The sequence below is a fragment of the Excalfactoria chinensis genome, chromosome 1, assembly GCF_039878825.1.
Source record: "Excalfactoria chinensis isolate bCotChi1 chromosome 1, bCotChi1.hap2, whole genome shotgun sequence".
Classification (NCBI taxonomy): Eukaryota; Metazoa; Chordata; class Aves; order Galliformes; family Phasianidae; genus Excalfactoria; species Excalfactoria chinensis.
In genome coordinates this window covers 160,266,153-160,327,100 of record NC_092825.1, presented here as the reverse complement: position 1 = coordinate 160,327,100, position 60,948 = coordinate 160,266,153, and the positions used below count along the sequence as shown (strand labels likewise).

The 60,948-nt window shown below is 42.6% G+C and overlaps 2 protein-coding genes across 3 annotated transcripts; one reads left to right on the top strand and one right to left on the bottom strand.

The window, feature by feature from the left end:
- Positions 1-348: 348 nt before the first annotated feature.
- PROSER1 (proline and serine rich 1) lies at positions 349-21,220 on the bottom strand. 2 transcript variants are annotated; one of them, XM_072361357.1, is made up of 13 exons: positions 21,089-21,220; positions 18,425-18,490; positions 17,349-17,417; positions 16,967-17,061; positions 14,713-14,806; positions 14,060-14,170; positions 13,315-13,398; positions 11,990-12,068; positions 9,515-9,610; positions 9,344-9,388; positions 5,337-7,086; positions 4,513-4,660; positions 349-3,225 (listed from the first exon to the last, which is right to left on the bottom strand). In XM_072361357.1, the coding sequence occupies exons 1-13, from the start codon at positions 21,131-21,133 to the stop codon at positions 3,103-3,105; spliced, it is 2,805 nt and encodes a 934-aa protein (XP_072217458.1). In that variant the 5' UTR covers positions 21,134-21,220; the 3' UTR covers positions 349-3,102. The 2 variants fall into 2 exon arrangements, with proteins under 2 accessions (XP_072217458.1, XP_072217466.1); XM_072361365.1 differs by having other exon boundaries at positions 350-703.
- A 341-nt stretch (positions 21,221-21,561) lies between these two features.
- On the top strand, positions 21,562-31,923 carry NHLRC3 (NHL repeat containing 3). Its single transcript, XM_072361376.1, is given in 10 exon segments — positions 21,562-21,637; positions 21,640-21,758; positions 21,760-21,870; positions 21,872-22,117; positions 23,064-23,222; positions 24,812-24,959; positions 25,473-25,673; positions 26,786-26,877; positions 28,376-28,488; positions 29,138-31,923. Coding segments are annotated over 10 exon segments (1,494 nt in total). The 3' UTR covers positions 29,367-31,923.
- The last annotated feature ends 29,025 nt before the right edge of the window (positions 31,924-60,948 follow it).

Genomic DNA, 60,948 nt, shown 5'->3' with positions numbered 1-60,948 from the left:
CTGTAGGGGTTGGAAAGGACCACTAGAGATCATTGAGTCCAACCCCTTGCAAAGCAGGCTCCCTGCAGCAGAAGATGGTGAGATGACAGGAAGGTGTTGACACCGGTGGCTACTTTGCAAGACCATGAGTAAATGTAAGATAGAATCAATCAAACGAGTTCCCACCATCTCAACCAAGAGCAGCAGACAATTGACACAAAAGTAATAATGCTCATATCGTGGTGAGTATATCCAGGCCCAGTCAAGCTCACATCACTTCACTGCAAGTCAGAGGAAGAAGATGACAGAACAATTACTCTATTTCTCTCATATTTAATACAGCCGCAATAGAGCACTTCAACCAGTGAACTTGCAAACACTGTCGCAATAGGTTCTCTTTGTTGTTGCAAATAAAGATTTTATTTCAAATAACATTTCACTGCACCTGACTTTGTAGTCTCTCAGCATAGCTGAAATACAGCAGTAACCAGCAACTGAATAATCAAACCATAATTAGTCCAGCCTTGAGTCACACAGCAACAGTCCTTCCCATAGACAATCTCAGTGTATGATCTGGCATCAGGAGCAGACTTCTCCTTGGCTCTTTAAACATGGTGCTCAAGTAAGTATGAATGAGCTCAGGACAAATCACCCCCTTCAGAAATTCTATGGTTGGGCCACAGGAGTTGGCTTCAAGCTGCAATGCAGAACACTGACTTTATTCCTGAGGAGAAAAATTGATAAAAAACATCAGGAGTGACATTTTAATGAAATGAAACTTACCTTAATCCTAACCATTGAAAAGTTCCATTTACAATGTCTTACTCAACATGATTCAGTAAAAAAAGAGAGCCCATTCTAGATAGTTTAATGCTTCTTAACCAACAATCCGACACGACACCAGCTGTTCAAGGAAGACTCTTCCCTCGGTAAAGGACATTTCCCAGTAGGTAGGCCCCACTTAAGAAGTACAGTGTTTCAGGAGAAAAACTTTTCAAACAGTAAAGATTTCACTAGTTCTCACCTGATTTAACATGGAGCTTCAAGGTCCCTTAGGTACCCTTGAGATGTTTCAAGTTCAAATAGGAAAAAACTCACCACAAACACATAATCCACAACCACTCAAGACATGCTTCCAAAAACTAACACAGGAACTACTTCCATTTTGATAAAACATTACATAATGTCTGATGTTTGACAACTGATTTTGACTACAAGGTGAACTAAGTTGGCACGAGCTTTTTATTTGATTGCTTGGTTGTTAGGGAAAGCAGGGCTGAAACCAGCAATTAAACTTAGTACCTCAGTAAGGTTACAGAATGATTACTGATTCTGAGCTACGTGTTTATTCAGATCTGCAGGATGACAGACTATTACTTCTTGACAGGATACCTACGTTTTTCTTTTCTCCTTTTCCAACTGGTCTACAAATCATGAAGACCTACCCCAATACTAGCAAAGTATCTAGGTCACTATTTACATTTTCTATCTACACGACACTTCATAGAGTACTTCTACTATCACTCTTTAGGAAATCTATTTCATAATCCTATAGATAATTCAGAAGCAAAAGTAGGATCAAATGTTAGGAAGTGCCTTAGTAAAAACAAGTTTATTCATCTACGTTTTAAGCAAATAGGTAAATAGTCAGCAAAGCCTTTTTGCCATGACTGAAAACTTTTTATTTAAAAAAATTGCATTAAAAACCAGTACAGGAATTTCCATTAATGTTCTAAAAAAAGTTTGTTCACATCTTGAAAGAAAATACATTAGCAACATCTCCCAGCAGAATTCATCTTTAAAAAAGTAAAACTCTAGGTGCAGAGCTTTTCTACTGCACCATGTCCTCTATGTTTTAATTTAACCACAGGATTGAATATCATTCATCTCCATTGACACGATTGAGAATTTACCTTAAATAGATGATATCCAATGATGTGTTACACATTGCCACAGGTACTAACATTATTAGAGGAGTGCACAACTGAATTTCACTTACAGAGCAAGACCGTTCTATATACTGTATCATAAGCCTTCCTAACCAATACAGTTAATTTAGCTATATGCCTTTAAAGTCATGTACATTTTCCAAGGAAAAATACTAAAAATCCCATGGTCCAAATTCTGCTCCCACTTATATTCACAGGATAACTCGTAAGCACCATGAAATTGTGGTTTACAGTGAACAAAATAAAACCAGTGGGCCTGTAAATATAAGGGAAAGAAGAACTTGACACATGTCTGTAAACATTCACAAAAGTCTGCAGTCAAAAGTGCCGGATAGGCAGCCTATCCGCAGTACAATTATTTCATCCACAGAGAGGTGTGGGGGCAGGGAAAATGTTATGGAGCACTATTTATGGACTTTGGAAAGACGTATTTCCATCTAGCTAAACCACACTCCAGTAAGACATAATCCACTTCAATCCAAATACAACATCACTTCCTAGTTCTCTCCTGATTTGGACAGTGCACAATTCAGCAGCAAGCCCATGACAATAATTCAGAGTGTAGAAATACTCCCAAGCCCCTCTGACCTAGTCTCTCCTTACCACACTATTGATGTTAACAGGAGATCCTCAGACATACTGGTAGAAGGTCTGAAGAACCATAAAAGGATCTTGTCCATGCACACAAAGAGGTGCGCATCTCAAGACCATCTACAGCTTTAATTATCTAATTTCATTCTAGGTCTTATTCTATATTAACCACATATACCATACAAAACGTAACAGAAGAATAGGTGCTTATACACACAATTAAATATACTTGTTCTCCCCATTTGATTTGTTAGCCAATTGCTCTATTTACACAAATGTCTGTTTGAATGCTCCTGATCCTGTAAGAAACCAAATATTCCCATTTATAAACAAAAAGAGAGTCAGGGATGCTCAGTAATTTGCAGGAACAGACCCTGAATCGATAAAACGCAATCACAAATTAAGTTTGATGTCTGATACAATTGCCTGGAATCATTTTATCCTCACAGTTCCCCCTCCTTCCCCAGTTCAGACCATGCTCCCACTCAAGCAGAGCACTCTCACTAAAGTGGAGTCAGCCTTCAAAGTGAATAGGACCAGGCTCTGTCAAGCAACCACTGAAGTCTTTAAAAATGTCTGGTATTTATTGCCATCCACTCTGGGGCAGACTTGTCTGCAATGAAAATGGTGTTCCTGGTGTTGATGGATAGTTAGCAAAACCTTCAGGCTGAGCTGTATAGTTCTCCAGAGCAGAAGCAGAATGTGCCTTCAAGGAAGAGAAGAAGTTAGGAAACAGTACAGATAAAAACAAACAAAAACCTAAATCAAGCAAAACTTCAGCCACAATACCAATCCCACTCAAGCCAAAACAGCAATTACTTAAAGTATCATTTGAAGTATGCAGAGAATGAAGATGAGCAATGCTGCTGTGTGCATGTGTTAAACTGCAGTGCAATTATTGCCAAGAGAGTGAGAAAGCAGCTGGATTAACAGGAAAAATGAAGAAGCATTATTGGCATTTATTTTCCAACATTGGAAGCCACAGCTGATTTGGAAGGCATAGCTTAATCAGGAACTATAGCATTTCACTGACTTTACGCCTTTTACATTTACACTGCTTGAGTATCTAAAAGTTCATTTCAGTGACTGGAACTTGTAAACAAGAAAAACATTGCTCCAAAGCAACCTCTGTAGGTAGATTTCCACAGAATAATTCTCTGAGATACAAAAACACAGTTGAGATTAAGTAATTTACTTGTTTTGATACATTTCCCCTGCTGTTTAAGAGGGATCTGACAGTGTTTTGCACATTAGACACATGCTCCATCTCAAAAATTCATGTCACAGAACATAGAAATCAATAACTCAAGACACTTTACTGCCTGTACTTTGGATGGAAGAACAAAAGCCCTGACAGAACTTAATCTGTACAGAAGTCCTTTTTAACAAAAGACAAAATAAACATCTCAATTATCAAATACAAACTCTGATGACAGCTTCAGTTAGCCTCTGCATGTTGATGACTACAACAAGCTGTTTCACAAACAAGAGAGAGGATGAAGCTACGCACTACCTAAGGCCACCTCAAGTTTATAGGGAACTATTAAGACAAAGGCACAGTGACAAAGTCAATAAAATTTGCTGTAGAACACAGAGAACATAAATAAATTTCCACAGAAATCTTTCAGTATTATAATGTCAGGCTGGAACTGAGCACAGATTTTGCTGCTACATGATCAGCTCACTAGGTTTAAAACAAAGCTTACAAAAATTTTACGCGTTTGCCTTTTCTTTTATCTTTCACTCCTCATTCTGCATAGTTTTCAAAAAGGGTTTCACTACACCCATGACTTCCAGAAGCACTGTACATTGATTATCACCCCAGACCTTCACTAAGAAATTCATCTGATTTGTTCTTTATCATTATCCTCATAATCAGTTCTCAAGAGGGTTACAGGTTTGCTTATATAAAATAATCCCAAGAAGTTAACACCCAAGTACATATTCAAGCAGTTGCTGGAAGCAGAACAGTAGTAACAAACGGGCACCTTACCTGTAGCAGTGCTGACTGTGCAGCCGCACTGTGCTGCAATTCCTGTAAGGAAGACTGTGCGGCACTTTGGGGAAAGCCAGGGATACCAGGGAGAGATAAAAGACCAGGAAAAACTGCATTTCCTGGCGTCTGCAGTCCAGAAGTCAAGCTGAAAGAAATCAAGATGTGGTTGTTATTAGGAACAATCGTATCCTACGTTAACCTATCTTTCGCTCTATATAAACTTGTATCTATACAAATGAGAAAAGCATCTCTTTTTCTAAGCTTCACAAAGGCCAGAATTTGCAAACAGAAACCTGGTCTCTACCTACCTAGAAATTATTCATGCACATACAAACCAAGACTATTTGGAACACAATGTACATAAGAGGGAACTCAGAAGCTTCTATACCTTGGTTATGCCTACTCTACACACAAACTTCATAGACAAAAACTTTATAGACAAAAGTTAATGCTTAACACTTCCTTAAAACATAGGAACGTCTACGAACATTGTCTGCTGTTATCTGAATGCGTCAATGGATGCCAGCGTGGAATCCATTTGTATACAAGCCAGGAGTTGCCATGTATTCTCAACTGGGAAATGAGATCACTCAGCACCTCACTGGATTAGCCTGTGGTAATTGGGACTACTGAGGACAATCTATTTAATAAATACCATTTAGTTTCCAAAGACAGGTGGCAATCTACTAGTGAACTAAGTTTACAACTTAACCGTAATTACTAACTAGGTCTGAAAATCGGGTCTACGTATAAAGTAAAATCAGCGTTTTGCTCAAGAGAAAAATAAACGGTACTGAGCTCCTTCATAAACAAAAACATACCCAGCCTGTGCAACAAGTGCAGAGTTGAAGTTTGAGCTAAAGGCCGAGGCAAACCCTGGCAGGACCGGAGCCGGAGATGGGGCTGTGGCAGCTGCTGGCAACGGTGCAACTGCTGCTACTGCAGAGGATGCCTGGAGGCCAGGGAAAGAAGGGAGAGCAGGAGTGACAGAGGGTGTGTTAGAGACAGGAAAACCAGGGAAGGATGGGTTTGATGATCCCAGAGGTCCCTGGGCAACAGAAAAAAGGGAAGGGACGGCACTGGACAAGTTAAGCGAAAAGGGTGGAGCAGAGACTGTTGCTGAGGCGGCGAGTCCTGAGAGTACGGCGGCTGTGGAATTCACATGAGGGGCAGACACAGCTGAAGCAGTAGTAGCCGGAGTAGCTAACAAAGACCCTGGGAGAGTGACGGGTGGTGTAAGTGCTGGATTACCAGTAAAAGCAAAGTTACTGGTTAGAGATGTGAAAGGAGGAAGTCCATTAAATACAGGGGCAATGGGAGCGGTGGAGCCATGTGGGGCGAGGGATATGGAAGCCAGAGAACTGGGGTTGTTTAACGGAGTGCTCAGAGAGGAGAGACCTGAGAGTGCTGGATTCAGGGAGCTGGGTAAACTGACTGGCACTGATGCTGCTGAGGTGTACGCACGCCCAAGCGCCGAGAGCCCTACAGGGCCAGCTGAGTGAGATGGACCTTTGAAGGCTGAGAGGGTAGGACTCATGGGTTCTGTTTTGATCAGAACTTGTGGGATACTTGTAGCAACTGGGGTTGATGAGAGTTGCTGGTCAGGATTAGTAGGGCTTGTGCCATGTAAGAGGGAGGCTGATGAGCCACAGTTGACTGGCATAACTGACGGTGAAGTGGTTAAAGGTGACTGTGCAGGCAATGTTGGAGGAGTGGAGCTAGAGTTGGTCACAGATGGGGATGGAAGACCTGGAAAAATGGCCAGCCCGGGCGTGGAGGAACGCTGTGAGGTGGGGGTGGCTGATGGAGTATAGCATTTGACAGAGGAAGTGGGAGGGTCAGAGCTTTGATTAGCAAGAGCAGATAAAGAAGCAAGTTCACTTGTCATAGCAGAAGGTAAAGCAGATGAATTGATTAATGAAGTGTCATTTGATGTCAGAAATCCCTTTAAGACAGACAAAATAGGGTTAGGCAAGCTAAGTGAACCTGGAATGGTGGTGGCAGGAGAATTAGCAATTGTTGAGGGAACAGGACTAGAAATCCCTTGGACACTGGGTGTCAAGGATAGAGGGAGCCCAGCAAAAACTGATGACAATGGAGTGGGATTACTAGCTGAAGCAACTGAAGAGGCTGCAGAAAAAGGGAGACCAGCAAATGGTGTAGTAGCAGATGCAAAAGCTTCACTAGGTGCAGGTGTAGCACACGGTGTGGAAGAGCCTTGTGGAGCTGGCATAGCAGAGGGTATAGAAGCCAGCCCAGAGAAAACTGCAGGGATGGGAGTAGAGGTTGCACTGTGTACAGATGTGACAGGAACACCAGGTAATGAAAGGGATTTGATGACCGTAGGGGTTGGGGTAGATGGCTGAGATGTATGGGTGGAGGAGGAGACCTGTCCCGGGAAAACGGGAAGGACAGGGGTAGACATGTTCATCCCAGAGATGAGCGGAGTTGCAGGTGCTAATGGATGGCTTATTGCCTTGACAGGTGATGGGGTAGGGACTGGAGTAGCAGCAGGTGTTGAAGGATTAGAACCATGAGGAGTAAAGAGCTGATTCGTTTGTGCAGAAAAAGCTGGAAAGAAACAAAACTGGTAAGAATACTTGAAACTGTCAGAAATGTTTGAAATCAACACAAATACATTTTATACAGCATTTCAAAAAATGAAACACAGGCAATAGCTAACATACAATGTCTGTATATAAACAATCCACACTAGAAACTACAAAAAACAAAACAAAAAGGTACATACAAACACATCACACAAGTTGTACGTTATGTAGGCTACTACTTTTCTTTAAAACACTTTGTGACATCTACTATCTCTTCATGATCTCATGCAAGACAGTTTAGATATTCAAGTATAATCTGTAAGAAAAGTTACGTGACACAGGTAAACACCTGTATCTATTGGCATTGGGTCACCTGGGCTCCTCTGCATTCACTCTCACTGAAGGTCAGAATTTCCTTCAGAATCAGTTAATTCAATGTATCATGATTTCAGAGAAGTTTAGTCAACATCTGAAGAAAGCTGATTTCAGGTGCTGGTATTTTTCTTTCTTTCAAAATCAGGTCATTCTCTTCACTGTGTTTCCTTCATACTTTGATTCTAAGAAGGTACACTTTTAAATTAATGTATCACACTACAGTATTAAACTAACAATGTCACTTGACCTTATCAACAAATATTGTTAGAAGCTGGAAGTCAGGCATCTGTAATTGAGGCAACCACCTGACATTAGGAATACTAATTTTTATCAACCCTATAAAGCAAATCAAAAAGACATAAGTCAAGCTGGAGGAAAACAAGGAGGCACACTGTCAGGATTTGGGGCACAAGATGAGTTTTATGAAGGCTGGCACATCAAGAGCCTTGGTATCTCTACATCTAGTACCCTGTGGAATATGAATGTAATTAATCATTCTTCTCAGAACAACCCTTCTAATTTTAATTTACTTTAAAAACAGTCAGTCAGACTGGAAGCAAATCACTGATGCAATCGTCCAAACTCATCTCCTATAGGCCTAAAATAGGTTGGATTTCTCTCTCACCCAAATTCTATGCATACACTAAACCAAAAATGGAATCTTTAAAATCCTGGATCTAACTTCATGTTTTAGACTCCTGTTTTATGCATCTTGAAACTCTAAAGTGAGAAAGGTTACAAACAAGCCATTTCTAAAATAGCCTTTTCCAAAAACCTAAACCCAGACTGCTCTGCTCTGGATTCTGTATTTTCCTTCATCCTGTTTCCAAGCTGAATACTCTCCTAATGATCACAGTTTTTAACTCAGCAAAGATCACCAGAAAAACGCAGCTGCAACAGAACTGAGAGCTGTTACTGATTTTCTCCAGCTAAGAGACTATTTGACTCATTAAAATGCATTGATTTAACTGTACAAACTACCTTGTAAAAATATACGCACAGTTAAAGGGTATATATGTATAAAGTGATTCTTTGAAATAGCAGCCTTTCTGCTCTACCATCCCTGAGCACAGAGGAGAAAAGTCAAAATGTGTGTTTTGTTTTTTTCCTCCAGAAGTTTTTACAGGAGCTAAACTTATCACAATCATGTTATCTGTTTGTGTATTTCTTAATGTGCCTGACTCAATACATAATAGATTCTCAGTTTATATTTGTCAAAGCTATCAAAGTATTATCAAAGCTCTTGTACTAGTAGCTCATCATGGGATTTATTATTACTGCTAGTATTACTATCACCTCAGTTACCAAACCTCAGTACACCAAGTACCACACATATACAGACCAACACATGCACAACTCTCTTCTGCAAAAATAACTGAATTTTAAAGCACAAGACAAAACTGCAGGTAGACATACCTGAATTTAACAGTTAAGATATTCTAAATATGGATTTCAACAAACTAGGAACAGAGAATATGTCTATTTTGCATTCCTAGTCTCCTATTGCAACTAATATATGAAATTAAAATGTGAATGGATTTTGATTTTCAAAGAGAGGTCCAAGGTTTCAACAACTGCAAAAAGTACTAATGAAGTGTTTCAGTACACTACACTGCAAAGCATATTTTGATTTAGCTTTTCATATGAACTCTTAAATGCATATATAGATGCTCAAGAAAATAAAACTCTAATGACAAAAAAGGCCGGATTATAATATTTCAACAACTCTAAGTGCCAAATGCCTGAAATGAATTTTTATCAGCTCTCAAGGGATTATCTTTCAGCTGCAATTAAATACTTGGATGCTTATGTAAATCATACTAAACAAATACATGATTTACATTTTCTGAACAATTAACGGAGTTACAATCAACATGATAAACCCCCTGCGGATCTGAATTTACCTTGATTTTGTGAAGGCTTTGCCTGGTTGGAAAGGTCTTCATTTTCTAAACAGAGAACAACAGCTGATTATTGTAAAGCAAACAGAACTCCAGCAATGAATAATCCAGTCACAACAAAGAAGGACGAGAAAATATCTTCAACACCTTTGAACACTTTCATATGCGCTTTACCTGGTACCCCTTGATTAGTAGTGTATGTTGAAGGAGCTGGTAAGCCTGGAGCTATGACATTAGCCATTGGAACTAAGCCAGCATTGTTGTAAGCACCTAAAAGAAGAAATGCAGTAAACATCTTAGTTGCCAGAAGAAACTACATCTGAATGGCCCAGTGTCTTTCCTTAAAAAGAATATTATCAAGATCTTAAGACATCTCTTCATTAAAACGTCAAAGCCATTCATCGTTTGGGTTTTTGACATTATCTGCCTGAGTGACACACATTATGATGCAAGTTTTAGGAAGAGAAGATCCGTAATTGTTTTTACAGCAGAACGTAGCAGAAATTGGATTTTGAATTTTTCACCTTGAAACAGCCTGGAAAAGACAGGTTTCAACTGCTTTCATTTCCACGTCACTTGAAGAACTTAATGGGAGGAAAAAGTCAATGTCTGCAGCATCATTTGTTGTTTTTTTTTTTTCCTATTCCTAACTTAAAGGCTGGTGCAATTCCTCCTTTACCATGAAAAGACTTAGAAAACAAAAGAGCCAAACATGGTCATGACCAGCCCTCCACTGCCAGTGAGCAAATCTAGAGAATGATGTCCCATCTCTGTGCACACCAAATTCTCAATCCATCACTCTTCAGTGTCTCCTTAAATGTAAAAAGATTGAAGTGGGACAACAGAGGATTTTTATATAAAATACTTACTGTACCGAACATGACAAAAATACTTTTTTTCCCTTCTTTATTCTTTAGAACTGCTCTTGGGTTAGAGCAACCCAAATTATTATTGTGTACTTGTGGTATGCATTTCTGATGAAGAGCATCAGAATTTAATGCAGAGGAATATACATATAATCCACAGTGGTCCTGGATGACTGTTTTAAGAATAAACAAATACAAATATGCTTCCTGGGAAAAAGCTCCACTTAAAAAATACTCAAAAAGCAGCAATTTGACACATAAAAATCCATTATCACTTCATATTTTCTTGTGGTTCTTCTTGCAGGACAATTCATGGTCCAAAATCAGAGAAGTAACTAACAATCTTTGTCTCTCAGAAGAAGTAAATGCTACACCAAAACATATAAGAGGCATAAAATAAAATATCATTCCGATCTTTCTAAACATTGCTGGAATCAGATACAATTCATAGAATCATAGAATCACAGAATTACCCAGGTTGGAAAAGACCTTGAAGATCATCAAGTCCAACCGCAGCCTAACCAGTACCCCATCTCTAAAAAACCTCTGTTGAATCATATCCCTGAGTACCACATCCAAACGGCTCTTAAACACACCCAGGGATGGCGATTCAACCACCTCCCTGGGGAGCCTATTCCAGTACCTAACCACCCTTTCTGTAAAGAAGTTCTTCCTAATATCCAACCTAAACTTCCCCTGGCGCAACTTAAGGCCATTTCCCCTCGTCCTGTCACTTGTCACTAGTGAGAAGAGACCTGCCCCACTCTCACTGTAAGAACCTTTCAGGTACTGGAAGAGAGCAATAAGGTCTCCCCTCAGCCTCCTCTTCCTCAGACTAAACAGCCCCAGCTTCCTTAGCCTCTCCTCGTAGGGCTGATTCTCCAAGCCCTTCACCAGCCTCGTTGCCCTTCTCTGGACCTGCTCCAGTACCTCCATATCTTTCTTATGCTGAGGTGCCCAAAACTGGACACAGTACTCCAGGTGAGGCCTCACCAATGCCGAGTACAGGGGCAGAATGACTTCCTTAGTCCTGCTCACCACACCATTGATTATAATCAATTATAAATCAATATATACAATTATATATTGTATACAATAAATATATATATATTATATACAATATATACATTATATACAATAATCAATATAAACAATTGTTATACATAAACAACCTGACTGGGAGTAATCAGATCAAACACCATATGGCAGGTGCAATTGCTATATATATCTCTTCTGAGACTGAAATCTTCATGCCTAAACTTTTATTTTAGGAAACATTGTTCCACTGTGATGAGGTGACAACAAAGTGCTTTTGCTGAGGTCAACTGAGGAAGAGGTCTCTGCTATTCAGCAAATTCCTACATATTTCCATGCAGTGTAGGGCTGAACTTGACCATATCTTAAGTTTGATGTGACAGCAACAAGTCAACAGACTTGTTAAGCAAAAGTTCAAACCTTGATAAAAGATTAAAATGAATACACGACCTCAATCGTATCTAACATACCCAGTGTCTCCCACCAATGAACTATACTCTTCTCAGAACAGGATACTGAATTTTTCTCTCAGCATGGATGTTGGAAAAATAAGTCAGCATATATTCATCTCTTTAGCAACTTTGCATTCATGACAGGAATAGGCAGAAACCAGTACCCAGAACATGCCTAGGGAGCACAAACCAATTTCAGATCTGATTGTGGTCAGAGAAACTGACACTTGACATATTAATTAAAAGGCAAATGGATGGAACAACAGTATCAAGAGAAAAACACACAGAAGTCTTACTTGGTGCAATAGTTGCATGTGGCCGACATGGTGGGATGGGGTATGGAACAGGCTTGTGTGGATTGTAGGTTGATGGAGCCTACATAAACAAAAACAGACAACAACAAGAAAAATAGCAAAAGCATTACCTAATTTTTTCTCAGAAAGCTAACATTCAGAACTGCTATTCATTCACAGTGAAAATATTTATGATATCAGATTTCTATGTAATATCCATACTCACTAAATATATTTCATTCTTTCTCAAGAGAATGAGACAAACATTACTAGTATAACTTTACATTTTAATATTATCATAGGTTGGCTTGGATTGGAAGGAATCTGAAAGACTATCAAGTTCCAGCTCCCCCACCAAGGGCAGGGACAACTTCCACTGGACGTAACTGCCCACAGTCCCATCTAGCCTGACACAGACACTAGACATTTCCAGGGATGGGCCATCCACAGTTTCTCTGGGCAACCTGTACCACTGCCTAACCACCCTCACAGTAAACTATTTCATCCTAATATCTAATCAAAATCTCCCCTCTTTTAGTTTAGAGTCATTATCCTCCTCCTATTGCTACACTCTCTGATGGAGAGTCCTTCTCTAGTTTTCTTGTAAGGCCCCTTCAAGAACTGCAATACCTACTGAGCACAAATAGAACTCTTTCCTGCCTTGTAGATTTCACACTCTGCAGTCTTGAACTGGTTTCTCATTTTAAAGATTTAGCATACTTAAAACTAACAAATACTTCAGAGGTTACATTACACTTTAAAATAATACCATTGAGTGGGAAACATCTCGTAATACAAGTGGAAATAAAACACTAGGACAGCAATTCTAGATAGCATCGGGTTCATTGAAAGTTTGTCACATGTTTAAAAAGTTTGAAATATAGATCGACTATGTTGTTAAGAAACATGAATTTCCTAAATCACTTCCATAATTCACTTTTCTATGATGCAAGCATTTTTTATGTTCATGGAGGAAAACCCCAGAGACTGTAATATAAAATTGCATATATTTGTATCTAAAAATTCCATAGTTAATGATGGAGTACTAAAACTGCTTTTAGCTTTCTCTTCTGCTACTGTAATTTAAACTCAGCTTTGAATGAGCACACACACTGTATCCACTAGAGACTCCTATTCCCCAAAGATATAATCTACAGCTTGATTCTGTTCTCATTATATACAAAAATTCTAGAACATATTATCTTTATTCTTCATCAGCTTTGTTTAAATTGATGCTCTACAGTCTTCTTGAAACATAACAAATCTGCAGTTGGTTAGATTTTTTTTTTCTTAGAAGTTTCTTTTACTTATTCATTTATCACACTTACTGGTTTGGATGGGCCAAGTATACGGGCTGCTATTCCTTTTCCTTCACTAGTACATTCTTCTGTATCCTTTTTGATGGGGGTTCCCTGAAACAAAAGAAAATCAACTATTAGGAATAACTTCAGAAGTAAATCTTGCTACAGAATTTCTGGCATATTTGACTTATGTCTGAATTACATTTGAGTCTCCAAATATTTTAAAAGCAACACATGTTTTGGGGGAAAAACAAATGATGTTATAGACTTGTTAAATGCTAAACAAGAGCATTCTAATGGCTGCATACATAGCACTAGGCTTTTGTAGAGGGACTTTTAAACAGTCCATCTGAATATTGATCTGTGGGCATGATATCTTACATTTCCATTCCTTAAAGTGTCCACAGGAAATACTAAATACGACTGCTCAAAAACTACTCTAGGATTACCAGTAGTGCTGTAGTGATCATATTAAGCCATCTTATGTACCAGTGAGGTTACTTACACCTCTCCTGATTCTGCAAAACATTGCTGTAGTTTACAATGTTCTCCTTATATGAACAGGATCTTATTTTTACAGCAATATTTATACAAATCAACATAGGAAGAATAAGCAAATAAAAATAATTACAGTTCACCGTGGAAGTGAAATGGATGATATAATTAAAATCACTGCTTTTAACTCCACTCTTCCTTACATGTATATGAATCCTAGATTGGTTACACTATAATGAATCCTAAATTAAGAATGCCATGAAAAGCAAATGCTTACTGGAAAAATTCCATTTATACGGCTTGGTTTGCCCTTGGGATAAGGATTGCCAGGAATCATGCCACAGGATGATATCATAGCATGAGGAGCCTTACAACCCGTTTTTGAAGCCTGCAAAATAATCAAGAGAGGTCATTATTTGCCATCAAATTCAATGCTTTTATTCAATTTCTTTTCAATTCAATTTCCTTAAGAAATGCATTAATATTTCATGACGTTTAGACTGCATAAATCGATCTACGGGGAACAACTCAAAGCTTTGTCTCTATCTTTCAGATCTTCTTGCCAAATAGACCTTGTGAAGTTCTGCCAAAGTCCCATTTGCTTTCAGTAACTCTACTCAACCCATCTCAGCTTGTACTGAACTTAGGGTTAAGCACTTGGTGTTCTCTAAAACAAACCCAGATTGTTTCCTCAAGTACTGGTTATGTTTCTCTCCCTCTTTCTCCACATTATCCTAGGGTCTGACATAAACTTCCCTTTTCTTGCACATACACTACATAGTTCTTATCTTTCTTTGATTGTTTCTTTCATCCTTTTTTCTACCAGAAGTTCCCAGCAGTCCTCAAAGGAAACCTTGACCCCGCAATGACCGTAAAGACAGAAACAATACTACATTTGACAGAATGAAAGAAACAGAGTATCTTGACTACCTGCTCAAGAATTCTTCTGCACCTTTTCTTCTCTGACATATTAATTCTGAACAGATCTTCAATAAGGCGGTAATTCTGAGCATCAACAATGTTGCTACAAATAAAGACATTGACAAATGATTGCTGTCATTCTGTACACTTTATGGAAATAAGGTGATATTGAAAAATGATCAACAATTATTTAGCCAATATCAAACAGTTCATTATTAAAAAACATAAAAAAATTCAGATTGTGACATTACTACTATTACAAACGCAAAAACCTTTGGTTTAAGTAAGGACTTCATACCTGTAAGTGAAACATGATATCAAAATCAATATGGAACAGTGGACGATGGCTAGACCTTATGGTAAAAACAACTACGCTGACAATATGGATTCTGAATCACAGCATTTCATTAGAAAGTTTTAATTGCCACTAGCATACAATTCCCAGAACAGCAGGAAACCACCAGCTACTGAATTTGTCACTGCTGCTTACTAGGCTGATATGTAAACAAATTTTCATCTTGTTTACTTCAGAAAAAAATAAACTCCTGGCAACTCAATCCGTGTTCTGCAGTGCTAAAGAAACTCCTTAAATACCTCCAGAAAGTACCCTTTCTTTTCCCTTGATCCTCTTTCAAAAATGAAGATAGACACACCACAGAGAACAACAAAATCTGCACATACAGGAAGGCTAATGCCTGGTTCCACTTGCCTTGTTCAAAACCCTGACCACAGCAGTGATGTCAAGTACTATGCTCTTGACAAGATACTGGAAATACAATTCATCCACTTAAAGGACAACTAACCAAAGGAGGAAAACATTACAAAAGACACCATCAGCAGAACATTGAATAAAGCCATGAAAAATACCTGAAAGGCCGTATTAAAATGTGAATGATCATGCCAGTGCAGCAACAAAAGAGCCTATGAGCATCAATCCCATTTCAAGAAGAAAAATTGGTTAGTTTATTATTACCATTGAATTTCCTTTAGGCTACCCTATTTTGCTTTGGTCTGAAAGAGATCGGAGCACTCATACAGCTTCTCACACCTCAACTCTAAAAGTAAGATCATGCCCATATCATCAGTTTTCATTGTTTTACAGATGTTTGTATCATAAATTTATATCTCTCAAAATCATAGAATCATAGGACTAAACAATTTGGAAAAGATCTCAAAGATCATCAAGTCCAACCACAGCCTAACCATGGCACCCGAACTCTAACAACCTTCTGCTAAATCATATCTCTGAGCACCACATCCAAACGTCTCTTAAACACATCCAGGGACGGTGACTCAACCAACTCCCTGGGGAGCCTATTCCAGTGCTTAACTAGCCTTTCTGCAAAGAAGTGTTTCCTAATGTCCAGCCTAAACTTACCTTGGTGCAACTTGAGGCCATTTCCCCTCGTCCTATCACCTGTCACCTGTGAGAAGAGACTTATCCTGCTCTCACTGTAAGCACCTTTGAGATACTGGAAGACAGCAATAAGGTCCCCTCTCAGCCTCCTTTTCCCCAAACTAAACAGCCCCAGCTCCCTCAGCCTCTCCTTGTAGGGCTGATTTTCCAAGCCCTTCACAAGCCTCGTTGCCCTTCTCTGGGTCTGCTCCAGTACCTCCATGTCTTTCCTGTGCTGAGGTGCCCAAAACTGAACACAGTACTCGAGGTGAGGCCTAACCAATGCCAAGTACAGGGGCAGGATGACTTCCCTAGTCCTGCTCACCACACCATTCTTGATACAAGTCAGGATGCTATAGGCCTTCTGGGTCACCTGGGCACACTGCTGGCTCACATTCAGCCGACTGTCCATCAGCACACCAAGGTCCCTTTCTGTCTGGGAGCTTTCCAGCCACACCTCCCCAAGCCTGTAGGGTTGCCTGGAGCCTGTAGGGTTGCCTACAATATTCAAACTAACTCTAAGCTACAATGTTCATACGCAAGGCAGACAACAATGCAAAAGACAATAAAACAGAACACTTCATATAAAAAATCCCCTAAACCAGGCAGAGGAGCTCTAATATATACAACTGTAAAAGGTTGATCTATAAATACTCTATAATAAATACTGGTTAAGGAGCAGTTTTCCAGCAGACAGAAGCAGCATACACAAGACTCAGATGAACTACAGATTTGAGCATTTCTTCTTTCAAAGTCCCACCAATAGCAGATACGTGCTTCACCTTGACTTCTTCTAGAAATACATTAAGTTTTACATACTCGAACAGCAAATACAACTTAAGGACATACAACATGAGAGATACTTACGAAGCCAAGATTTCAAGGGCGATGAGTTTATCTTTACTGAATGTGAAACAGTTGAGAATATTAACCATTTTTGATGCTGGGACTGCCACTATTTTCTGACAAGCAAGCAAAAAGGAAAAGAGCATATATAAAATAACGCAACACGTTAACGTTTAAATTGAGAACTTAATAACAGCAATGTATTGTGTACTTCAATAATTGATTAATATTCTTTCCCTCTCGTTGAGGAGATTGTATGTGCATTCACACTATGAGACCATAGAAAGAGAGGTGAAGAGGATACGCATACAATTAAAGGGTAGCTGCAAATGCACACATCACAAATTAAAGACAAGATTAAATGAGAGAAAATATTCCTCAGAATTATTACATAAGAACTTACATGTTGCAAAGCCTTTATTGCCTTGAGCTGTGGTTCAGCCCAGGAGAAGTATCTCAGTAATTCAACAACCTGCATCAGAAAGACCAGCAATTAATCTTTTGTGTATATTCAAAAATGGTGCTAAGAGCATCACTATGTTCTTTACATTCACAGAGTATAGTGTTGTACAGCTAAATATACAAGTCTGTCTGTGACGATAGATTACCTCAGTGTCCATCAATACCTAATGCTCTTTTTACGTCCAAAAAGGCTCCTAACTATTCCAGTATTGCAAAGAAAAGACTTTCTATTAAAGTGTTTTAAAATAGACGTGTATTCCTCACTATGTATTTTTATATATGCACAATTCCCGCAGTACACAGGAAGCAGAAAAGCAAACAGAAAAATGCAAACAGGACCAAAAAACCACAGAATCATTTAAGTTGGAAGGGACCTTTAAAGGTCATCCAGTCCAACTCCCCTGCAGTGACCAGGAACATCCACAGGTAGATCAGGTGCTCAGAGCCTCATCCAGCCTGACCCTGAATGTCTACACCATACCTCTGGGCCTCATGCCAATGTCTCACCACCCCTACTGTAAAAAAACTTGTTCCAGTCTAAATTTCTCCTCTTTTAGTTTGAAACCATTTCCCCTTATCCTCACAGCAGACCCTGTTAAAGAGTCTGACCCCTTACTTCTTACAGCCCCACTTTAGATACTGAAGGGCTGCTCTCAGCTCTCCCCAGAGCCTTCTCTTCTCCAGGCTGCACAGTCCCAGCTCTTTCAGCCTGTCCTCATAGGAGGGGAGATCCATCCCTTGGAGGACAGCAGTTCTATACTTAAAAATTTAGAAAATCAATGCAAAATTATGCCACATTCCATGATTATTTTCCCCAATTTCCTTCATGCAAGAGGAGCTAAAGCGTAATGGGTTTGATAACACCAAAGAATTTAGAACTATTTTTAACAGATTAATGTTGATATAGTAATGAGGAAATAAATTGCTTCAGCCTCAGTATTACTGGAGAAACACTCTATATTATTGAATAGACAAAACCAACAGCTCCCATTAAATCCGTAACCGTGTTGACTTTACCTGTTCACTGGAGAAGTATCCATGAACATATTCAATAGCTTTTAATTTGTATTCAGTCAATACAGCCTAGAAGATACATAAAAAAAGACACATAAGTAGCCCCCCAAAAATTAGAATAACAGCACAGTCATGTGAGACAAACCTATTCATCTAAAAAATACATCTGACCAAAATGGCATTTGCATCATTAACTGCAATATTTCTAAGTGACTGTATTCTCCTTAACTAAGGGAATAATGAAAAGCAGAGAGTGGTCATTGAAATTTTCTGTTTAAAAGATACTTTGTTGTTTATTTCATTTCACACTGTTTTGGTTTTAAGCTGTATGGAAAGAAATGCAACATTCATTCTTATTTTTGCCACTAAGGTTTATTTCAATATTACGTTAAAGATAATATAGATCGTTATTCATACAATCTCTCTGTACACTCCCTAAAAAATAATGAGCTGAGTATCTTACTTAAGTGAATTTATGTAGAGTGGGTCACAAGACTGCAACATACAGAATGAAGCTCATATTATTTCTCATAGCCCTAAAACCTGTCTCTATTCTTTCTCTTTTTTTCCCTTGTCCTCCCACACAGACAGAAGTGAAGGTCTTTGTCACTGCAGTCTTCCTGTAGGAGCACAGATGCACAGAACCCACTCGCACGCTGTTCAAGGCAAACTCCCATATTTCCTTATGAGGCTGAGACTATCAGAAATGCTGAACTCAGAGGGGAAATGTACTTCTCTCTTCATTCTTTGTTTTCTTTCCCTTCCTTCTTTTCTCGTATTTGTGTGTGTGTGTGTGGGGGGGAGTACCAACCACACAAAACTGGTAGGTCATACAGCAAACAAACTGACAATTGACAACTTCATAGTACAAATGAAAAAAGCATTACTCTGTTTCACTGTGCGTAAGACTTTTTATTTCTTGTAGTTAGTCATAAATATGCATGGGGAAAGACGGCACTTAAGCTTCACATTAAGATGTTTAAATAATTTGTTCCTGCTAATTGTAGGAGTGAAAACGGAAGGTGTAACACAATTGACTTGTGAGTCACTTCATCAAGAAGGTTCTTCCACACACGAAGTTTAAACAAAGCAACAAAGAAACAGATGAAGGTTACATTGAAACAGCACGGTTAGCATTAATACAGCACAGCACTGATCCTTAGATGAGCAGTAAATTCAGCTTACAGGAATACAGGCAGACAGCATCAGGATGCTTGACATCCTATGCCAAAAACCCTTTTGTCTGCAGTATTTAGTAATCACAGAATGTATTCTGGAGGGCTGCAATGCAGATGTAACGGCTGAGACATTGCTCCTTTCTACCATCAATTCTCAGAAAAAGTCCTTCACGTGCAAGCTGTTCCCTGGTTTTGTGCCCATATTTCCCATGACAATCCTTAGGTTAAGAGGCAAATCTACATCCTGGAATTATTGTGTCATATCCTTATGGTTATACAGCATATGTATATACACATATATGCCCAATATCCGACCTGCATTATAAAGAGAAGTTTAGGAGAGTGACCTTATATAAAAAAAGCCCACAGGTGCCACTGGGGCTTTGGTGCAAAAGGAGTTTGTACCCCAGTATCACCCAAAAGAATAACTCCAACCATGGCCACTGCTGCATCTCAAGCAGGAGCTGCACTCTCTAGTACCATAAAACACTGAGCAAATGATCACTTTTAGACAGCCCCTCATGAGGACAACACCTCGTGAACACCCTTCCCTTCCACACTACAGCAGCTTTAGCATGACATCTATCAGCTCCCTGGTGTTTCCTCACCTCTGCTTAATCTCCCTCCTAGTTACCCAGGCTTGAACTTCCCACACAAGGTAGGACCCACACTTCCATTCACCTCTCAGAGATTCTAAAGGATTCTGATGCTTTTTTTCCTATCTCTATTTCCATTTCCAGCTGCCACCCATCTTCAGCTTCCCTTTGAAAAGCAAAGCTCTGTGTGGAAGGAAAAGTTAGCATCTGCCAGGGAACACGAGGGCAGGTCTGTACGTCTGTACCTCTGCCTTTCACACCAAGCAAGTATTTTGCCCAGCATTCTTGTAACAGGAGACACCATCACCAGAGTTCAGAACATGGACCAGCCTGGAGGAAGGAAATGCTCCTGAACTGGTAGAGACATGTGAATATAGCAAGCTTAATGCAGCTTAGAAACTCATAATGGTGTGTTATTTGTGTGTTCTGTCTCCTAAACATACGTATAAAAGGTGATATATAAAATACACCCCATGTAATGAGCTCACTTCTTCAACTGGATGAGCCAAGCATCCCTTCACCCTGACCAATGTGTTGACAGGTTATTTTGGCTTTAATTACCATTCAAAAGCCATGATAAATGTACCCCAAATAAGCATTCTCCAAGCACATATTGTTAGTTCAGTGCTAACAGTGAGGACATTGGCTCAGTTTTCTAAGACAATAAAATTACCTCAAACAGAGCAAGCACAGCACAGCTCCCCCACACAGCTATATGTAATGACAAGGATGCACCTGCAGTGCTGGATTATGGTTTTCCAAGCTGAGGTATAATTTAGTCTTTATTTAAGCCTCAAATGATGATTACAGTACACAAATTAACACGGAATACTCCTCGAGAGAAACATTCTACCATCAGGTGGTTAAAACTGACATGCAAAATGAGAAGTTACCTTTCTAATTTCATCCAGCACGGTTTCAAATGATTTCTTATCCATCTTTATTAGTTCACTCAGTGTAGATACTTGAAGGAAAAACAACAAGAAAAAAAATAATAATAAGAGAAAAATACAAAAATCTAGACCAAAGCCTTCAACGAGTCTTTATGTAGACAAAAACACGTCAGTTAAAGATAAAAAAAGGTTAAAACAAGCAGCTTAAGACGAGTGCCCCGGGATGCTGTCGGCCCTCAGTACTGCCGGCAGCAGACAAAGGCAGAGCGCCGGGCGCTGCTCGCTGCCCCACCACAACCCGCACCCGGCCTCCGCGCGGCCCAGGGCCGCTCGCAGCGCTGCGGGAGAAGGTGGGCAGAGCAGGGGTGGGCAGCGAGGAGGCCGAGGTAGCGGAAGGAGGACGGCACGGGGGCCGCTCCCCTCAACACGCGGCTCCAAGGCCCGCGTCTGCCTGCAGAGCGCTGCCAGCCGCCATGGCCGCTCCCGCTGCGCTCCAGCAGCTGCGGGGGCTGAATGCGGCCAAGCGCTTCGAAGCGAGACTCAGCGGAGCGGGAGGAAGGAGCCGCGGCGAGGAGAAGCAAAAAGAAACTGCAGCCCGCACTGCCCGCTCCGCAGGTCCTGCCCATGCGCCGGGCGCACGGCTATAACGTCACATAGCAGTCTGAAGGCCCCTGTCCCATCTTGGTGGGCAACAACGGCGCCTGGACAAAATGGTAGAGCTGAGAGTCAGGCTCGAAGCTTTTCCACTCTCTCGGCGTCTATTCAAAACGCTGAGCCCTTCCACAGGGATTTTTTTGCCTTTTCTTCGCCCCACAACCGCTCGGCTGGGAGCAGGCACTATTTCGGGCAGCCCAATGTGAGGAGGTGTCCGCTCGTATCCCGACCCCTCAGGCCTGGGCGGGGCAGTCACGAGGCTGCCATGGCAACGCGGCCCGCCCTGCCACTATGGGGCGGAAGCGGGCGGTGGGGCCGCGGCTGGTGATGGCTGGTGCCCTGCTGGCGCTGCTCGGCCTCTTCTGGGGCTCGCAGGTGGGGAAGGGCCGGCTGTAGGGCTCGGGGTTTGCCTGCCTTTCTTCAGCCAGATGTGGGGAGAAGAAGCTCTCTCTCTCTCTCTTTTTTTTCTCCTTTTTTTTTCTCCTTTTTTTCTTTCTCCTTTGTCCGCCTCCTGCTCGCTCCTCTCCCTCTTTAGGGCTGTTAGATAGCAGTTTCTATTCACGACTTTGTAGCTGTTATGAGGTAAATGCGTAGCTTTTAAGAGAGTAATTGCTAATTGTGAAGAGACAGACCTTGCGCTCTTTGCTGTCAGGCTTCCTCCCTGCTCTGCTTCTCTGGGTGTTTCCTTTATGATATTCCGCTCTTGTGCTGTTCCCAACCCTGTTGGCTCAGGGTACCCCTATTGTAGCCAAGGCATTAACAGAAGAGGTGAAGGATGTTGGTCCCCAGAGACTGCCTCTTTGCTTCTTCAAGGCTCTGTCCTGTACTCACACTCTTCTCCCACCCCTCACCTGCAAAAATGCAACCAAGAAGCAGCAGCCCTTGTTATGTTTCAAACTGTATACATTGCGTTGAGCTTTGCTGTTCTTACAGTCCTAAGCTTCCTCATTTCTATGACATTTTCCTGCTTCATGTGCACTTTTTTTTCTTGCTGGCTTCTTTTTACTTTCCAGTTCCAGAGCTCCCCAACCCAAATGGCTTTGTTACCTCATCTGCAGATCATCAGAGCCGTAGCTGCAGACCTGCTTCTGTTTACCTCTCTAACCTGGATAATTCGAGTTGGATATTAGAAAAAACTCAGAAAAAGCATTTGAGCATTGGCACAGCCTGCCCAGGGAGGTGGTGGTCACCATCCCTGGAGGTGTTCAAGGACTCTGTGGATGTGGCACTGAGGGATGTGGTCAGTGGGTGTGGTGGGGATGTTGGACTGGATGACATTAGAGGTCTAACCGCTAACTGAGATGTGTTTTTGTATTTTCAGATGTTAAAAGCATTTGATTACTTCTATTCTTGGGAGGGAGATGGACAGCCACAGATGTACAAGTTGGACATAAGCTGGCCTAAAATTCCAGAGTACTTCAGTGGCCAAACATTTTGTGTTGCTGTTGATTCTCTTCATGGTTTGGTCTATGTGGGACAAGTGAGTGAGAATGCTAGTCTTCTCTTCATATTAACCTAGGGTATTTTTGCCTTCAAAATGTCTGCTTTCCATTAAAAATTGTGATGTTGTATGCATATGATAATTATTTTGTTACCCATTTGTGTGTCTGTATATATACTTATGATATATTCATTTTGCATGTATATAAACAGTTATAATTACATATATCTGCAAATATAAATATGCATGTACAATATGTATAATTTGTAGGTCGTGTAAAAGTATATGTTCTTTTGTATATTGAATATTTTGTAAATTTATATAAATATGAGGCTAAAGCATGTACGTAGGTTGCTCCGAAAGTAATACCTCCTGTTTACTTCCATAAAAAGAACAACACAAAGAGCAGAATAACACTACTTGATAGAGCAAATTCTTAGCTACAGAACACTATTTTTCAACACAGTCACCACCATGAGCTATGCATTGTCAACAGTGATGAGGAAGAGCCTACATGCTGTGCTTGGAAAAACCTGTACCAGCAAAGGTGACCATCTCCACTGCTGACATGCACTCACTGTGTTCACACCTACTCAGTGAGTATTGGTCTGGGTGCCATTTTTTTCTGCATGGAATAATTAAATGCCGCACCTTTAATTCAGATGCGCTTCCATGTCAGACACCATTCTGTCAAACCACCCCTCTGCCACCATCTGCTGCACAGCAACAAAATGTAATGCAGTATTGGTGGGAAGGTTCATCCTCCCCTGTCATACCACCAACATCCTGTCTGCCTTTTCATGTTGTAGGTCAACAGAATGAAGTGGGAGGCATTACTTTTGAATCCCGTGTACTTTCCAGTAATTTTAGTATAATAATTAAACCTGTAAAGTGTGTAAACTGAATATTGTATTAAAATTAGTGACAATGTAAGGATATTGATCAATTTTTAAAGCAGTTCTGGGAGCGTATGTTTGTGCTTTTTGAAAAAATAAGTATGGAATGTTTCTGGTGTGAACACATGATCTAACTTAACTGACTTACAGTAGCTTCTTTTCTAACTGCAGTGTAGAATATAGTTCTGTTGTAGGTGATCGTTCCCCTTACACTTCCAACCTCTGTCCCATGAAATCAAAACCACATGGTTACAGTAATTGGAATTCTGTTACACGTGTTATCCTGTGCCATGTATTTGCATCTTCAGATTCATGGCTAAAATGGTCTCTCGGTAGAAACTGCTGGGTTTTAATTATGAAACACAACATGAGTAGTTCATTACCATGAAGTTAACCAGTACAGTTAGTTTTTTTGTGCCTGTATAATGCTTACATTTTACTTGTGTATTTTTCATGAACAACTTAAAAACACAACTCAGAATGCAGGTGCTTGGCTGCTCCAAAAACTGATCTCTGTGTGATTTAAGTTGAAAGTCTAGAAAGATTGGCAGGTTTTACATGCTAAATTTAAATTCTTCTCTCTTCCCTTTTCTAGCTGGAAAAAAAAGAAAACTACCAGACAAGTGACCTTTGTGATTCATGAAACATTGCCAGAAATTATGAAGAGGAATTTTCAAAAGCCTTGTTACTTGGTTAATATGTTTTGTTAATAGATTTTTGTTGCCTTTTCAGAGGGGAGATTATATACCAAAGGTGCTTGTATTCTCAGAGGAAGGCTACTTTCTTTACTCCTGGAATGATACAGTTGAAATGCCTCATGGTATCTTTGTATTAAACACTGCAACAGATAGTTCAGTGTGGATCACAGATGTTGGATCAGGTAAGCAAAGTGGAGCTGTGGGAAGTTTTAAGCAGGGAAGAAAATACAAGTCATGTATAAATTACTTTAGACAGTGTATTTATTTAAATAAGGCTTTCAAATAACTCTGAAACAGATTTGTGTTCTTCTTGCCTTGAACAAATGACTCCAGTGCTGCATAAAATACTTTGAAGGTTCATGAGTAGTGCTGTGTGTCTGTTTGTATCTTCTACATTTAGCAAGCACTAATTTCTTTTTGGCAGGGGAGACAAATTAAGAGATAAAAATACCTTGTGTCTGTGAAGCTTTCTTTACCTAAGATTGGTGACCGTAATGTGATGGATGAGTACTGCTGTAGCCTGTGGATTCACTAACCCATAGTCATATTCTCACTGTAGAATTTCACTTGTTTTGATCACACTTTCAAACATCAGCTTTTCTTTTTAATCTTTGTAATCAGTTGTAATGCTTCTCATGTTGTTTGTTAAGATATTTTTTGCACTTCTTTTATTTTTTTTTAATATCTTTCTTCAGGGAAATATGGGCACACTGTGAAACAGTACAGCCCTTCTGGTAAACTTCTGCAGGTGTTGGGCACACCAGGTAACGCTGGTTCAAGTTTGAATCCCCTACAGTTTGATCAGCCAGCAGAGGTCTTTGTAGAGGAGAGTGGAGAGATGTATATTGTGGATGGAGATGGGGGGATGAATAACAGATTGCTCAAACTTTCCCAAGGTATGGAAAAATAATCTTTCTCAGCAGGTGGCAATTAAAACTTGGATTTCAAATAACAACTTGAGAATAGTATTAAGCTATTAAGGGGCTAGGCTGAGCTGCTGTTTAATATTAGTTTGAAGACTCCCTTTAGTAGAAACTAATCTCCTAATTATTGATGACAAGAAGCTGAGAGAGTTAATTTGTTCAGACTTCAGGAACAAAGGCTAAGGTAGGTTCTTATCCCTGTCTGCAGAGTACTAATGGGAGGGTATAGAGAAGGAGCTGCACATTTCTTGGATGTTCCCTGTGAAGAACGAGAAGCAACAAACAGAAGTTGCAAGAGAAGGGAATTCCAGTTTGATCTTGGTAGAGAAAGATTCATGATTGTGGTGACTGGTCAGTAGTTTTTCCAGAGAGCCTCTGCAGTCTCAGCCTGTGGAGATGCTCAGAATTTGATATCACCAACCTGACCTAACTCCAGGTTTTGATTTGTTATCGGGACAAGTTCTACTTTTAGAGACAGGTTGAGCCAGATGGTGTCTAGAGATGCTTTTATTCTGTGATTCTAATTAACTTACTCATATTCTCCAGCAGATGATCAGTGTTGGTTAGGGCAGTGAGTCAGGAGTCGCTGCCTGTCTGCAGTTGGGGAAAAATTGAGGTGTTACAGTTTCTCCTTTGCACAACACCATCCACTTCATAAAACAGTCAGGTGACATTTAACATGCAAAATAATAATTTATTAAAACTCAGAATAGACTCAAAACTGCCGGGTAACAAATATAGAACATGAATTTAGTAAACAAAGGAGTATGATCATCACTGAGCTGTTTCTGTATTTATTTTTAATACAGCGCTTAACAGAGCCTTGACTATGGCTCTTTGTGCACTAGAGGCTGCACTTCTGTAACCATGATGCTGAAAACATTAATTACAATCCAGTAATCATTGCAGTAGTTGCAGTATTTCTTAGTTTTACGTATCAGGAGTGATGTATTTTGTATTCTGGGTTTAGAAATGTCATCTTTTACAAATGACTAAAAATAACTTTGGGAATGACTTTAAGCTGAAGTTATTCTATTTATTTATTTACTTATTGCTTTTATTTTTTTGTGGTGCCTTCTGTTCAGATTATAAGGAGATATGGCTGAGTGGAGAAAATGGAACCGGTATTGGTCAGTTCAAGATCCCACACAGTGTGACAGTGGACCCTTTTGGACGGGTAAAGAACATAAATAAAAGGAGAATTTTTTTATGTATAATTGACTCTGATGCCAGATGAATTTGAACAGTGCAAGAAATTGTATTTGTTTTCCTTGACTTATGGTGCCTTACAGTTTTCAGTGTGATAGCAGTCATAAGCCAAAGTTTTATAGTGAGGATTCTACTGAGGTAAATATCTTCAATGTTGATTCAAGGGTCCTGACCAGTTGCTGTCTGTTGTTGCATGGATGTTGGCAATGTTTCTTATGCAGTTTCTAACAGGTTGCCATTGTGGGAGCATAGGAGAATTGGGTTCTGTAATAGATAACTTAAATTTCTTCAGGAGACTTCAGTTTCGTATTTGGAAATTCCAGATAAGTTTAAGAGAATGGTAAGACTCTGGCAAGGTTGTGAGCATCTGCCCTTTTTTTCATACACCTCAAGGCATTCGAGATTCTACTTCTTACTGATGTTAATCATAATCTTGTTTTTCCCTTGCTGTTCTCAATACTTTTAAGGGAAAATAAGATCACTTGGCTACATCTTCAGTCACTGTTTTCAGCCAGTTCCGTAGATGCTGTCTGAACCAGAATATGAAGTGATTATGAAAATAACTTGTCTTCCAAAACTGGGAGGATAGGAAGGAGAAGAGGAAAGATACAGCAACTTTGTGTTGAAGGGGAACATGAGTATATGTGGTCAAAGACAGCAATTATGGTGGACTGAGATCTTATTGCCAAAGTGGTGTTGGTCATCAGCTAAGATTAGAAATAATTGTCAATTCCTAAGAAATCTGAGAATGCTGTAGCAGTGTTTCATTTAAAAATAGCGATGAAGGATCCCAGGTAAACTTGTTTTTTTTCCTGCCTTTTGGGTCATGTCCCAGAAAAGTGATGAAGCTTACTTATCTGACAGACAAGTTGTCAACAGTTAAATGCTCGTGATAATAGAAAATGTGAGGCTTTCGGTGCAGCTGGCTATTGGTGTTGCTACCTTACAGTGTTTGTGAACTCAGTTAGCACAGGCTAAACAGAGATAAGCTCTACAAAACCAATGAGGCAAAATGTGCTGAGAATGTCATAGTACTGAAATTGCTCAATGTTTGTAGTAGTATTAACCATAGTAGTGTCTACAGATGCAGTCATTATGTGTCTGGATCATGATACTATTGCTGAAAAACAAATGTTTAGCAAGAGACAGACCAGTGTTTCTAGAATTTAATAGGTGTACATATGTTCTCACTGGAGGTATGACTGTATTACCACTAAGTCATGACTCTTGTCACAGCTACAGAAGTGAAGAGAGGCCCTTGATTTCTTTGCTTAAGTACTTTAAAAATGATTGCTGTATGTGGAGAGTTTGTTTGGAAGTCACACCTACTTATTCAGCTTTGAATGTGAAAGTATATTCTTCCTAAGTGTACTTCTTTTTTTACTTAAGGATACTTTGCTTATGCAAGAAATTGATGTGTTTAACTGGTTCTGTTTGTGAACAACCATGATTTTTGTTCTTAACAGGTATGGGTTGCAGACAGAGATAACAGAAGAATCCAGGTTTTTGATAAAGTGACAGGGGAATGGCTGGGGGCTTGGAGCAGCTGCTTTTCAGAAGATGGACCTTATTCTGTCAGGTATTGTCAAACAGTTCTATTAGAACTGTGCAATTACGTAAATAAAAGGTATACTCTGCTGAATGATAATGTTGATAGTGCCTGATGACAAGTAGTTAACCAGTTTAACTAATAGGAAGCTGGGCCTGATTGCATGCAGAGATGTACTCAGTTGTATCCTGGTACGATGGCAGAATTCTGGTAACAGGCCATGTGGATTAAAGTGCAAAAATGGGAAGTTCATTTTGAAGTTCTTGTATTTTCTTTGCTGTTGCAACTTTTACAGGAGGAAATATGACTATTTATGAGGGTGGGCAGTGATAGGACAAGGGGGAATGGTTTTAAACTGGGACAGGGGAGGTTTAGGTTAGATATTAGGAGGAAGTTTTTCACCCAGAGGTTGGAGATGCACTGGAACAGTTTGCCCAAGGAGGTTGTGGATGCCCCATTGTGTGAAAGACTGTCTTGAATGAATTTTCTGTAGTAATTTAGTCTGTCTTGGTGAGCAGCAATACATAAAGAGAGACTTTCAAGTTAATTCTTCTATAGCATTAGGTCTGTTGTAGCATTCAAAAACTTCATTATTTAAGCAGAGGTTTTATTTGTTTTAAAGCATGTAGTTGTGTTAATGTGAGATGTCACACAGAGTGTATCATTCTTTCTTTCACAGATTTACTGCCAATTACAAGTATCTGATTGTAGCTCACCTGAATATCAACCGTTTGTCGATCTTGGCAGCACCACCAGTTGGCGAAATTGGGGACTGTGTTATAGTCAGCACAATCCAGCTGGCAGATGAAACCAAACCACACCTTGTAGATGTAGACGTGAAGAGTGGAGCAATCTATATTGCAGAAATCGGAGCCCAACAAGTGCAAAGATTTGTACCCTTAAGTTGATGGTTTCCCACAACTACCGCAGCAGAAGCTGTATGACACGTAAGACCTGTGATCACATTTCCTTGAGTTTTCTGTAGCTTGTGTTTCCTTAGGCAAGCACAGAACACTGTGCTCAGAACTCTAGGGAGAAGAATGTTTTTGCTGCAGTTCTGGAGAAGTACTTGATTTTGAGCTGTTAATCATTTGAGTAATGCAATGATGGCTTTTCCTTTTGTTTCTGGAAAGAGGAAGATAAGTGTCTTTATTTCATAAAATCTTGTGAACGCTGAAAAATGTATTAATCAGTGTCTAAAGCTTCATGTTGGGGCTCACATACTTGGCTTGTGTGCACATCGTTAAATGAAGGCCAGAACTGATCTGAGGGAAGTATAAGAATGATTGGTTTTCTGCTAGTCAAATACCTCATTATAACATTTCTTCATGTTTTTTTGCCTGTTTGTTTTGCTTTTTGGTTGTTTTTTGTGCTGAAACTGCCCAGCTCTGAATACAGAGATGCATTATGGTGTTGAATAAGATGCTGCTGGATGCTTGTGTCTCTGCTGACACTGACGTCTGCCTTGAGCAGCTGATGATATCTGCTGTGAAATCCAAGTTTTCACTTTCAGCTGAAGCAGTCAAGCCTGTAATAGGCTCCAGTTAAAATGGCATCAGGCATGTCAAACTAAATTAAAAGTATGTGCACAGCAGCCAAATACTAATTCTTAACTATGTCTGTTCTTAATCTAATTTGATTTATTATCAGGATGAGTTTTCTGTTCAATGAGATTTCGCAGTGAAACATATTGGAGTTCAACTCATTTAAGTTGCTCGTGGTGAAGAAATCAGAATCTGCTAGGAAACTCTTAAACAGCATTAAGGGCCTGAGAGACATGATTCCCACCCGATGTTATTGAAGCTCAGTCAGTTAGCAGTTGTTTTGATTTGAGATATTTTTCTTCACCATTTTATATTCTGCACTTAGACTTTCACTGCCCCAAAGAAACAACTCCACTAATGCCTAGATTTTCTTCCCTTTGAGGGACTTCTTAACAGATGTCTCCAAACTCTGTTCTTGAAGGAAAACTGTGTGATTGTCTTATTTTTCTGAGTAGGATCACCAGTATAGTACATCTCTTTTCATTCCCAGTCCAGAGTGATTCCATTTTCTTTACACATTGCTATGAGAGTTTATGTTAGTCCACTTTACAGTATAGAGAGGAATGGGTACAAGGAGGGATTTGGAAAAAAGGCTTTGGCAGTCTTAGAGTGAGTCACCAAGTACCTCTCTAAGCCATGGTCCCACATTCCATGTTTATCTACTAGGTTTTCAAAACATTTGGGAAGATTGCTCCTGTTTCCACACAGTAGAATGTGTGGAACTAATTTAATGCTAATCTAATAAAGGTGATTCTTTTTTCTACTTCCTTGGGAAAGAATAAGGGATATGGGTTAATTCTGAAGTTATCCATGTTGATGAATGTCACTTAAAGCAAATGCATATTAATTAGGCAGGTTTCAGTCTAAGATCCCAACGTTTCTGGGTCAACAGATGGGAAAATTATCCAGAAAAGCCAGATTTGTATGTTTTCTTTGCAAAGCAATTCAGCTGAGAAGCTTGATGCCTTGATTTCAGCACTGAGATTAATGCACTACTTGGGCATCCCTGCCCATGGCAGGGGTTTGGAACAAGATGCTCTTTAAGGTCCCTTCCAACCCAAGCCATTCTCTGATTCTGTGATATAAATGCTTTGCAGTTGGCTGGATCAGCAATAATAAAGGCAGATCTATCCTGTCTGCCCTCGTGCCAGCCCTGGAGCTAGGACTTCAGCAAATATGATCCATCATTTGCATGGTATTGAATTTCAGCTAATGAGCAATGTTTATTAGCTGAAAAAGTAGCTCTTCCTCTCGACCTCAGCAGATAGATTCACATAGCTTTGAAGTGTGTTGTGTGGATTTTCTAACTAGGTCACCATTAGCTCAGGGATCTCTGCTCTTTGTGCAATTGAACTATTTTTCGCTTACAGAAGGTGAACTTATCTTTAAAGATATTAATATAATTAACTACATTTGAGCATATCTTGATGCTGTAAGGGGTCCAAGCACATTGATTCTTCCTCATCCCATCTCAACCTTATTTATATTCCATTTGAAGCAAAACTACAAGCTTTCTGGGAGCACTCTTCTGCATTCTGTGGAGGAGTCATGCACTTCTGGATGTTGACAAACAAGTTAGTTATGCACATTTCGGTTTGCTGTGTAGATGCTTTTATGTGGGCTTTTGCAGCACCTAGAAATGGGGAGGATTCATCCCATTTTGTCTGAATTGACTGAGATGGGCCACGGTGCCAAAATAAACCTTACCTTTGGGGATTGGGTGTGTGTGATAAGAAGGGATGTAAATAGCATGAGATTCTCAGACTCCTTTTTCATTTTGGTGTCCGTAGCCAAACTACAAAAATGATATATGCACTTTCTTATTCTGTGAGGGTCTTCTTATGTATCATCTTGAAACTGATCTCTGAAAAATTGCATAATAGGATAATCTGGTAAAATAAATTGCAAATTTACCACTGTGAAAGTTTGGGGCTCTTTATTTCTCTATTAATGTCAGTACATTTCATTGCAGTGGATTACTCAACTCCGCTAAATATGGGATCCCCAGCACTTGAATGTTGATATGAGAAATAATTAGAATCCTTACTAAAATGGAATCTAAAATTTCCTGTTGTGTTTATACATTACTGTTCCAGCAGGCCAGCTTTTTCATGCTTGTAAGGTGGAATGATACAAAGATGGTAACAAAGATGGTAACATATATTCAAAAGATTATTTATGAGGAAAAACTCACCCATCTGGATGCCTTCACTGGGAAATGCTGAGGCAATCTCCACCAGGGAGCAATCTTCAAGAGATGCTGCCTCAGTGGTGGTCAGCCCTTAAATGAGGTCTAGAGGAGGTGGAGTCAAGCTCCACCCCTTCCGGGAGCACAGCTGAATTACCCTCAGCTGTGCTCCCACCACTGACCCAACACTTGCCTCAGCTGATTAATCAGAGGTTCAGGCTGTGATTACCAATTTCCCACACACATGCTCTAACTCATGTACTTTAAAAAAACAAAAAAGCACACAAATGTCTTCCAGATGTGTTCATTTGAGTAATTAGCAAAACAGGATGGTGACTTATACAAGTGCAAAGCATTAAAAAAAAATGTATACTCTTTTTATTCTAACAGGGAAATAAAATTAACAAAATACTTCATAATATTCATGATTGATAATTAAGAATATTAATAATATTTTCATTAAATTCAGTAGTGATGCACTGGAACAGGTTGCCCAAGGAAGTTGTGAATGCCCCATCCTTGGAAGCATTCAAGGCCAGGCTGGATGTGGCTCTGGGCAGCCTGGTCTGGTGGTTGGTGACCCTGCACATAGCAGGGGGGTTGAAACTGGATGATCATTGTGGTTCTTTTCAATCCAGGCCATTCCATGATAATATCGGGAGCAATGGAGCAAACCATTTAGGTTCAGAAGAACAAGAGGGATGGAAATACTTGCACAAGAAGAAAAATACCGTACTAGTGTTATCTAGGCAAGGAAGAAAACATAATTGCTAGAAGCCAGGAAAATCTAGTTTTAGTTGAATGGTGGCAATTTTTAAGTGTGAGGAAAATATCAGTGCAGTATCAAAGTAAAGGAAATGAGAATAAACCATCTCTTGATGGTTGGAACCTTGGGAACTTTTTGTTTGTTTGATTTGAAGCTTCCCTGCTGCTAGGGTAAGTACCTGAGTTGTTAACTGGATGGCATTCCCAGAAGCTAAGATTAGGTAGACTGATCTTTGTCTCTTCTAAGACTCTAAGATGTGTTAATACTGTTAATCATAATTGTTTCTCAGCGATGCTAACCAGACCTTTTTTTTCTTTCCTGTTCCAATCAGCAATTGATTTAACCTTAATCTGTCTGGTCAAAACAAGAGAAGCCTGGATCACATTTGTGCCACACATGATCAGTTCAGTGAGGCTAAACTAATCTATCTCAATAAGAGCTGGAAGGGAAGGTTCATAGGGATGTATGTGGGTCTCCTTATTACTCTGAGTTCACTGCCTGAAAGTGGTTATTAACCTTTCTGTGAAGCATTAAGCAGTTATCTAAGTTGACACATCCTTTCTCCACGATTTGTAAGGTGGGAAGCCCTCTCAAGTGTTCTCTGAGCGAGATGTGGGAGGGTTTGCTATGACTGAAGTTGCTTAAATGAAACGTAAGAGGGCACCAGACCCCTGCTGATGTTTGGCATACTCTGCGTAACCCCATCCTAGCGAATGTAAACAGCTGATAAATTCTAAACATTCGGAGTAAGTCAACAAACATAACGAATTATGGAAGATTTCCTTTCTCTTTTTCAAAAGACTGCTTTAAACATAAGCAGATAATTGTATTAGTCATTCTGGCTTATTAATACTGGATTTATGTCCATCTTATATTTATTTCCATTATTTTTCCTAGAAAAAGAGAGTGTCCAGAGACTACATTGTATGGTGAACTGATTATTCCTTACTCCTGATGCACTGCTTCAGAAACATAATAATTTATAATAGTATAACTGTAGCAGCATAATTATACTGAGAACAGTGCCAGTATATTTCCCTGCAGAGATGACCCCAAGTGAGATTAGAGTTAAGCTTCCTAGAGCTGATTCACCAATTTCATTCTGCCCCTCCTTTCTCAGCCTTTGTTTAAAACCCTGCTATGATTTGGTATTATTATTTTACTCTACATTTTTTGTGTTTGCATCTGCAAGAACTGTGTTTGCCAGTGGTTAGCATCAAAAAGTTACAACACAGGCTTCCTATGAGATGAATGTTTCCAAATACATGAACTTTTCAGGGTTTATAGAGCATTGAAGTCCTATTCTTAATATGAAATCTGAAGATAGATAGGAGCATATTAATTTATGCATGCAGGATGATTTGTTACTGCATTAGAGCCAATGTAACACTGATACATATGAGATATGAATCAAATTGATACGCTTTCTCATAAGAGCGTGTTCAGAGGCCAAGGAATCTGGGGATGGTCATGTAACTGGATGTGCAAAACAGAGTTGATGTAACTTTGCCAGTTACATCAGGAATAAGCCTACTTAATTCTGAGTTGTAATGTGTGTCTGTCCTCCCATCACTGTTGCTACCACAAGCACTAAAGCATCTCTCATAGCTCCTCATCCAGATGCCTCTTAAACACTGCCAGGGACAGCGTTTCCACCACCTCCCTGGGCAGCCATCCCAGTGCCTGACCACTCTCTGAGTGGTCTCTTCCTATGTCTAATCTAAACCTCTTCTGGTACAACTTGTGGCCATTTCCTCAGGTCCTGTTTGTTGCCTGGCAGAAGAGGCCAAGCCCCTCCTCATCACAATCTCCCTTCAGGAAGTTGTAGAGTGCAATGAGGTCTCCCCTGAGCCTCCTCTTCTCACACTAAACAATCCCAGCTCCCTGAGCTGCTCCTCATAAGACTTGTGCTCCAGACCCCTCACCAGTTTTGTTGCTCTTCTCTGGACACATTCCAGAACTCTGATGTCTTTCTTGTAGTGAGGAGCCCAAAACTGAATGTAGTATTCGAGATGTGGCCTCACCAGAGCTGAGTACAGGGGGATGATTTCCTCTCTGCTCCTGCTGGCCACACTATTTCTGTCAGCTCCTGTTCAGCCAAGCATCAACCAACACCCCCAGGTCCCTTTCCTCCTCACAGTCATCTAGCCACTCAGCCCCAAGCCTGTAGCGCTGCATGGGGTTATTGTGGCCAAAGTGCAGGACCTGGCACTTGGCCCTGTTGAACCTCATCCCATTAACCTCTGCCCAGAGATCCAGCTTATCCAGATCCCTCTGAAGGGCCTCCCTACCCTCCAGCATATCCACACTACCTCCTCAAAGGATGATCTTGCTAATACAGTCTGCCTGGATTTTCAAAAGGCTTTCAGCTGTGTTTCATGCTGTGTCCATAAAGGAATTGTGTGAAATAGGAAAGAAGCAATAATAATGCATAAATAAAAGATTTTTTAAAAAAGCATATTGAAAACTACTTCTGCGCTGCTCAATATATTGGTAAATGTTTTGGAAATAGACTTGAGAATTTGGGGGCAGAACTTAGTGACACAATCAAACCATTCAAGCTAGTTAAAACAAAAGCTGCAAAGAGCTGCAGGAGTATATAATGAGATTGAATTGATGAGTCAATAAAATTGCACATGAAATATAACATTGATAAGCATGAAGTCTGGTACCATTGGTAAATAATAATTTAAAAAGTCTAAATTTCTGTCTACTACAACAGATTTGATATGCATATTGCCTATACATATTGCCATCTAGGAGATGTTTCCAGGCTGACAAAGAAAGGTTCAATGGAAACACTTCCTCAGCAGAAGTCAGAAAACAAAGAGAATGATGGAAGTTACATGGAAATTAGCAGACAATCAAGCATAAAGCACTGTAAAGTAATGTGAATTCCTGATGCATGCTCATTTGAAATACTTCAGACATTTGTGGCTCTTTCAGAGCCTTCTCTTACAAAGGAGTGTCTAAGAGATCTTTGACTGCACAGTTGGACTAAATGATCTTAGCAGTCTTTTCCAACCTTAATGATTCAGTGATATCATCATCTGAGGGGGAAGTTATTCAGCCCTGTATGAATTTCACAGTAGAAACAAGCCATTAATTAAGGACACCTGGAAGTCAGGAGGAGGAGGGAGAAGGGATTCTATTTGCTGTGTTCTACACTAGCTTTGTAATAAGCCATGTAAGGCTTGCAGTATCTTACTTGATGCCCAGACCCATTTCAGAGCTCTGGGGAATTTAAGAGTGGGAGATGATACTGTACCTGAGGGTTGCTGTGAAGTGCCTCCAGGCTGTTGCCTTGACAGGTCTTTGTGATGGATGATGCTACAAGACAGAACTAGGAGAAAGAAAATTTGGATCACCCAGAAGACAGATAATGAGCTGGAGGAATTAAAAATCTTTGGGATAACTTTTCAAATGCCACCTTCAAATTAGTTTAAAATTGATGGCCTATATTCTTGAGGAGATGCCTGGCCCAGCAGACAGCTTTTGATTTTCACTCTGCCCAATGCCACTGTTGCAAATTTTCTTTTTACCCAAGGACAACTGAGTCAGGAAGAAACACAGATAACAGACAATATTTGTTAAACACCTCTTGTTATTTAAGCCGCTGTTTATAGCTGCTGTGTTTTATAGCAGATCACCATTTCACACTGCCTTCACCTGTGCCCTCCCAGCATTCTCACATACAGCTGTGGGGCAGGAACACCGTTTAGGACTCCCATCCCAGCTTTCTCAGGTGCCAAGGCTCAAACCAATGCACCAGGTGCTCTGGAGTGGTGATCAGAAAGTCCCATAAGGCTCTTCTGTTTCATGCAGTACCTATATAACCCCATAGTCTTTGTGCACACACAGTAGCCACCATCTTCCTGAATGTTAAGAAAAACATCTCAGAATGGGTGGGTGATTGTGCACTGGAACAGGCTGTCCAGGAATGTGGTGAAACCACAGTCCCTGGAGGTGTTCAAGAGCCAAATGGATGTGGCACTGAGGGACATAGGTTGAGGGATGTGGTGGGGATGGGTTGACAGTTGGAGTTGATGACCTTAGTGGTCTTTTCTTACCTTAATGATTCTATGGCTCTTTATGGTCTGAGCCATACCACTGCAGTTGATGACAAATACAGATGCTGTTCTTGCAGATGCTGTGCTGCTCCAGAGACTCTTTGAACTGCCAAAAACAGTTTTAGTGATGCAACTGCCTTCATCCTTGCATGTGACTCCCGAGTAGTGCATGGGGAAGAGGGTGGGTTGTAAGCCAGGAGAACCTGGCAGCACTGCAATGGCTTATTTTTAAAAAACTCTCTTTTTAACCAAACACTGCAAAAAAATTGCAGCTTATCTGAAAAGACAGATTTGCTGGCAGTATTAGAGAGGCCATCTCCAAAGCAGAACCAGCCACCAGGCTCTGTGAGGGACACTGCCAGCTTTGAAACCCCTGCAGTCCTGTGGAGCAGTCACGTAAGGCCTGGGGTATCACACCTGCTTCTCCCTTCTTCTCTCCTGCTTTGCATCAAAACTGAGGACCCTTCAGTCTCTCTGAGCACCGTGCTCATCCTCCAACAGAGGAAGCAATCATGCTGCTATTGTAAAAACCACCATGGTCTGCAGACACAACCATGATAACACTTGCAAGGAAAAATAATATCCTTCAGTAGCTCAGTTGTGGCTGTTGAAAATGGTAGACAAGTTTTGTGTGTAAAAATCCGTATGTAATTTATTTTTACAACTACCTAACTAATCATATGAACTACATCTATCACCTTCCCCAGCAAATCTTGACTTGCTCAAGAAACAGAACTCATGGAAGAATTTTCAGATGATCTGTATTGTATCTCCAAAACACACATGCTCATGTGTATACAGAATCACAGAATCGCAGAATCATTAAGCTTGGAAAAGAGCTCTAATATCACCCAGCTCAAACACCAGCCCTTCCCCAGCATGCCCACTGACCACATCCCTCAGAGCCACAAATATGCAGCTCTTGAACACCTCCAGGGACAGTGGGTCCACCACCTCTCTGGGCAGCCTGTGCCAATGCATTACTACTCTTCCTGAGAAAAACCTTTTCCTACTAACCAACCTGAAATACAGATTGAATATATCAAGAGAGGTATACGTAGGAGATACAGTATATATAATCTAACATTCTTAATTTTTATTTTTATTATTATTATGTTTTAAATTGCTATAGCCAGGATCACAGACATGTTGGCAGGGAGAAGTGCAAAAATATCTCTACAAAGAAACTGTCTAAGCCACCCAATAGCGGCAGTGGTCCCCTGCTGTGTTTGCACTATATGCATATATGTATCTATGTATATTAAAAAAGAGTCTTTGCCCAAGAGGCTATTGCCAAAGAAATAGGCTTGTGTAAAATGAAAGCAATATAACATTCATTAAGAGAAGGGAGCCAATCTGAAACTTCCATGCTCCCAAAATGAGGTCCACCAGATTCTTCAGCTCAGATGTTCCAAGAAGTGCTACAGCACCCAACTCATTGAGTTAATTCCAGTATATATATATATAAACATATATTTAATAGATGTTATGGGATCCTCACTTCTCACTGCTCCGCTTGTGTGAAATTCCATCTGGGATAAGAAGGAACTAATATCCTCTTGACCTAAAATCTTTATCAGCAAAGAAACATTTGCGGCTTGATCTAAAGAATCTCTAAACCCATTAATTATTTCAAAAAGAAAGAAGGAAAAAAAAAGTGCTTGGCATTGTAAAATAGATGAGATGAAAGGCTGTTCCTTGCCAAGAGAGCCTGGCATAAGCATATTACAGATAACAGAAACAGTGGGAAAATTAAGAGATAGGAAACTCTGAGTGCTTTCTAAAAAGTTCTATTATGAGCATACTTGTTAGCACATGGAAGGATTTATTTTCCACTGTAATGTGGTTAGAGGTGAAGCCAAGTAAACAAAGCATTCAACACTGAAGTAGAAAACAATAGCCTTTAATGACAGTATGCATCTGTGAGACAGGCTGGAACCACAGCCTTCTTCTTAGACAAAGCTTTCCACAAGCCTATTCCAATTAAATGTGATTAACAATGTGGGTATCTGAAGAGCTGGGCAGATATTTGCCCTGGGACAGCAGCTTTAAGCCAGAGGTGCAGATCGGGCTCCAGTCAAGAGTGGATTTAGAGATATTTCCACACCGCAGTGGGACAAGGGCCCCAGTCTCATGGGTGAGGGCAAATAGCAGAGCTGGACTCATCCCCTGAAGCGTAACAATTAAATGGCTGAGCAATCAGAATGCAAATGCTTCTGCTCCTCTAAATTCAGCGTGGAAGTTATTAGGCTTTTATACAGATAACCAAACACAGGGGGAGGGATGAAGGGTAAAACTGAAGCAGCACTGGCAGCACAGTGGGGCAAATGGCACAGGGTTTCTTCATTCAGGTGACTGGATGAGACCATTTTAACTGTGTGGCTGATTTAGTTGATTGGCTTTTGTTTTTAAGTGGGTGAAAGTAAGCCTGGAGCCTTGTATTCAACCTTTATGTTTTGTTTGCCCGCTGGCTCTACAAAGGAAGGGAATTAAGGGAATAGGTCTGGTGGTCAGCGATCCTGCACATAGCAGGGGTGTTGAAACTAAATGGTCCTAAATGACCGTATGGTCCTTTTCAACACAGGCCATTCCGTGATTCTATGATTAAAGCAGAGGGAAATCTGCCTGCTGCTCTGCATGAGGCCTTCTCAGTTTGGATGGATCTCCTGGTGCCCAATGTGGGCAGCAGCCAGGGCTTCCCTGGTGGAAAGTAGTGGTGATGGGCAAGCTGGTGACAGGTTGATAGTTGGGCTAGATGATCTTAGTGGTCTTTTCCAACCTCAGTGTTTCTACAAATCTCTAAAAGGTAGAGTACCAGCAGTGCTCTCCTCAGCCTTAAAGTGGGTATCTTATATAGGGACAGTGGCAGCACCCAACCCCCACTGCCTTGTTTCTCTTCAGCAAGGCCACCGAAAAAATCCCAGGTGAGCATATGAAAATGCAAGCTGCAGGATAAGTAAAGTCAATCATGTCATCAAGATGAAAGATTTCAACATTTGCCTTTATTTGACACCAATTTTTGTTTGTTTGTTCGTTTGTTCTTTGGTTTTGACCTCTGAAGTTGAACAATCTAGGGTGAAATAACCCATGAGATGGATTTGCTTTAGCTTCAGCTGAAATCTGTGACTTCTAAGATTGCCTTTCACTTATTTAAAAGAATTACAAAACACGGAGAAGCTCTAATGCTCTCTTACTAAATATGGCTTTAAATTCAGCAAAGGGCATGTCCCCCGCATGAGATAATTTCCACTTGTTATTCCTGTGGAAAATATGCAGATGTTTGGCTGTGCAGTGAGCACAGAGAGGGCCGAGGAAGGGGCAGCTGGAGGAGGAGCATCCAGCAGAGGACACTGAATGAGACAGGAGCCCCTGGGGAGAAAATAAATTGGGTGATGATGTCATTGAAGATTGCAGGCACGATGCACGTGGGGAAAGGACAGATTTAGGGTAACACAGATAGCATTAGTCCTGACACTTCCTAGGTTTTCTCCTCCTTACGTTAGCAGACCTAGTAAGGTTTTTAATGTGAATGTGCATGTAAAGTAATGTTTTTTGGCAATGTCCCTCTAGCCTAGTAATCCTGTTCGTAACTCATCATACCTTAACACACAATGTTTCTCAAAGGAAATGTTGTGCAAAGTGAACTTTAAGACATAACTGAGGATCACATAGAATTCAAAGATGACTTTTGGTGTTATGGCAAAAGGAGATAGGTAGATAATCCAGCAGAGGAGGACTTCTCCTTCAGATCTTATTTCCTATTTGCAGTTTTCCTTACAGCTATGTCTGATTGATTGTGTTCACAGTGTACGTGTGTAGGAGAAGTGGAGAGAACAGTTCACTGGAATTCTCACAAACCAAGAATAAAAGCATCCTTCCTGGATTGTCAGTTACACATTTTTGTTACTTCTGCAATCAGCTCTTCCTTTTGTTCCTTCTTTGGCTTCAATTTTCTCCCCCCTCTGCCCTGCCTACATGCAGACACACATGCAGGTACACAGGACTGAGTCCTCTCTCACAGACAGCTTTCCTGAAAGATATTTCTTGTTTGCAAATAAAGATAGGAATTTCAGTTACAAAAGGAAGCATTGAGCAAATGACTCCCAGTAGTGAGCTCTCCTCTCTACATTTCCTCTAATCACTCAGCTCTTTCTATTGCTCATATAGTTCTGATGAGTTTTTATGTGCTTAAAATGTTTCTCCAGAGTATTTTTCCAGATTCTGGTGAGCAGAATTGTTCCATAGTTAGTCTTTTCTCCTCCCTACGATCTTATTACTTTATCAGTTAAGATTTTATGAGTAGCCCTATCTTGCTAAAATTTGCAAATCCAATCCCTTTTAATTTAAAGGGGAATGATTTGATATTAGTGTCTGTTGGGTTCAGTTAAAATAAATCAAAACACACTCTGTGTAGCTGAAATTGTCTTGAAAGCAGAAAGACAGTTGCACTGTAAATCTGTGGGGGTGGAGGTGATGAATTATGCTGTGAAGGAAAATGAAAACCAGATGGCACTTGCCAAACATCAACACAGTGCAATTATGCACAGTGGAGGCATAACCATGTAGCACGTACGCAAACCTGTTATCTACATCTTCACCAGGCTGCTGAGAGGAGCAGAGCTCCAGTCCTGCTGAAGATTAGAGGGAATGGCCTCAAGTTGCACCAAGGGAGATTAGGAAAAATTTCTTCTCTGAAAGGGTGGTCAGGTGCTGACATGGTCTGCCCAGGGAGGTACTGGAGTGCCCGTCCCTGGAGGGATTCGAGAAACATTAAGATGTTGTACTAAGGGGAAATATTGGTGGTAGGTGGATGGCTGGACTGGATGAGTTTGGAGACCATCTCCGACCTTAGTGGTTCTATGATTCTAAGTGTCTTGTGATACTGGAGGAGCAGTTTTGGACTGAAGGAGGCCAGGGTGGAGATGAGACAGTGGATGGGCACTTTGGTGGAAGCTCCCTGACACCGCTGGCTCTCCTCATTTAAGAATCCAGCCTAAGCACAGGAGGAATCCAGAACTGACACGTGAGACAAAACTGATGGGAAAGATTAAAATTCTGACTGCATTGCAGTCAGTAAGAAAATAGTCACTGAGAGCTTCAGCAGCAGCAGGACTTCCCACTGTGCCAGCACACCACACTTTTGTTGATGACACGACCTCACTCACAGGGACTGCAGCAATCACAAGCAGGCACAACCCAGAGCTGCAGGGCAAGCATCAGAGCTGGGCTGGTTCTGCTGCCCCAGTGTTCAGTTTGCAAGCTGGGGATGGGAGCTTTAACTGAGCAGAAGCTTGTGTGTAGTGAATTACTGCATATGAACTGTTGTTGCTCGAATTTCCTTTGCAACTTTAAAGTAGATTTTCCAATCACCAGATGAGTCATCCCCCTAATCCTCATTATTTTGCCAAAAGACAAGTGAAAAGACCCAGCTGATACAGAGCTTGGCATACTGCCATTTTATGATTCAATTTGCTATCATAATTGTTTGTTGTTCTGCTTTGTTTCTGCAAAATTGATGGATTAGAATAATCATTTTGCATGTTGTATTTCTTTCTCAGTCCTTGGATCTGGAAAAGCACTTGGACCAGGTTTTTTCACAAGTGAACCACAGTGGGGGCATGCCATTTTTGTTTACAGATATCTAGGATAATCTTTATTATCAACATATGCTGTTAGCAACATTAAAGAAGAAAATGAATTCCCAAGAAAGACTTTCTGGGCAGTTTCCCATCAGCTGAAAGGCCATGGCACTGCAAAGTTAAAACCTAATCATCTCCACATGACATTTCCTGCTGGGTTTGTTCCAGCTAAATTATCTTGTGAGATGGTCATATGAGTGCTTTATGACTGAATGAAGTAATCTGTAGAAGACAGTTCCCCTCTGGCAGGAATTTGCTGTCCCACAGCTGTGATGTGGTAACCAACAGCATGCCTGGTGCAAAAGAAAGTACTTCAGAAAGAGAAAGGCCAGCCCATTGTGTCCATACACATTTGTAGGGATTCTGCCATGAAAAAGTTCTGTGTATTCACCCTGCAAAACTGAACTTTGCTTCAGCTTGGGTTGCAACACAGAAAACACATCCATGGTGAGAACTTCCAGGCCAGCCATCTCATCCACTGCATGCCTGACATACCACAAAGGCTTGCTCTGGAGCTCCAAGAAACATGAACCCACGAGGGGGTGTTTTATTCATGCCTGTGTGTGGCACGAGGCCATCTGCCCATACAGCAGGGGTCAAAGTTTTCTGTGGTAGGGTTGAGCTTATCCATGGTGCCTCTTGAGAGCAGTTGCTGGAAAAAGAACTCTCCCTCAGTAGCATGCATGAACTTTGTCTTGAAAAGCACTTAGTGGAGCTGCCAGCCAGCCAGCAAGCAAACAAAAACTTTCAGCAGAAAAGAGTTAGGGTCCAGTGCTCAGGCTCACGCTCACCTCACATGGTTAGCAGTGCAGGCACACTGAGGCTCATCACCTTATTTTAGCCAAAACAGTCTCGCTTGATGGGTAGAAAGGGAGTGACACAAATTATATCTAACGCTGCACACATTTGGGCCCTGCCAGGAAGCAGACATTCCCATCAGATACTGTTCGTTTAATCCAGAAAAAAAAAAAGGGGGGGGGGGGGGGGAGAACACTTGGCAGGGAAGGAATCTTCTGGAATCTTCTGTCTCTCAAGTCAAAGTAACTCCTGGGATGTCTCACAGGGAACACAGCACATTCTTCACCTTCTGCTCAAGGTCCCATCCAAAACTGTGGTTTCATCTTATGCAAAACAGCCTAATTTTTTTTTGGCAAAATACTTGAAAATGAATACTGCAGCTCAATCATACAAATTCCTCTCTTTTTAATAGGATTATCTGCCTGGCTAATAAATAAATTGTCTTTCAAATGAAAGCTGTCCCAGCTCTGTTCTCCCACTGGATCCCAGCCCAGCTAAGAGGTGAGGAAACTCTGGAGAAGCTCTGCTCTTGCTGACAGTGATCAATGCCACTGAGTGACATGCAACGAAAATACCATTATTTATTTACTGACATCATTAATCCTGTTGCTGCTTCCTGTCTCTTCCTATGGGTTTAAAACAAATGTTACAACTTGCTTTTTTTCCTTTCTTTTTTTTTTTTTTTTCCTAAGTACATTTGCAACCTTATTTTCTGCTGTTGTTGTCATTGCTCCTTGTTTTCTTGCCCTTGGAGTAGTTCTCCATCATCCTCCTGCTTTATCTGTCTCAAGGTTAGTTCCTGTAGTATCTTTTCCCAAGGGATGGGTGAAAGGACTGAAAAAACATGCTCAACAGTGAATGAAGGGGGGATGGCTGCATATCCGAGCAGGGTAAAATGCTGACTTAACCAGCACCATTTTCAAAAGCCAAAGCACCTGCTCAGCTACCTTGCTGGTTATGATCTCTACAGATCATTACGTACTGTACAGACACAAGCTCCTCAGAAAAAGTATACAGTTTTATTTAGCTGTGAGACAACCAGTGGCACTTCTGAACACAGACGGTATTTCACTTCTGGCAGTCTTGTGCAGTGTCAATATGACACTGCAGCACTCATTTAGTTTGTTTGTTCTCTGTACAGAGATTGATGCTAAATTTCCCCCTGCAAATCCAACAAGATCTTTGTGGTTTAAGGTAATTGCATGGCTTAGCATAGCCATAAAACTGCAGTTGATTTTGGCACTCAGAACCAGCCTTTGATGTGCCTCAGGTTCATCTCTTGAAATTGAGTGCCAGTTCCTTCAATAACCCATCATATATTTATTTATTTAAACACAAAATAATCCAGATAGGTTCTGAAGGCTCTAGGGGGCTGCCATAATAAATTATGCAAAAAAAAAACCAACTAAATGAAACTTCAGCAGTTCGCTCAGCCAGCTATCTACCCCTGCTGTCACCTGGAAAGAATGTTTCTATCACTTCTGAAAAGCCTCTCACATAAATGTCTTTTGCTGTCTGCTTGGAAAGTTAGCAAATTTTATGTCTGCAAATGGAAAAAAAGAACAATTTCCAGAGACATCACACTGAGCAATTTGCAGAGCCATTCCCTTGCAAGCTCTCCCTATGCTTTTCCCAGTTTCTGGGTCCCAGAGCTTTGGAAGAGAAAATATTTCTTTGTGTATGAGGCCCAAATCATAGCGAACGTTACTGTACACACAGATACTGAGAATGTGGGAGGAAAGAACATGCTTCATCCCAATTAATAACTGCTGAGCATAAGTAAAACTGTAAGACAAAACTACAGATGTATTCTGTCTGCTTTCCCAGGCAAATGATCATGAACTTCAAGCAGACTCCTAGGCGCTGAACGCAGCTCCTGAGACACCAAGATTGTATAGCTGCAAATATTCTGCCTGGATTTCAGCTTATATTCTGCTTGAGACAAGAAACAAGCATCCAAATCTGAACTAACCACCATATGAATCTCAGTGTCGATATCTGAACCCAAGAGGGAAGGCTGTATATGCCTAAAGAGACAGATCAGGAAAACTGGATGGAACTGATGCTAGCAGAGGAAGAAGCTATAAATAAGGCAGGCTTAAAACACAGTGAAATTACTGTAACTCAGACTTCCTCTGTAGCAACTTCAGACTCTTCCTTAGTCTCCCTAAAGCCCACTTCCCTGGGATCTCCTGTATAGCTCCAGGAATCTTACTTCTTTCTCCACTTGCGAGTGTTCTGGCACAACAGCCAACTGGCACACAACAGCATACACATATTATAACATAGTCTTATCCACCAAAGCACACGGCCAGATTGTCTGTCTATTGGCACTGCTCTTCGGCCTGTAATTAACGCTCTGCTTAGGAACTGTCTGGGTTAAAGCATGGTCAGGGTAGATTTGGGTTAAAACTACTCTGAGTTCTCCTTTGCAATCAGTACAATTCAGTTAGTTTCACACAGCGCTTTCTGCAATAAGTGGAAAACAACAGGCCGTGCCCCACTGAGGATGCTGCCCCCAGCAAAGCTCCTGACAAGGGCCTCAAGCTTTAAGGCTCAATTTAAGCTTGTTGCCCACCTGCATCTTTGGTCACCACAGAGCCTGTGCCTTGGGATGGCAAATATCAGTTCAAGCACTAGTTGGAAATAAAGTACCTTTCTGAAACCTGGTTCCTAAACCCTTAATATAGAAGGGTAAAAATAATGAGACTGAATCGAGGCTAGACTTTAGCTAGATCCCAAAGTCCTATTTTTCTGGATATGACCTTTAGATCTCGCAGTGTTAAGCAGAGCCAAGTACACTTTCCAAAATAAGGATTTATATGCTTTTTAAAAATCCTTCTCTGCAGGTTTCAGCCAAGGCCATGCACCAAATGGGAAAACTGCAGGGTTCTGCCCTTTGGTGTTTCTGTGCATAAACAGCTTCACAGACTGTTAAACACTCTGAGCAAAGTACTGCTTATTTTTTCACAGTGGAAGCTCACACGTCTACATGCTGTATGTTTCAGTAAAGTTAGGCTTAAGATGCTTTTCTTCTCAGAGGACAGCAGCTCCATCTTTCCCACAGGTGAATGCAATTTAGATAAGTTAGTAGGTAAAGCAGACACAGCAGCTGTAGGTCTAATTAAACATTTGCCTAGCCACCAAAAGAGACAGTGATATATCTTCATAGCATCTGGCAGTTTAACCATTTGCTAGTCATCCTATAATTAGCATGCTGGTGAATTTAATAGAAGACTGCCCTAATGTAGTGGCAGATGGTCCTTCTGATAAGGGGAATGGCAATTCCTATCATGTTTGCTTTAAGGGTAGCAGAACAGTCAGAAAGATCCCCTCATCAAGCACAACACTGATGAAGTAAGAGGATGTGTTCACTGTCCTCTGAAAGCAATAGCTTTGAATGTTGCTGTATGAAATAACCATGATTTACTTACTCCTGAAAAGCACATTTCTCTCATGGTATAAAGACAGTAGCATTCTTGTGTTTGCAGAAGAGCTTTGAATAAGTCAGTGTTAGCACTCTCAGGTCCTGAAGGGCAAGAGGAGGTGAAGGACATAAAAGCAGTGCTAAAAGAGGTCTGTTCCCCAGAGAGACCTGGGAGTCAACCCCTGAACATATCTGAGGAACTTCTGATTACTTCAAACACTACACAAGCCACACTTCACTGTGGCTCCATTCATTAGAGAAATTAACTTTGACTAAGGAACTAGTGAAATGGCAAGACCTCTAAAATGAAGGATATCCATGGAGGAGAAAATTAGAGACAGAAGAGTTGTTGTTGTGAAATGAAGATGATCATTATGTAGCCAGTGGAGAATTTCAATAAACTTCAGTATCACTCTGGAATTTAAAATAGAATTTAGTAGTGGAATTCAGACCATAGCAATTGTGTTATAAAAAAATGTCTTTCAACTAAGAACCTCTGGGAGAAGACACTGTGTATGACCAATAAATCTCAATGATTCTTTCATTTTGAAGCTGGATGCAACCTGGTAAGCCAAGACTTTTTCATGACAGGTATCAATCAAATTCCAGCTAAGCTCCAACTACCATTTCAAACATTAAAACCTACCAGCTAGTTTTTATTCAGTCTGTCTCTGTACAGTCCCTTTACCTTAAATAATAAAATTCTGATAGATCCATCCATCTATACTGTAAAAAAGTCAGTGTAAGAACTCATTATAGCAGGCTGTTACCTTAACAGCATGAGCAACACATTTCTTGCTAATATCCTGAATCCTGCTCTATTGAGAAAAAGCTGCTCTTAGCGTGAGGCTTTTTTGAAATGCACCCAGACTGATGGATATCTCCAGCTGATTTATAGACTCCTGCAGTGATCCTGACCAAAAGACCATTGTATATAAATATCAGTGATCCACATAACAGTGAACCCAAGCAGGCCTGTGCCGTGCTGTGGGACAAATTCAGCCAGAAGGTGGTAACAGGAGCCTGCAAGCAGCTCCCACTCAGAGCTGGCAATCACACCACCTGCATGGCCTTGCCTTTATCTGAAAGTGCTGGGAGTTCTCATGAGAACATCTGGCTGAAGAAATAAAGAATAGAGATGTTTACTTGTAAGAAATCCTATAAGAGCTCAAACGAGCAGAACTGGGTGACTCTTCCTGCCGACATGTCTGCACAGCACGTTACACATGGACGGGAGGCCTGCTCAACGCCGCACAGCACGTTACATACACATGGACGGGAGGCCTGCTCAACGCCGCACAGCCCGGAGCTCCTAGCATCCGAAGGGACGTAAGATGAACAATACTATTCTCTTTCTTTATGCTGTTAGCTCTAATAAGTACTACTGTAAGTGATACTGACTTGCGGAATCAAACTCTATAATCCAGAGATTGGTTATAAAGCAGGCATGTTTATTTTAGCATTGCGCAGCGCCGGGTGCAGGCGGGATAGCTCCACCAAACTTGCACACTGACTTGTAAAATCGTGACACAGATATAGGTACACCTCATACATAGTCAATGATTTCCTGGAATTCAGATATGTATTCAATAGTTCTTTAGCATGCAGACCCCCCTCTTGTTGTCGCGCATCTTATCTGGGAGATGCAACTCTTCTTCTGATATTAAAACTTCTAATCCCTTCCTCGCCAGATGTCTCAGGGAGATCTCCTTATCGGCATCCTTCCTGCTCCCCCAGACCCATTGTCTCCGATCCTTGTTATTCTAACTAACTAGATCATTCCTTTTCCAATCTACAAACTGCCTTTAACTATCCCCGTTTATCCCCCCTTTATTCTAAATTCCAGCAGAGACTCTGTCTCTCACTTCACCATTCAATACTTTACTGCCTTGCTTCTAGGACTGTAAATGGTGTGGTGTAAGGCCCTGCTGTGAATGCCTTTCTAGAGAAATGATGATGTGGGTGAGGAGATTCTTGGCAGAGCCTGCACTCAGTGCTGGGTGCAGACAGAAGGTGTTGAGTTGAGGTGGCTTCTGTGGAGGCTTGGGAAAGAGAGGTGTTGTCTGAGAACCTCACCCAAGCTGAATTACGGGCTTATGGTGAGGGGAGTGCAGCCAGAAAATGGAGTGGCAGAGGCGCTCAGGCTCTGGTGTAATGGAGGCCTCAGGGGCTGGGGGGGTGTGGAACAAGGAGAGGGGACAAGGAGTAAGTGTGGGTGCAGTGCCTTTCTTCACCGCGTACCTTCTGCAAGCCAGACTGGCGAGGGGATGGTCACTCTCTCACATGGTTCTGCTGGGGCAGGCAGGGGGGAATGGTGTCTGCATGCTCCCCTCTGCTTCTGACACAGCGGAGCTGGCAAAATAAACAAGGGTTTATGGCTCTGTAGGACACCAGGGCAAACTGGCAAAACTTAACACATTTGGGAGTGCAGAAGGAAGGGGCCGGGGGGGCAGGGGGGGGAGGCGGCAATATGGAAGAACTGACTGGAGAAGTCTGTCAGTCAGGAAAGCTGATGTTCAGACTATACATCAGTACACTGAGAGAGTGACCAAGCACTGGGACAGGGTCCCCTAAGCAGAGGTCATGGCACCAAAACAGTTGGTGTTAGAGAAGTGTTTGGACAGCACTTTTAGATATGCAGTTTAGCTGTTAAATTGCCCTACACGGAGTAAGAAGTTGGTCTCAACTTTTAAAATACCCCCGTGCATTCGCTGCAGCTGTGCAATGACAGTAGGGAAGAGTTTCACTTTATGGTCATTGCCCTCTGTCTTGTGACAGGACACTGACTACACTGTAGCCTCTCATACAGCTTCATCTGAGTGGAGGCATCAGCCAACCCTGTGGGGGGATATGGGGCAGACCACTCAGCTGGAGCTGAAGCCTTTGCTCTTGGGTGCATGTTGACTATTCTTTCTTAAGGGTCAGGTAGAATGAATGCCCTTGACCAGTGTAGATGGAAGAGCGCTTGGTTGCTGGGTTATGTGCACTCTGAACTTCCCCACTCAGCCAGTGGAATGGCCTTCTTCAGAGAGATGCCCTTCCTGCATGCCCTGTCGTGGCCACAGCACTTCCAAGTGCTGCCTCCATGTGTGGGGAATGGCCAGCATTTCTCCTGGCCACACCCATGTCTCTTCAGCCGCTCTCTGATAGCTGCTGGCTCTTGGAAGGTCCATGTGCTCCCTCCCCTGCAGTCTTCCTTGATGAAGAACCCCACTGTACACCATGATCTCAGAATCATAGAATGGCCAGGGTTGAAAAGGACCATAATGATTATTTAGTTTCAACCTACTGCTCCTCCCACCCCCTCCCATATGTGGGGCCACCAACCACCAGACCAGGCTGCCCAGAATCACATCCAGCCTGGCCTTGAATGCCTCCAGGGATGGGGCATCCACAACCTCCCTGGGCAGCCTGTTCCAGTGCATCACCACCCTCTGTGTGGAAAGCTTCCTCCTAATCTCTAACCTAAACCTCCCCTGTCTTAGTTTAAAACCATTCCCCCTTGTCCTATCACTATCCACCCTTGTAAACAGCCATTAACCCTCCACTTTAAATGCTCCCTTCAAATACTGGAAGGCCACAGTGAGGTGTCCCCAGAGCCTTCTCTTCTCCAAGCTAAACAAACCCAGTTCCCTCAACCTTTCCTCACAGGAGAGGTGCTCCAGCCCTCTGATCATCTTAGTGGCTCTCCTCTGGACCCGCTCCAAGAGCTCCATGTCTTTCCTGTATTGGGGGCCCCAGGTCTGGACACAGTACTGCAGATGGGGCCTCACAACTGCTGACGGGGATAATCATCTCCCTCTCCCACCTCTGCTGGCCACCCCTTTTTTAATGCAGCCCAGCACACAGTTGGCCTTCTGTGCTGTGAGCACACTCTGCTGGCTCATATCCAGCTTCTTACCCACCAGGAGCCCCAGGTTCCTCTCTGCAGGGCTGCTCTCAAGGAGATCTTCCCCCAGTTTGTTTAAATACGTGGGGTTGCCCTGACCCAAGTGCAGCACCCTGCACTTGGCTTTATTAAACCTAATTAGTTTTACACATGCCCACTTCTCCAGCCTGTCCAGGTCCCTCTGGATGGCTTCTCTTCCTTCCAGTGTGTTGACAGCACCACTCAGCTTGCTATCATCTGCAAACTTGCTGAGGGTACACTCGATGCCACTGTCTGTGTCATTGATGAAGATGTTGAAGAGCACAGGTCCTGAGACTGACCCCTGATGGACACCAGCCTCTACCCTGACACAGAACCATTAATCACAACCCTTTGTCTGCATCCAGACAGCCAATTCCTAATCCATCAAACAGTCCATCCTTCAAATCCATACCTCTCCAATTTAGAGAGAAGGCTGTGGTGATGGACCATGTCAAAGGCTTTGCAGAAGTCCAGGTAGATAACATTCATTGCCCTTCCCTCATCCACTGAAGTCATCACCCCATCACAGAAGGGCACACTTCTGAAGAGATGATACCCCCTCAGTGGTGGTATCCCAGTTATGGGAGTCATCCCACCATGTTTCCATGATAGCAACAGGGTCATAACTTTCCAAGTGCAACATGGTTTCCAACTCATCCTGCTTATTACTGTGTAATAATTTGGTATGAAGGCACTTCAGCTGGGTTTTCTGTATCACTGCCTTTATAGAGGATCTAGGATCCTCTAGAACAGCAGCATCCCCCTTCCCTACTTCCCTTTGTACTCAGCCATCTTTGCCCATCAAGTTTGGTATGAGGCCTTGAACTACCCTCTCAACCCCAGGGGCCCTCATTTTGTCCCCTTCCCTCTTCATACCTAGTTTAAAGACCTTTCAGTAAGTCCCACCAGTTCCTCGGCTAAGATCCTCTTACCCCTTGGAGACAGGCTACTGACTTGTGGAATCAAACTGTATAATCCAGAGATTGGTTATAAAGCAGGTATGTTTACTCCAACGTTGCCCAGTGCCGGGTGCAGGCGGGATAGCTCCACCAAACTTGCACACTGACTTGTAAAATCGTGACACAGATATAGGTACACCTCATACATAGTCAATGGTTTCCTGGAATTCGGATATGTATTCAATAGTTCTATAGCATGCAGACCCCCCTCTTGTTATCATCCATCTTTCAGGGAGATGCAGCTCCTCTTCTGATATTTAAACTTCTAATCCCCTCCTCACCAGGTGTCTCAGGAAGATCTCACTCCTTATCTGCATCCTTCCTGCTCCCCCAGACCCATTGTCTCCATTCCTTGTTATTCTAACTAACTAGATCATTCCTTTTTACACCTACAAACTACATTTAACTATCCCCCTTTATTCTAAATTCCAACAGAACCTCTGCTTCTTGCTTCACTGTTCACTACTTCCATCTGCAGCCATCATGGCAGGCGCTGAGTAAAAACAAACAAACAATTCCTGTGTTTTCACCAGCCTTTAAGCCATTTATTTATGAGGTACTCAATAAGGGGTAATAATCAGAAAGGAGAATCAGTCCAGGAAGTTTCCTAGAAATGTCCCTGACCCATGCCCCAGGGAGATAGCACACCTCCCTCTGGGTAGGGTCAGGCCAACATATAGGGCCTTCTGTACCTCTCAGGAGGGAGTCACATATGACAACAACGCTTATGTCCTTCCAGGCAGAGGCAGTCTTGAAACATGGGGCTGGGGTTTCACCTGAGGCAACCTAACAGTTGGGCCTCCCTTCACACTTCCACTCACTTCTCCCTCCAGTTCTAGGGCCTCAAACCTATTTCACAGAGGCACCAGGGGAACCGAGGATGGTCAGGATGGGGGATGCCCACTTCACTGAGCCGGTACCCATTTCCACTCATCTCTCAAATTGCCTCACTCTGCTCTGTGACAGCAGGGGGTCACTGTCGGGTGAATATCACTTTGATGCCTTTCAGGGAGAGATTTAGACTGGTTTTGCCACTGCCCCACGCCCTGCAATCCTCCGCCATTGCTGCTGGAGGAAGGTTCTTCATCAGTCAGGTCTGTCTGACTGTGACTGGGCAGAGGGTCTTTTCTGGGGGTATCCCCCTGGCACCCTTCCATTGCCATGTACTTCCATGGTTCAACCACCCCTGCCCTTAAGCTGGTGCCATCACCTCACCAGGACCATCAGCCACACTCACACCACGTTGATGGATGGCAAAAATGGGTTTTTAACAAAATTACAGAATTGTAGGGGTTGAAAGGGACCTCTAGAGATCATCGAGTCCAACCCCCCTGCCAAAGCAGGCTCCCTACATCATGTCACACAGGTAGGCATCCAGGCAGGTCTTGAATATCTCCAGAGAAGGAGACTCCACCACCTCCCTGGGCAGCCTGTTCCAGTGCTCCATCACCCTCATTGTAAAGAAGTTCTTGCGCACATTCGTGCGGAACTTCCTATGCTGAAGTGTCAGCCCATTACTCCTAGTCCTGTCCCCACACACTACTGAAAACAGACCAGCCTCGCCACTATGGCCCCTACACCTCAGGTATTTATAAACCTGGATCAAGTCCCCTCTCAGCCTTCTTTTCTCAAAGCTAAACAGACCCAGTTCCCTAAGTGTCTCCTCGTAGGGGAGATGCTCCAGGCCCTTCACCATCCTTGTGGCCCTCCGCTGGACTCTTTCCAAGAGATCCCTGTCTTTTTTGTACTGGGGAGCCCAGAACTGGACACAATATTCCAGGTGAGGCCTCACCAGGGCAGAGTAGAGGGGGAGGATCACCTCCCTTGACCTGCTGGACACACTCTTTTTAATGCACCCCAGTATGCCATTGGCCTTTTTGGCTACAAGGGCACGCTGCTGGCTCATGGCCAACCTGCCGTCCATCAGGACACCCAGATCCCTCTCAGCAGAGCTCCTCTCCAGCAGGTCTTCCCCCAGCCTGTACCAGTGCATGCAATTATTTCTACCTAGGTGCAAGACTCTACACTTGTTTTTGTTAAACCTCATCCAGTTTCTTACTGCCCAGATCTCCAGCCTGTCCAGGTCTGTCTCGCTCCAATTAAGGAGAGAGGCAAGGTTCTTTTGATAAGTTATGCCCGGCGTGAGATTAAGAAGAAAAACATTCAAATGTTGATCTGACCAGTTTATTAGGAATAATAGACAGCTGAGGGGATGGGGAAGGGTGAGTGGCGAATATCAAAATTAGGGTGATGGGGATGGGGAAAGTGGACGATAGGAAAGGTGGAAAAAGGCAAGAATTATGTAAAGGCGGGGAAAGTCACCTCCTGGATGCAGCAGCATCCCGTTGCACCTTGTTTCGTTGGTCCGGGGAAAAACAAGTATAGGGGAGAGTAGCAGCAGAGTGGCAGGCCACAAGCAGCAGACCGATGCAGCACAGAGCAGGCAGTAGAAAGAGCAGCGGGGTCTCAGGGAACAGCGTGGTCTCATGGAGCAGAGTCTCAAGTAGTGAGGTCTCACGGAGCAGAGAGGTCTCATGGAGCGGAGTCTCGAGCAGCAAGCCCAGGTGAATCCATTGGCAGCAGTAGGATGATGATGGAGGAATCTGAGGCCAGAAACCTAGAAGTTCTTCAGGCAAGCATCTTCTTCAGCATGCAGGCGTTCACGTAGTGAGGCACCTTCTGTCAGAAAACCTAAATCCATGGTTAGTCCATGCTCTTTTTATCCTACTTCTTCCCAGCCTATGTGACATTCCAGGGAGGCTTGGGTCAGAGTGATGTGAGTACCTCAGAGATGGCCATCTTCCTTGAGATAAGCTCACACAAAAAAGACCACTTTAGGGCCATTCATCTGCAGCTTATCTCTCTCTCTCATTTCCCTGACTTGTTCATCTGTCACCCTTAAACAAAGGGAGTTCTGGAACCTTGGCTAAGGCTTGCCTGAACTTTTCCATTTCAGCAAACTTTGAGACAGTAATGTAAAAAGCATGGCCTCTTACAAGGTCTTGCTGAATGGCAGCACAGCCTTCAGGTGTGTCAGCCAATCCTCCCAACTTCGTATCATCAGCAAACTTGCTGAGGGTGGTCACTGTCCCCTCATCAAGGTCGCTGATGAAGATGTTGAACAAGACCAGACCCAGTACAGACTCCTGAGGGACACTGCTAGTTACAGGCCTCCAGCCAGACACCGCACTGCCAATGACAACCCTCTGCACTCTGCCAGTCAGCCAGTTCTCGACCCACTTCACTGTCTACTTATCTATCCCACACTTCCTCAGCTTTGTTATAAGGATGTCATGGGGGACAGTATCAAAAGCCTTACTGAAATCAAGGTAGACTACATCTACCACTCTCCCCCTGTCCACCCAGCTAGTGACATCTTCATAAAAGGCCACCAGGTTGGTTGAGCACAACCTCCCCTTGGTGAACCCATGCTGACTACTTCTGATAGCCTCCTTTACTCCCAGTTGCCTGGAGATGGCATCCAGCACAAGCTGTTCCATCACCTTCCCTGGGACAGAGGTGAGGCTGACTGGCCTATAATTACCTGGGTCATCCTTCTTGCCCTTTTTGAAGACTGGAGTTACATTGGTTATCCTCCAGTCTTCAGGCACCTCCCCCATTCTCCAAGACCTCTCAAAGATGATGGAGAGTGGCTCAAAAATGACCTCTGCAAGCTCTCTCAGTACCCATGGATGCACCCCATCAGGTCCAATGGATTTATGGACCTTAATGATTCTTAGACACTCACAGACCACATCTTCCCTGACTAAAGGGAAGTCTCCCATTCCTCAGACTCTCTCACTAACCTCCAGGGTCTGGGATTTCTGAGGGAGAGCCTTTTCACTAGAGACAGAAGCAAAGAAGGTGTTCAGTATTTCCGCCTCCTCAGCATCCCCTGTTTCCTGAACATCCCCCTCACCTAGTATGGGGCCCACATTCCCCCTAGCCTTCCTTTTGCTGTTAACGTACTTAAAGAAGCCTTTTTTATTATCCTTTATCTCCTTAGCTAGATTCAGCTCCAGGTGGGCTTTAGTCTTCCTGGTCGCATCTCAGCAGTCCCTGACTGCATTCTTATGTTGTTCCCAAGTGGCCAGATCCTTTTTCCACATATCCTGTACTTTCTTCTTTCTGTGGAGCTTGCACATGAGTTCCTTACTCATCCACGCAGGTCTCCTGGCACCTTTTCCCGACTTCTTAGTTACAGGGACGCACCGATCCTGAGCCTGGAAGAGGAGTCGTTTGAATGCTAGCCAGCTCTCACAGGCCCCCTTGCCTTCTAGCACGCTGGCCCACAGGATAGCTCCAAGTAGGTCCCGGAGGAGATCAAAGTTTGCTCTCCTGAAGTCCAGGGTAGCAATCCTACTTTTTGCTTTGCTTCCTCCACTCAGGATCTCAAACTCCACCATCTCATGGTCGCTACAACCCAAGCTACCCCTGACTTTTACTTCCTTAACAAGTCTTTCCTTGTTGGTGAGAATAAGGTCCAGCAGCACCCCGCCCCGCGTCGGTACCTCGACCATCTGCATTAGAAAGTTATCTTCAATACACTGCAAGAATTGTCTGGACCGCACATGCTTGGCCATATTGGTCGTCCAGCAAATATCTGGATAATTGAAATCCCCCAAAAGTACCAGCACCCAGGAGCGTGATGCTACTTCCAGTTGGTTATGGAAGGCCTCATCAACCTCCTCCTCCTGATCAGGAGGCCTGTAGTACACACCCACAACAGTGTCCCACTTACCAGCCTGCCCCTTGATTCTCACCCACACGCTCTCGACTGCTACATCACTCTCCCCCAGGTGGAGTTGAATACATTCTAGCTGCTCTCTCACATAAAGAGCAACTCCACCACCCCACCTTGCCAGCCGATCTTTCCTAAAAAGGACATAGCCCTCCATGACAACATTCCAGTCATGCGAGCTGTCCCACCACGTCTCTGTGATCACAATGAGATCATAGCCACGCGACCGCACACAAAACTCCAATTCTACCTGTTTATTCCCCATGCTTCGCGCATGAGAGAAGGAGCATCTCCCCACCCCTCTCCATACCTTTGAACCCCTTTGTCAGCACCCAACAAGCTCTGCTTTAAGCCTTGAACTGCCGCCTCAGACCCAGCGGCCCTCATTTTGTCCCCTTCCCCCTTTCTACCTAGTTTAAACACCTGTCAATAAGTCCCGACAGTTCCTCGGCTAGAACCCTCCTACCCCTTGGAGACAGGCCGCTTCTGTCTGCAGCCATCATGCCAGGAGCCGAGTAAATTCTCCCATGATCAAAAAAACCAAAACTCCTATGTCTGCACCAACTCCTTAGCCATTTGTTTAAGAGGTGGGTTTTTAGGCCCAACTCAGTATCCCTCCCTGTCACTGAAGGTACAGATGCAATAACCACTTGCACACCTGTACCTTCAACTACCCTCCCCAGTCTCCTGAAATCATCTTTAATGACCTTCAGGCTTTTCCTACTGACTTCCTCACTGCCAGCCTGAACTATCAGCAGGGGATAGTAGTCAGAAGGATGGATCAGATTGGAAAGTCTCCCAGCAATGTCCCTGACTCGTGCCCCAGGGAGGCAGCACACTTCTCTGTGGGTAGGGTCGGGCCGGCATATAGGGCTTTCTGTTCCTTGCAGAAGGGAGTCACCTATGACAACTACCCTTCTATCCTTCCTTGTGGAGGAAGTCTTGAGGCGTGGGTGTGACTGCTTACCCCGAGGCTCCCTCACAGGTGGGCCTGCCTCTACATCTACACTCACCTCTCCCTCGGGTTTCAGGGCCTCACACCTATTTTGCAGAGGCAGCTGGGGAACCCAGCATGGTCGTGGGTGGGGATACCCACCACGCCTAGCTGGTATTTGTTTCCACCCATCCTTTACTCTCAGACTACTTTGGTTTGATCAGCTACTGCAGGACAGAGGCTCCGCCGACAGTCCCACACCCCCTAGCTCTTTATTTGAATTGCAAGGTGTAGGGGAAGACTGAGGGCTCACTGTGGCAGGAGCACAGTCTGTCTGCATACTCCTTTCTGTCACCTGTTTGCAAGGCAACCGGGGGCGACATGCTCCTTGGAGAGTCTCAGCTGCGTAATGACCTGTCATGTTTTCTTAGTTGATGATTTACTAATTTTAGGCGAAGACTGGTTAGACTCAGGGACCACCAACTGAGGAGATCCATCATCACCACCATTATCCAGTAGTCCCTGCAGAGCACTGTACCTGTTCCACAAGGGCAGCTGGGGGGGCCAGGGACTCACGGGGGGTCACGCCTGCATCGACGAGCAGGGGCCTTATGCCACTGACCTACATCCTCCAATTATTTGCCATTGTTCCCAGGGCGGGGGGAGGGGACACTGGGTTCACTATAGCAGGAACACCATCTGCATGTAGGTTCCCCTCTGTTACCTGTTTGCAAGGCAGCAAGGGGTGACATTCTCCATGCAGAGCCTCATCTGGCTGCCAAGATTTAGGGGTTGATAGGGTTTGGTGCCAGCAGACAATCTCCCTTTCACAATCCCTAATACTTTTCAGTCTCTCCACTTCCTCCTTCAGGTCAACCACAAGGCTGAGCAAGTAGTTAACCTGGTCACAGTGTACACAATCACTGCCTCCCTCACCCAGCACTGCAAAGGGCCAGGCTCTGGCACTCAGTACAGCCAGAGACTTGCACACCAGCATCTTGGGTTGGGGGCTCAGTCTGAGTCTCCTCAGTTTTCTTGGCAGCAGCCTTCCTATCAGGCATGCGCAGGACCTCAGTCTGGGTCTCTACAGTCTTCTTGGTCACTGCCTCCCTTTACTAAGAGTGTGGGACCCTTGTCTGGGCTTCTTTTGTATTTCTGGCAGTAGCCTTCTGCCGAGGAACGACCATGGCTAAGCAGAATACTTACCAGCACTGAAACAGGAAGTCGCGTGGTGCACAGACCCTAACATGATGCTTTGTAGCATAATATAACACACTGGTTCTGGAATACTTGTTTTCCTCTACAAAATAAGGACATTTCCACACTAAATATCAATTTCTGTCAAAATTTAGAAATTTTTCACATGAATATCACTTCTTATTCCAGAAATAAGTTCTCTCTTAAGTATCACTCTTTGTCCTTGCAAAAATATAATTTTCTCAGCAAAATACTGGTTTTCATCCCTAAAAATACATTTTTTTTCCTGAAAATACTGGTCCTGTCCATCCCTGGTGAGCAGCGACATGTTGCTGCCCTCCTCGTGTCCATTTAAATCTCCCACCATTGCCAGGCAATGCCCACGTGGTGAGTCAGCGGCTCTCATGAGAGCTGCTGGGCTGCTCCTCTAGCATCGCTGCCCTTCCTGTGGAAATATCTGGATGAGGGAAAAGCCAAGTGAATCCCCTGTGCACCTCTGCGATAAGCCGCCTCAGCTCTGCCTGGGGCAGCTCCGAAACAGCAAACCTAGGGAAAAGTCATTTAATATTTAATTAATATAAGCCATCAATAGATGGCTTCCCTCGTGCCTAATTCCTGATGTAATTTTGAATGTCTTCCATAGAAGACCATAAATCTGTATTTACTGGCATATCAGTCTTGTTTGGTCAGACCATGCGGCAGGCAGCCATTAGCCAATCTACAATAGAGTGGTTTTCATCAGGGAACTGGGTCCCTCCATACAATCTCTGCCTAAGGGCAGGATGGATAGTTATCATTGCCAATTTAGAGACTTAAGGTCCACTAACTGTTACACTCTCAGCGCCTGAGTCCCACAGACATAGTAATAAAACTGGTACACTCTCCCATGGCCTTTGTCTGAAACACTGGACTAAGTCCATTAATTCAGTGGCCATATATGGGCGGGCCGTCACATGGAAGTGTGTTTCAGCAGGGGGCCACTGATCAGGAGGCACCCCCGCAGGTCGATCTTGGACCTTTTTTGTTTTTTATGTTATAATAGGACGGACTAGTAATGAATCGGTCCTAGGAGGCTCTTCTAAAACAGCTTGAGTAACTTCATTCTCAACGAGATCTGTTGTTTCAGATACCTGGTTGTCATTTATTGAGATGTAATGAATTTGGGGGTTTGGAGAGACAAATCATAGAAGCACAGAATCACCGAGGTTGGAAAAGATCTAAAAGATCATCCAGTCCAACCATTCACTTATTACTAATAGCTCCCACTAAACCATGTCCCTCAACACAACATCCAGTCTTTCCTTGAACACCCCCAGGGTAGGTGACTCCACCACCTCCCTGGGCAGTGCATTCCAGTGCCTGATCACCCCTTCTGAGAAGTAATACTTCCTAATGTCCAGCCTGAACCTCCCCTGGCACAGCTTGAAACCACTCCCTCTGGTCCTATCACTAACAACATGAGAGAAGAGGCTGACCCCCAGCTCACTACAGCCTCCCCTCAGGAAGTTACAGAAAGCAATGAGGTCTCCCCTGAGCCTCCTCTTTTTCAGGAGGAACATTCCCAGCTCCTTCAGCCTCTCCTCATAAGGCCTGTGCTCCAGACCCCTCACCAGCTTTGTTGCCCTTCTTTGAGCATGCTCCAGGGCCTCTATGTCTTTCTTGCAGTGAGGGGCCCAAAACTGAACAGAGTCCTCATGGAAGTTCTGCCCAACTCATCACTACCAACTTGGAATAGTAATAGGGAATAGTAGTCAGAGGGGTGGACTAGGGAAGAAAGTTTCATCCTCACATCCTTAACCCAGGCTCCTGGGAGGCAGCAGACCTCCCTATGTAGAGGGTCTGGCCTACATATTGGCCCTTCTGCTCCCTTCAGCGTAGAGTCACCAATAACGATGACCCGTCGTTTTTTCTTAGTTGGTGATGTTCTAGCGGTGGGTGAAGAACGGATAGACCTGGGGGGCACCACCAACTGAGGAGTACTACCATCATCACCATCAGAGGACCTAATCAGCTTAGGGAGTTGCCTTTTAGGAAGTTTCTCCATCCTCTCTCCACTCACCTCCTCACTGATTTCCAGTGCCTGAAACCTATTGCTCAGGGAGAGTGGTGGACACAGAGCAGGTAGGCAGGGGGGATACCCACAACGGTGAGTTGGAATTCTCTGCCAGCCCTCCTCAGTAGTAGGGATTGTCCTCCTGTGATAGGGCAGGGAGTCCACCACCTTTCCGGTGTTTTTTCCGTGGTCCTCACCCTGCTTCTTCCTTTCACATTCTCTGGTGGTCCTTAGCCGCTGCACTTCCTCCCTGAGTTCCACCAC

What these genes read in the sequence shown, in the direction of transcription:
- PROSER1 (XM_072361357.1), bottom strand. Translation starts at nt 21,133, where the DNA reads ATGGATAAGAAATCATTTGAAACCGTGCTGGATGAAATTAGAAAG. An exon ending in GCCCTTGAAATCTTGGCTTC is followed by an intron (nt 14,807 to 16,966) that starts GTAAGTATCTCT and finishes CTTTATTTGTAG; the next exon opens with CAACATTGTTGATGCTCAGA. An exon ending in ACATGCAACTATTGCACCAA is followed by an intron (nt 9,611 to 11,989) that starts GTAAGACTTCTG and finishes TTCTTCTTTTAG; the next exon opens with GTGCTTACAACAATGCTGGC.